Source organism: Triticum aestivum, chromosome 1D (assembly GCF_018294505.1).
Source record: "Triticum aestivum cultivar Chinese Spring chromosome 1D, IWGSC CS RefSeq v2.1, whole genome shotgun sequence".
NCBI lineage: Eukaryota > Viridiplantae > Streptophyta > Magnoliopsida > Poales > Poaceae > Triticum > Triticum aestivum.
In genome coordinates this window covers 192,904,087-192,976,175 of record NC_057796.1, presented here as the reverse complement: position 1 = coordinate 192,976,175, position 72,089 = coordinate 192,904,087, and the positions used below count along the sequence as shown (strand labels likewise).

Below are 72,089 nucleotides of genomic sequence, written 5' to 3'. Positions count from 1 at the left end.
TGCTATATCGGCTAAGGTAGCACTGGGAGAACTACTGCGATTGTGTCCCGTTTCTTCCGGACGAGCACCTCAGTAGAGAAAGCTGAAAACTGACTATCATGATACGGCGAGAGCTGGTCAGCTGTTCGAGAGGTTGTAAAATCTTTAAATATTTCTCCCGCATAATGCCATAACCAATGCAGCGTACGATGGATTGTTTTTTTTTCCGATCAGGTGCTTATAGAGCCCCTCGTGCGGTCTTCCGAACACCAGGGGCTGCGCCTACCTTCCTAAAGCTCCTATGGCTAAGTGAGAGTGATAAAGCCCTATAGTCCAATTGCCTGGTTCGTTGTGCTGAACACCTCCTTCGAAGGACCAAAATTGGGATAAAGAGTGATCAGGTTTATCCCGAACACCCCCGTACTTCTTACGTGGGGGTAGAAGCCGACGACTGGCCAACTCTCAGGATTAATATATAAAACAGCCATGCAGGAGGATAAACTTTTATATAACAGGCAATAAATAATATAAATGACCTTGTTCAAACATTACAAAGGACAACATGATTTGCATTCATGGAAATATAATGTCCTTGGTGCATAGCTCCGCTGCAAGGTAGGATCCTTTCAGGACACTCTCATAATATAACTCGGGCTTGCGGTGCTCCTTCCCCTCTGGCGGTCCTTCGGTCATCAGCTTTTCAGCATCTATCTTCCCCCAGTGCACCTTTGCGCGGGCGAAGGCCACTCGCGCACCCTCTATACAGACCGACCGCTTGATGACGTCAAGTCGAGGGCAGGCACCCACAAGCCGCTTCACGAGCCCGAAGTAGTTGGTTGGGATTGGCTCGGCGGGCCATAGCCGGATAATCAAATCCTTCATGGCTAGTTCCGCCACCTTATGCAGTTCGATCAGCTATTTCAGTTGATCGGCAAAGGGCACCGGATAATTCGGTGTCAATACTGCGGCCGGAAGAGCTTATCTGTAGTGTTCCTTTCTTCGGCTCGGTAGAATTGGGCGGCATCCGATATGCTGCGGGGCAGCTCTGCAAATACCCCTGGAGAAATCCGAATTCAAAATTAGAAACATAATTTTCTCCTCAAATACTTGCTTTACATGGAAAAAGCCTTTCCCGCCGCAATCTTCCTCGCCTCTTGGATCTCCTGCAGGGCGCTTCGGGTTTCCCCCCGGGCATCGCTCGTGGTCTGATGAGCCTTGGTGAGTTCGGATTCTTTCTCCGTTAAACTCTGCTCCAAGGCCTCGCATTTCTTCACGGCCTCCTGAAGCTCCTGCTCAGCTTCAATAACCCTGGCCTCGTGCTTCTCACGAAGAGCCTGCTCTGTGGCTGCCTTTTTCTCGGCCTCGGCCACAGCCTTCTTAAGAGCCTCGACTTCGGTCATCATCCCTAGCGCAAATCATGAAACATATTTTATCATACTGAAAATTCATTCGCAATAAACGCGAACAATCCTTGCGCATACCTTGTTTATCTCCCAACTGCATTTTCAACTGGCCAAGTTCTTCTTTGGCCCGCTCCAGACTTTGATTCAGTCCGGAGACCTCCGCAATATGAGAGGCAACAGCCGCTACAGACACCTGCTTATAAAAAAGAGAGATAGATGTCATCAAGTGAGTCTTCCTGCGAACATAAATTTGATCCTCTGTCTGGTTCTTTCTTTCACCGGACCGTGTATCAGGGGCTACTATCCATACCATGATACTCTTCGAAACCTCATAAAACATACCTCAAAACCTTTTATAAGGCTGATACAGGCTTCATTCAGTCCACTCTCAGCAGACTGAATCTTCTCAATCACCGCACCCACAAGGGCACGGTGTTCATCGACGATGGAGCCGCTCTTCAGCGCCGCCAACAAAGCATCCGACACCTCTGGTTGGACAGAGGTTGCCGGTGGAACAGGTACGCCCCCTCCAGCCGAAGGAGGCCACCTGCTTGATCCTGGAGCTGTATTGGTCTCCGGAATTGCATCCGGCTGGGAGCCGAATTCCAGATGGTCCCCGCCGTCAACTCCCATGGGAATCTTTTCCCCCATGTGTCCGGCCCCTGAAGATTGACCTCCAGGCACCGCCTTCACGATCTTTTCCTCCCCTCCTTGGCCGGGGTCCTTCTGGGATGAAGCCTCAGTGTTATTCACCTGTTTGGGGGAAGGGGCCTTCAGGGGCGTCCCGCTCTCCATAGCATCCGAGCTCAGCGAATCCTCTGATGAGGATTGTTTGGTATGGGGCCTCGCCGGACTACAAAACATATGGCTTAGGTTAAAATATTATGCCATGATGAGTCTGGACGCATAAACGTATTCGGACTTTATATACTCACGAGTTCACCATGGGCTGGGCCCTGGGATCCCACGCCGGGCCGCTGTCGGCGGCGGCAGTGGACTCTTCCGGAAGAGGAGCTTTTCCCCTTTTAGGCGACTCGGCCTCCAAGTCTGCGGTGGTCGTCCTCTTCTTTCTTCCCCCCACGGGGGATTCATCTTCCTCCTCCTCATCCTCTTCGGAGGCGGCACGGGCATTGGAGCCTTCGGATATTGTGTCGGAAGTGCCGCGGCGACGAGGCCGCCTCGGGTCTTTTTGGCCTCCTTCTCGGTCGTCTTGTTCGGCACCTTGTAAGGCGCCGGGACCAGCATCTTCGTCAAAAGTGGGACGGCCGGTTCTTCGGGCAGCGGGGCCGGACAGTGGATGCACTCCGCCTTCTTCGTCCAGCCCTAGGAGAGTTGTGGAAAACACATTAAGCATTTCCTTTGGGTTATGCGGATAAAATGTATGATGACTTACCGAGCTTGCAGGGCGGGACAGTTGGTACCCGCGGTCCTTGGCTGAGTCCGGCCATGATTTGCCGGACTTGAAAAGCACCTTCCAGATGTCTTTGTGCGAGGAGCCAAAGAGCTCTCGCAGGGTTTGGTGCTTGGCCGGATCGAATTCCCATAGATCGCAAGTCCAGTGTTGACAAGGCAGGATCCGGCGAACTAACATCACCTGGACTACATTGACAAGTTCGATGTTCTTGTCTTCCATATCTTTAACGCGCGTCTGGAGCACCGACAGTTCATCGGACGAAGACCAGTTCAGGCCCTTCTTGACCCAGGATGTAAGCCGCAGAGGGGCTCCGGATCGAAACTCGGGAGTAGCGGCCCATTCCGTGCCGCGCAGCTCGGTGATGTAAAACCACTGCTGTTGCCACTCCTTGAAAGAATCATTAAAGGTGCGTGTTGGCCATATGAAGTTGGGCATCTTGCTCACCATAGCACCCCCGCACTCGGCGTGCTCGCCGCCCACTACCTTGGGCTTCACATTAAAAATCTTAAGCCATAAGCCGAAATGTGGCGAGATGCGGAGAAAAGCCTCGCACATGACGATGAATGTCGAGATGTTGAGGAAGGAATTGGGGGACAGATCGTGAAGATCGATCCCATAATAATACATGATGCCGCGAACGAACGGGTGGAGGGGAAACCCTAGCCCGCGGACAAAGTGAGGGAGGAATACAACCCTCTCGTGGGGTTCCGGAGTAGGGATGATTTGTCCCGCCGTCGGGAGACGGTGGCTGATTTTCTTGGCCAGGTACCCGGCCTCCCGAAGCTTTTTGATATCCTTCTCCCGGACGGTAGAGGCCATCCACTTGCCTCCTGCTCCGGATCCGGACATTTTCGGAAGGCCTTTGTGGGCGGAGAAGATGAACGCTTGGGCGCTGGAGCTCGAGCAAAGGGGAATGGATCGGGAAGAAAAAAGCGTGGGTGCGAAAGGGAGTCCTTATCCCTTTATAAAGGCAGCTGGGATTCTGCGCCTCCCCACTTGCCTGGTAAACTCGCTTATTCCCCGAGCGCCGTAATTGATGGCACGGTTGGGTTACCCACACCCGTATTGATGAGAATCCCGTGATAAGGGGGCACGATCTCTGCTTCGACAAGACGTGCCAATAAAACCGCCTTGCAACACGTGCAGTGACAGGCTGGTTGAGAAAAAGGTTCGAATAATGACCGGGTCGTCGCGTGATGTTACGCTATAAAACTTGTCAGCAGATTAGATTGGTGGAATATTATACTCTCTACGGTGGTTTGTGGAATTTATTTTGCAGAGCCGGACACGATCTTTGTGTTCAAAATCTTCTATGGAGTATACGGAGGAAGAACCCGCCTTGCAATGCCGAAGACAATCTGCGCGCCGGACTCATCGTCATTGAAACCTGGTTCAGGGGCTACTGAGGGAGTCCTGGATTAGGGGGTCCTCGGATAGCCGGACTCTATACTTTGGTCAGACTGTTGGACTATTAAGATACAAGATTGAAGACTTCGTCCTGTGTCCGGATGGGACTCTCCTTTGCATGGAAGGCAAGCTTAGCAATTCGGATATGTAGATCTCCTCCCTTGTAACCGACTCTGTGTAACCCTAGCCCCCTCCGGTGTCTATATAAACCGGAGAGTTTAGTCCGTAGGACACGAACAATCATAATCATAGGCTAGCTTCTAGGGTTTAGCCGCTACGATCTCGTGGTAGGTCAACTCTTGTAATACTCACATCATCAAGATCAATCAAGCAGGAAGTAGGGTATTACCTCCATCGAGATGGCCCGAACCTGGGTAAACATTGTGTCCCCCACCTCCTGTTACCATCCGCCTTAGACGCACATTTCGGGACCCCCTACCCGAGCTCCGCCGGTTTTGACACCGGCAGCCATCGCACCTGCCGAAGGGCGGGGGCCAGGGCTCGGAGCCCCTGGCCTCGTCGTCAGCACCAGTCGTTGGAGCCGGTGGCGGGGCGCCTGCCATGAGGGCGAAGTGCGGTGGAGGCGGAGCATAGGCTGGTGGACAGGCGCTACAGCGCACCCCTACCTGGCGCGCCAAATGTCGGATCACGGGTTCCGGCAAAACCCTCGAGGTTCGAACACTCGGGTGCGCACGAAGATTTCCTCCCTACCGATCTACGCCCTATGTTGAGGATATAGACCTTAGAGTCACCCGCCAGGAGGGGCCGGGTTACTCGTATGGTCATTGCCAGAAGCCCGGAGACAAGCTTGAAGACGATGGGCCAGAGATGGGCTAAGACCCGGATACGGCTTAAGGCCCATAGTTGTAATCATTATTATGGTAGAACTTGTAGTGTAAGGCAAATATGATTGAGAGTCCGAGCCGGACACTCTTATGAGCCGGCCGGGACTCTAAGGGCTGTTGGGCGTTTTCCTCCCTATATAAAGGGACGACCCGGTAGCGGTTTAGGGACAAGAACAATCTCATCGAGAGCCGGGCATAGCAAGTTTAGCTCCCTGGTGATCGTAACCCTAATCAATACCAACTCAACTGGACGTAGGCTTTTACCTTCACCGTAAGGGGCCGAACCAGTATAAACCCTCGTGTCCCTTCTCCCACATTAACCCCTTCAAGTTTCCTGGTTGCGATGGCTCCATGACTAAGTCCTAGCTCGAGGACATCTGCCGTGACAATTCCACGACAGTTGGCGCCCACCGTGGGGCTTGCGCGCGGTGGATTTGAGTTCTTGAAGGGCAGCTTCGAAGGGCTCAAGGGATACGCTGTGGGCCGGATGACCAAGAGTCGTCGCGGCAAGCTCTACATCGACGATGTAGACTGGGGTCCCGACGCTGGCTCAATTGAGTACGGGTACCGGGTCCCCTTCGGCGGAATTCATGTTTTCATTGGCAAGATTGGTGAGCCGGGCCCTGAGCCGGATCTCTGCGCCGATCTCATCGAAACGGCTCAGCGCGCACAACCCGCCCGGGCCCGGCCTGCCTTAAGGCGCGCTTTTGTGGGATGCATCCATGGAGGGCCCTCTGATCCATCCGGGTCTGGTGATGAGGCGGCCGCCAGCTCTGACGGCGAGTCGGCCACCGATGAGTCAAACTCGTTGTACCAACTTCAAGATGGCAGGCTCATGGGATATTCCGATGGTGATAGTATTCCGGACCCGTTTGAGCCGCCGAGTCAGGTTGGAGTCTTTATGGCCGGTGCGCAGCCTGTTCAGAACCCCGCTGCTGGAGCGGGAAACCCGGTGCCCTCCCCGGCTCAGGTACTGATGGATCTCACAGACAAGATGACGGCCCTGCTAACCGCCACGGTTAATCCGGCGGATCAAGCTCAACACGATGCCGAGGTGGCACAGTTAAAATTGGATCTAATAAAAGCTAAAGAGGATCTTGCGGCGGAAGGGATCAGGCTGGCTGCGGAGCGGGCGGCTCTCGACGCCCAGACTCAGCTGATTCAGGCGCAGTCCTTCCAACTCACGATGGATCAGAACGCGGCCAATGAGGTCATGAGAAGGAGGCATCAGAAGGCCCAATCTCGACTCCCTCCGGTTTACGATCCACGCAACCTCTTCAACACGCCAGGTGCAGGGTCTAGTAACCCGCCAGGGGTCGTAGCGCCCGGGTCTGGACCCCTTATTCAGCCACGAGTGATGGGGCCTCCCCAGGTGCCCCCTGCCCCGCCTCAGTATGTGCCAATACCTCCGGGTCATTATAATAACCCGCTGGAGAACATGGTTGCAGCGGCAGCACGGCTGGCGGCTCTACCAGTTGACGGCGACTCTCCGACGGCTATTGAGACCCGCCGGGTCAGGGAACTCCTTCAGACAGCACTGGCGCAGCAAGAGGCGTACTCCTACAGCCGGGACAGGATCCACTCGACCCCTCGTCCAGGCCAGAGCCCGAGTTACAGCCGGCACATGGTCTCAGCAACCGGTTCAAGTAACGTCCGACGCCATGACCCGCCCCCTGGTCATGGCCCGACTCATAATGGAGCCTTTTACGCAGCAGACCAAGCGCGGAAAGAGGCGGAGCAAGTACCTCAGCTGACGGCTTATCAGACCCCCCGGCTTATCCAATGACTTCCATTGATGTGCGTATCCCTACAGGACCGGGGGTGTCCCTTGTTTAGTGCCAGCTATCCGTAATGAACGTCTACCTAAGGACTTCAAGGGCCCTACGAAGGTGCCTAACTACACAGCTGACTTGCAACCCGCGGCTTGGATCAAGAGTTATGAGATGGCTATGGAGCTACTGGAGGTCAGTGAGGCGGCCATGGCCAAGTATTTCACCATGATGTTAGATGGGACTGCCCGCACTTGGTTGAAAGGGCTACCACCGAATTCCATTGGGTCTTGGGCTGAGCTGAAAGCCCGGTTCATCCAAAACTTCAAAGATACCTGTAGGCAGTCTGTGTCAATTGTGGATTTGACTAACTGTAAGCAGCAGGAGGGTGAATCCACGACTCACTGGGTTCGCCGGTCAAGGTGATCATACATTCATCAGATAAAATGGATGCCGGCTCTGCAGTTTTAATGTTGGAACAGAATTGTCGCTTCGTGCCCCTGAAGATGAAACTCGGGCGGCTTAAGCGCGACTGCAGTGACATGGGCACACTAATGGCGGCTCTTGTCAAGTATGCCGATTCTGATGGTACCAAGGATCCCCCTTCAGATGGTGAAAGGACAGGGAAGGGAAAGAAGAACGACAATGGCAAGGGTCCTCAGTTTAACCCGGGGAACCAAGGAGGAGGCAAGCGCAAGGCAGATGGCAGCCTAGAGTTTGTGGCTAACGCCAGCGCGCAAGGCAATAACCAGCGACGCAAGGGGAGGCCCCCTCCCCCGAGGTGGTGGGTCAGGACCTTCACTGGAGCAGCTGTTGAATGAGCCTTGTCCGAGGCACGGCTCTAGAGAGAAGCCAGCGACTCATCTATGGAAGGATTGTGCAATCATGAAGGCCTTTAAGAACTACAGTGGCCCGGGCGGCGGCTCAGGCGCTGGCGGCTTTCATGGCCCGGGTGGCGGCTCAAATTCCGGTCCTCAGAACGGTCAAGGGGGCTTTAATCAACAGTCTGGCCAGGGTCATCAACAGCAGCAGGGGGGTTATCAGACCAATCCAAAGCAACTTAGCGGCGGATAGTATCATGTGTTTACCACTAGTTTGTGCAAGCGAGATCAGAAGCTTCACAAAGAGGGCTGTGAATGCTGTTGAGCCGGCAGTCCCACGCTACTTGCGGTGGTCTGAACAGCCTATAGTATGGAGCAGGGAGGATCACCCTCCCCGGGTGGATAACCCGGGCCACTTGGCCTTAGTGGTGGCTCCTCAAGTGGGAGGATATAAGTTCACAAAGGTGCTCATGGATGGAGGCAGCAGCATCAACATCCTCTACTATGAGACTTTCCGCCGTATGGGGTTGGTTGATAAGAACCTCAGCCAGTCAAACACTATCTTTCATGGTGTAGTACCTGGTAAGTCGGCTTATCCAGTCGGCAAGATCGAATTGGAAGTGGCCTTTGGTGATGAGAACAACTACAGGGTGGAAAAATTGACCTTTGAGGTGGTCAAGATAAGAAGTCCATACCATGCTATATTTGGACGGCCGGCTTACGCCAAGTTCATGGCACGGCCATGTTATGTGTACTTACAGCTCAAGATGCCAGGTCACAATGGGACCATTACGGTTCACGGCAGCCGGAAAGTGGCTCTGGAGTGTGAGGAGGGCGATGCGGCTTATGCAGAATCTGTTTGTGCTACAGAGGAGTTGAAGTTCTATAAGGACAATGTTGACCCGATAGATATGACCTCTCTGAAAAGGCCAATTACAGAACAAGAGCCGGCAATGAAATTTAAATCAGCTGATGAGACTAAACTTGTTGATTTTGTTCCATGTGACTCGTCTCAGCAATTCAGCATCAGTGCAAATCTGGATCCAAAATAGGAAAGCGCGCTCATCGAGTTCATCCGTGAGAATAGGGACATCTTCGCATGGAAACCCTCTGACATGCCAGGTGTACCTAGAGAACTCGCTGAGCATACTCTCAATATTGATCCTAAATTTAAGCCGGTCAGGCAGTTCCTTCGGCGGTTTAATGAAGAGAGGCGGAAAGCTATTGGTGAAGAGGTGGCCCGGCTCTTGGCGGCCGGGTTTATTGTTGAAGTCTTCCACCCAGAGTGGTTAGCCAACCCGGTGCTCGTACTCAAGAAGAACGGCACCTGGCGAATGTGTGTGGACTACACGGACTTGAACAAGGCGTGTCCGGCTGATCCTTTTGCCCTCCCCCGTATTGATCAAATCATTGATGCTACGGCAGGTTGTGCACGCTTAAGTTTCTTGGATGCTTATTCCGGATATCATCAGATTAAGATGGCAGTTAAGGACCAGGAGAAGACAGCGTTCATCACTCCCTTTGGAGCCTTCTGCTATGTGTCTATGCCCTTTGTACTCAAGTGTGCACAGGCGACTTACCAGCGTTGCGTACAGAACTGTCTTCATAAGCAGATCGGGCGCAATGTTCACGCATACGTGGACGATATTGTGGTTAAATCCATCAAAGAGGAAACCCTGATAGATGATTTAAGGGAAACCTTTGATAATATCCGGGTCTATAAGATGATGCTTAACCCGGCCAAGTGTGTCTTTGGTGTTCCTGCAGGCAAACTCTTGGGCTTCTTGGTTTCTGACAGAGGCATTGAGGCTAACCCGGAGAAGATCAAGGCCATCACCTCCCTGGCTAAGCCGGCGTGTATAAATGATGTTCAGCGTTTGGCGGGTCGCATCGCTGCTTTAAGCCGGTTCATAAGCCGTTTGGGGGAGAAGGCCATGCCCTTATATCAGTTGATGAAGAAAACTGATAACTTTGTCTGGAATGATGCAGCCAATACCGCCTTTGAGGACTTGAAGAAGCAGCTGGCAGAGCCCCCAGTCCTTGCTCCTCCGGTTGATAAAGAGCCCTTACTGCTGTATGTGGCGGCAAACGCATGAGCCGTCAGTGTGGCTATTGTGGTGGAGCGCAAGGAGGAGGGTAAGGAGCATCCGGTTCAGCGGCCGGTTTATTATGTCAGCGAAGTACTCATTGAGTCTAAGCAGCGGTACCCGCATTGGCAGAAGCTGGTATATGGTGTGTTCATGGCAAGCCGGAAGCTTAAGCATTATTTTCAGGGTCATCCCATCACGGTGGTCAGTTCTGCCCCTCTTGGTGATATCATTCAAAACAGAGAGGCCACGGGGAGAATTGCTAAATGGGCTATAGAACTTGGACCTCATGGTCTCAAATATGTGCCACGCACTGCTGTTAAGTCTCAGGCCTTGGTGGATTTCATCAATGATTGGACAGAGTCACAAGTACCTGAGCAAAAGCCGGATAACACGTATTGGACTATTCACTTCGATGGGTCCAGGCAGTTGGAGGGCTCGGGGGCTGGCGTTGTATTGGCTTCCCCTAAAGGTGACAAGTTCCATTATGTGCTACAGTTGATGTTTCCTTGCACTAACAATGCGGCTGAGTACGAGGCCTTGCTCCATGGTCTTCGGATGGCTAAGGAGATGAGCTTGAGCCGGGTAAGGTGCTTTGGTGACTCAGACTTGGTGGCTCAACAAGTATCAGGCAAGTGGGATTCTAAGGATCCTCTCATGGCGGCTTATCGCCGCGAGGTCGATGCCATTGCTGGGCACTTTCAGGGCTACCAAGTAGAGCACATTGATCGCAGGAAGAACGAGGCGGCTGATGCTTTAAGCCGGCTAGGCTCTCAGTGAAAGCCGGTGCCGCCTAACACTTTCCTGGACGTCTTGTATAACCCTTCGGTTAAGTTGCCTACAGAGGAAGACTTGGCTGTCCCTGACCCGGAGGCACGACTGGTGGCGGCTCTTCATGTCATACCAGACTGGACAATGCCATATCTGGCTTATATAACCCGGGGAGAGTTGCCTGAGGATGAAACTTTGGCCAGGCAAATAACCCGGCGGGCTAAGTCCATGATCGTTATCGATGGCGAGTTACATCATCGCAGTGTTACAGGAGCGTTTCAGCGTTGTGTCTCCCCTGAGGAAGGTCAAGAGATCTTGCGTGAGATCCATGAAGGGGATTGTGGCCATCACGCCGGCTCAAAGTCTCTTGTGGCCAAGGCTTTTCGTCATGGTTTTTATTGGTTGACGGCTCATGCTGATGCAGAGGACTTGGTCAGTAAATGTGATGGTTGCCAGAGGTTCTCACGACGAGCTCATGTGCCGGCTCAGGAGCTGAGGATGATCCCGATCACTTGGCCCTTAGCGGTCTGGGGGCTTGATATGGTTGGGCCTTTTAAAAGGTCCAAGGATAAGAAGACCCACCTCTTGGTGGCAGTTGATAAGTTTACAAAGTGGGTAGAAGCTGAGCCAGTTAGCAAGTGCGATGCAGCCACGGCGGTTCAGTTTATGAAAAAGGTGATTTTCCGCTTCGGCTTTCCGCACAGCATCATAACTGACAATGGCACCAATCTCTCCAAAGGCGCTATGGAAGAGTTTTGTCAACGAGAGCATATCCGACTTGATGTTTCCTCAGTGGCTCATCCTCAATCCAATGGTCAAGCTGAGAGAGCTAACCAGGAGATTCTGAAGGGCATCAAGCCCCGGCTTTTGGTCCCTTTGCAACGGACGCCGGGTTGTTGGGTGGAGGAGTTGCCCTCCGTCTTATGGAGCATCAATACTACTCCTAACAGGTCTACAGGCTTCACGCCTTTCTTCATGGTCTATGGAGCAGAAGCAGTCCTCCCCAGTGATATCCGTCACGACTCACCTCGCGTGGCGGCTTATGTTGAGACGGATAATGAACAGGCGCGCCAGGATGCTCTTGACTTGTTGGACGAACAGCGTGATGTGGCAGCGGCCCGTTCGGCGATTTACCAACAAGACCTGCGCTGTTATCATAGCCGCCGGGTCAAATCCCGGGTCTTCCAGGAAGGCGACCTTGTGCTCCGGCTCATCCAGGATCAAACAGATGCACACAAGTTATCCCCGCCTTGGGAAGGGCCCTTTGTGGTCAGCAAGAACTTGCACAACGGGTTCTATTACCTCATTGATGTTCGGGAGCACAAAGATTCACGTAAGTCGGAGGAGGAGACCCGTCGGCCGTGGAACATAGCTCAGCTTCGGCCTTACTACACTTGAGCCACCGGCTCTCGTGGTGTACATATTTCTCTCAGACATGTATATATTATGATGAAGCAATAAAGCAGGACCTCTGTCCTATTTTCTCCTCCAAATATGCACGTGTTGTTTTTATTACAAGATTACATGATGGCTTAAAGGAGGATCCGGCTTATGATCGTATTCGACTCGAGCCGTAAGCAGTAAAGTCACTTGGGGGCTTCCTGTTCAAACATGGGTCGTATTCGAACCAAAGAGAACATAGCTGTCGATACCCATTTGATTGGCAAAGTGCCGAGCTCATTGGGAGGTTATCTTTGGTCATATTTGAATCATAGTTTAACCCCTCTGAGAACCGACGTGGATCGTATTTGAATCAGCGTCGTTAAACAATTCTTAAAATCACTTGGGGGCTTCCTGTTCAAACATGGGTCGTATTCAAACCAAAGAGAACATAGCTGTCGGTACCCTCTTGATTGGCATCGCCACACCCACTGGGGGCTATATGATCGTATCCGAATCATGGCTTAACCCCTTTGGGCCGGGTCTGGTCGTATTCGAACCGGAAGCCCCTAAAGTTCCTCTGCTTTATCACAAGCTTACTCTGATTAGTGTGTACGGCCGGGTCTCACTTTACCGGCTTAACTTTGAACGCCATGGGTGTCATTACGACAAGTAAGTCGGAGTTAAGATACCAACCTTGTTACACGGGTTATCTAAACCGGAAGTATGCTCACAGACTGCTAAGTGCATTATTACGGATGTGTTAAGGACATAATTGAGGACCAGTCTTTTTTGATTCATATTCCGGGTTATCTATCCAAAACACCTGATTCTCAGGGTGGTAAGCCGCCTCGAGACTTGTGATCTACCTTTCTATGCAGGATACTTAAAGGCACCTCTTTAAGGTTGAGAAAAACGAAGGGATAATTATGACCCGGAGAAACATCAAAGAGACAATTTCAAAGGACTTTCGCATTCAATACGTGCACGATGGCACGACGGAGATGAACTGTTGCACCGACTCTATTACAAAAACTCATCAAATCTAACAAGGGTGGAGCATTGTTTGGTAAACCGACAGCCGAGTTACGATGCCCGCTGAGTGGAAGTCTCCGGCTCGTTCCTGTCCTCTCCTCCGGCTGATCCCAAGACTTGGAAGGTTGATGACTTCCAGTCGATGCCGCTGAGAGCCTCGAACTGGGCTTCCTCGTCAATTAACCCGGCCGGGTCAATCTCTGGGGCGAAGGTGTGCTGACGAGCCGGCGGGGTCAGGTTGAGGGCTTCATAGCGAGGGATTGGAATCCTCTGATTCTCCGCGTCATAACCCGGCTGGTACTTGGTCAGATCTGTGTCATTCCCGATGAGGGTGGCCACCGGGCGTACAGCCTTCACGCACACCGCGAAGTCCTTCTGATCAAAAGCTGAGCCGTCTTCCTTCAGGCTTGGATAACCCAGGGCGATGTCTGCCGGGTCTAGCTCCGGCAGGAATGCCTTGGCCCGGCTCAGTGCGGCGATTGCTCCGGCTCTCGCGGAGGCCCGTCGCAGCTCTTGGATCCGCTGAGGCAGAACGGCGAGCCGGCGCAGGACTTCGGCCAGATGAGTTGGCACCTCGTTGGATAGGGCCACCACAGCTAAGGCACGCTGTGACCCGGTGTAGAGCTGTTCCACCAGGGTATACACGGCCTTGAGCTTGGTGACCACGCTCTGGTTAAGGTTGGCACTTCTGGGGCCTATTTAACAGAATCAGATAAGCCGGCGGCAAGGATGAATACTGAGACATAAACATTCTGATATTGATGAAAGTCGGTGAGGCGACTTGCCGAAGATGGCGGCCACCATTTGGGAAACCTGGCGCTTTAGGCTGGTGAGCTCGGCGGTCTTCTCAGAGAGAGTCTTCTCCGCCTGTTCTGCCCGGGTCACCAGTGCGGCCTTCTCTTCAGCCCAGGCCTTCCGCTCAGCATCAAATTCTGTCTTCAGCTTCTCTTGAGCGGCGATGCTGGAGACAAACTTGGCGTTTGCCTTCCGGGTCTCCATCTCCTGCGTCTTCAGCCGGCTCTTGAGATCCGCAAGGTCCGACTCTAGCTTCTTGCCAACAGCCTGAATAAATTACCGGGTTATTAGTAGTTATTATATAAGTCCCAAGCGCTTTCCAAGCAAAGAGACTTGGCACTTGGGGGCTAATGCATATTGAACGTATCTATCTACATATTGCCGGCTCAATTGAGTAAGCCGGAACCTAAGTCTACAACATATTCAAATCATAAGTCGTCGACTTGGGGGCTAGCATGGCAAAGGTAACTATGCAGTAAGTAAGAAGATAGCAGACGGATACCTCAGATTTTTGTTGGATCTGGTTTACCATGGCGACCTCCGCGTCCCGACTCTTGTGCACCTGGCTGATGTAGCCAGAGACGAGCTCTCCAATGCTCAAGTTGGTGTAGTCGGAGAGGTCCAGGTTCACCCGGTGGGGCTGCAGCAACTCCCCCTTCGCGGAGCATTTGGCCAGCACGGTCGGTCTCCCCGGCTCAACGAACTCCGTCCGGGTGATTACCACGTCCGGGTCGTCTGCTGGCGGAGCTGAGCCGGAGGCCTCCGGGTTAACCAAAGCTTCGGTCGTTGCCTTGGTAGTTGGGGCAGTGGCTTCAGGTGCCGTGTCCATCGGAGTGGTGGCTTCGGGGGCAGAGGCAGCTGGCGGCTCTTGAGCCGTCACCTCCGGTTCAGGTAAGTCCGGCACTCCGGGTGACCTGGTCTTCTTCGCTCTTTTGGTGAGCTTTGCCTGGGCGCTAAAAGGACAGAAACATTCAGCACAAAGAGAGTAAGTACAGACAAGTATAATGTGAGATGGTTGTCATTACCCGGGCGCGGTCTTGAAAGTCGGAAGACTCGATTGCATAGAGTCGCCCGAAGAAGGGGAGGTCTCCTGGTAATTGGAGTCAGAAGAATTGAGTGGCTGACGGATAACACCCGCCAACGGGTGAAAAGGGTACAAGTGAGAAAAACCTCAGTTCGACGCTTCCTTGTTGTGTTGGGTAACCCGGCAGAGAGGTCGGTGTCCTTGTTGGTCCGGGTGTGACGCCGGCTTTCGTGAACCTGTCGCTTCAAAAGAAATTGAGGGTCTTGATGAGCTAAAGGATTTGAAAAGCTTACTTTCCGGGTTACCCTTCGGACTTTCAGCTGTGGCAAAGGCTCCGAGTCGGAGGAAAGTGACGTTACCTCTTCAACCACCGGGTTACTGGCGCCGGTGTCATCCTGTCAATGAGCAAGTGTTGATAAGGAAAACAGCAACAAATAACAAGTACGACAAGAATTTAAAGGCTTGGGGGTTACCTCTGACTCGGAGCTGTCGCTTAACTGCATCAGCTCCGAAGCAGTAGGCCTGCTTCCTTTTTTGCGAGGGGCGGCTTTCTTGGCGGCTTTCTTCGCCTTCCTGGCCTTCTTGGCCGCCTCATGGTCATACTTGACCCGCCAGAACTTGTCATCAGCCTAAAAAATACAATGAGGAATTCTTACAACAGGTTCAAATGAAGGTTATATGCAGACGAAGATGAAAAGTTAAAGTCAGCGGCTTACCGCTGGGGCTGGATTGGTCTTGCAGAAGGGGGCTAACCCGGTCCTTCCGCAGTCTGCCAGGCTCTCGTTTAAAAGAGCCTTGGTCTCCTCCTCAGCAACATCTTCTGGAAGATCATTGCGGCTGTGCCTCTGAGGGTCATCCTTTCGCCCAGTGTACTCACACATTAAGCCGGGGCGGCGGCTCAATGGGATCACCCGCCATGAGATCCAGACCCGGACCAGGTCGATTCCGTTCAGACCGTTGCCCAGGAGGGCCTTGATTTTATTGATGGTAGGAAGCAGAGGCTGGCGCTCCGCTGGAGTCAGCTTATCCGACAGTGGGTGAGTCGGCTCTAGTCGTGTTGGGCGAAAGCCGGGCAGCGGGCTTTCGTCAGCCGGGGACGTATCGTGGCAGTAGAACCAAGTCATGTTCCAGTCCTTGGGATGGCTCGGCGGCTCTGCATAAGGGAACAGACAATCCCTACGCCGCTGGATGGAAATGCCACCTAACTCCAGACTCGGCCCATTGGCACACTCATTCTGGCGGTTTAAGTAAAACAGCTCTCTGAAAAGCAGCAGACTTGGCTCTTCTCCAAGGTAAACCTCGCAGAAGACTTGAAAATTGCAGATGTTGGATACGGAGTTGGGTCCTATATCTTGAGGCCGCAAGTCGAAGAAGTTGAGCACATCTCTAAAAAACTTTGAGCCGGGCGGTGCGATGCCCCGACTCATATGATCTGCGAAGATCACTACCTCCCCGTCCCTCGGCTGTGGTCTTTCTTCGGATGGGTCAGGGGCACGGTAGGACATGACTTCTTTCTTAGGGAGATATCCGGACTTAACAAAATTGGCTAGGGTCTCGTTGGTGACGTTGGACCTCATCCAGTTGCAAGTGATGGGAGCCTTGGGAGGCATGGTGAAAGTTGGCAGTCTATGACAAAAGGAAAATGTCCGGGTTAATTATAAGCCGGAGATCTACAGTTCAAAACTAAGGTGGCGGCTTATGAAGGGGACTAATGATATATACTCAGGTACAGTGGGTTATTTAAGCCGCAGGGGCATTCAGATTAAGTTGGTTATCTACGGCCTTACTACAGTTAAGCCGGAGGATTCTACGAAGCATGGCTTTCTTTAAACCGGAGGATTCTACAGCGCGCGGGTACTTTAACCCGGAATCATAAGCCACCAAGATTCAATGGTTGCAGTTTTTACTAAGTGTGGTAAAACAGGTTTCACATATTGCAGTAGCTTTTTTAGATCAAAATGGTCGGGTGAAATGAAAATTTTCTAGACCTAGAAACAGACGGGCGGATGTTCTTGAGCTCGAACGAAGCATCTATACAGTGGAAAGAGATCTACTGGCATTTGAAATGAGGTCTAAACAACTGCCGCACTAGTTTTATACAAGGCTAAAGATCAAACAAGGGCAGTGACTACGAGAACTACCGAAGCTTGTGGTAATGGCGATGAACACGAAGAACACGGCGAACCCTACTGCAGATCTACTCTACGGGGTGGTGAGAACTTACCGGAGTTGAAGAGGTGCGGGAGTCACCGCCGTTTATCTGGTCCGAGTCAGGGTGATGCAGCGGCCAAGGTTGACGAAGACCGGAGGCGAGACGGCGGCGGCGGAGTGCGAGCTCAGTGAGAAAGGCAGCGGCGCGAGGAGGAAGAAGGAAGCGTGAGAAGAGCCCGTCGGGCCGGACTATTTATAAGGCAAGGTCATAAGTGGGCGCGAGATTCAAGGAGTCCACGGCGTGGTTATCTCCCCCCATGACGCCTCGATTTTCGGAACGACAGTAAAGCAAAGATCCGTTGCGGATCTGGCGGAGTAAAAAACGGACTTAATGGAGGATGACATCACGGCGGATTATCCGGAGTCCAGAGGATGACGTCACTCCGGGTTATGGCCTTCACATGAATGGTAAGCCGGAGATTTTTTCTGTCAGAAGCGTTGAAGATTGACATGAGCCCGCTCAAATCAATCTGGGGCCTAATGTTGAGGATATAGACCTTAGAGTCACCCGCCAGGAGGGGCCGGGTTACTCGTATGGTCATTGCCAGAAGCCCGGAGACAAGCTTGAAGACGATGGGCCAGAGATGGGCTAAGACCCGGATACGGCTTAAGGCCCATAGTTGTAATCATTATTATGGTAGAACTTGTAGTGTAAGGCAAGTATGATTGAGAGTCCGAGCCGGACACTCTTATGAGCCGGCCGGGACTCTAAGGGCTGCTGGGCGTTTTCCTCCCTATATAAAGGGACGACCCGGCAGCGGTTTAGGGACAAGAACAATCTCATCGAGAGCCGGGCATAGCAAGTTTAGCTCCCTGGTGATCGTAACCCTAATCAATACCAACTCAACTGGACGTAGGCTTTTACCTTCACCGTAAGGGGCCGAACCAGTATAAACCCTCGTGTCCCTTCTCCCACATTAACCCCTTCAAGTTTCCTGGTTGCGATGGCTCCACGACTAAGTCCTAGCTCGAGGACATCTGCCGTGACAATTCCACAACACCCTAGCTCGCTAAGATCTTGCGGACGGACTCGACGAACACAAAGACACAAGATTTATACTGGTTCGGGCCACCGTTGTGGTGTAATACCCTACTCCAGTGTGGTGGTGGTGGATTGCCTCTTGGGCTGATGATGAACAGTACAAGGGGAAGAACAGCCTCCTGAGGTTGAGGTGTTCTACGAGCTAGCGGGTGCAAGGATGGTGTGGATCCAATCCAAGCTCCTCTCCCACTGTGGTGGCTAGTTCTACTTATATAGGCCCTGGTCCTCTTCCCAAATATTGAGCGGGAAGGGAGCCAACCATGGCCAATTCGAAGGGGGACAACTAGTACAGCTTATCTTGACAAAAGCGGTCTTTGCCTGCGGAAAGCTCTGGTGGTGACGCCGTCTTGGGCTCCACGGTGACCTCCGTCCTGCCGTCCGCCTGGTCTTGGCCTTGTTGCACTAATATGGGAACCTTTGCTTGCTGCCTCGGTACTCCGTGCCTGCGCTGGCCTCCTTAGCACCAAAGAGGAATCAAGGACGCTGCACGCGCTAGCGCCCGCCTGGCACCTGCCTGATCTTGATCGTCATGGCTCACATCACGAGAGCCTCGCGAGGTTTGCCCTGCCTTGATATCTCCGCTCCTCGCGAGGCAGCCTGGTGAGGCCACTCCTGAGGGGGTCTTGCGTCATCCCCCTCACGAGGCTTGGCCCCTCGCGAGGGTCTTGATTGCCTCGTTGATGGAGATGGGCCGTACAGGCCTGCAGCACAGCCACGCCATGGGCCGCAGACAGGCAAGTCTGGGGACCCCCGTTCCCAGAACGCCGACATCAGCTTTGTAGTTATTGTAACAGTGGCAACGGAAAAGTAACTAAGAAAAGATCAATACGTGAAAAGCTCGTAGGCATTGGATTAGTGATGGATAATTATGTCGGATGCGATTCCTCATGCAACAGTTATAACATAGGGTGACACCGAACTAGCTCCAATTCATCAATAATATAATGTAGGCATGTATTCCGAATATAGTCATACGTGCCTATGGAAAAGAACTTGCATGACATCTTTTGTCCTACCCTCCCGTGGCAGCGGGGTCCTATTGGAAACTAAGGGATATTAAGGCCTTCTTTTAATAGAGTACCGGACCAAAGCATTAACACTTAGTGAATACATGAACTCCTCAAACTACGGCCATCACCGGGAGTGGTCCCGATTATTGTCACTTCGGGGTTACCGGATCATAACACATAATAAGTGACTAATGACTTGCAAGATAGGATCAAGAAATCACATATATTCATGAAAACATAATAGGTTCAGATCTGAATTCATGGCACTCGGGCGCTAGTGACAAGCATTAAGCATAGCAAAGTCATAGCAACATCAATCTCAGAACATAGTGGACACTAGGGATCAAACCCTAACAAAACTAACTCGATTACATGATAAATCTCATCCAACCCATCACCGTCCAGCAAGCCTACGATGGAATTACTCACGCACGGCGGTGAGCATCATGAAATTGGTGATGGAGGATGGTTGATGATGACGACGGTGACGGATTCCCCTCTCCGGAGCCCCGAACGGACTCCAGATTAGCCCTCCCGAGAGAGATTTGGGCTTGGCGGCGGCTCCGTATCGTAAAACGCGATGAATCCTTCTCTCTGATTTTTTTCTCCCCGAACGTGAATATATAGAGTTGGAGTTGAGGTCGGTGGAGCCTAATGGGGCCCATGAGACAGGGGGCGCGCCCAGGGGGTAGGTGCGCCTCCCACCCTCGTGGACAGGGTAAGGCCCCCTGGTCTTGATTCTTTCGCCAGTATTTTTTATTAATTCCAAAAATATTCTCGTGAAGTTTCAGGTCATTCCGAGAACTTTTATTTCTGCACAAAAATAATACCATGGCAATTCTGCTGAAAACAGCGTCAGTCCGGGTTAGGTCCATTCAAATATTGCAAGTTAGAGTCCAAAACAAGGGCAAAAGTGTTTGGAAAAGTAGATACGATGGAGACGTATCAGGCATCAAATAACAATTATTTAGATTCAAAACTAATCCCAAAGGTAGATGTATAGGTAGCGTGTCGATGGCGATCACATCAACCTTGAAACCATTTCCCACGCGCATCATCACCTCGTCCTTAGCAGGTCTCCGTTTATTCCGCAGCTCCTATTTTGAGTTACAAATATTAGCAACCGAACCAGTATCAAATACCAAGGCACTACTACGAGCACTAGTAAGGTACACATCAATAACATGTATATCACATATACCTTTGTTGACGTTGCCAGCCTTCTTATATGCCAAGTACTTGGAGCAGTTCCGCTTCCAGTGACCATTCCCCTTGCAGTAGAAACACTCAGTCTCAGGTTTTGGTCCAGCCTTGGGTTTCTTCACGCGAGCGGCAACTATGTTTCCGTTCTTCTTGAAGTTCCCTTTCTTTCCCTTGCCTTTCTTGAAACTAGTGGTCTTTTTAACCATCAACACTTGATGCTCCTTCTTGATTTCTACCTCCACGGCCTTAAGCATCACGAAGAGCTTGGGAATCGTTTTCTCCATCCCTTGCATATTATAGTTCATCACAAATCCCTTATAGCTTGGTGGCAATGACTGGAGAACTCTCTCAATGACCATGTCATCTGGAAGATTAACTCCCAACTGAGTCAAGCGGTTGTGAAACCCAAACATTCTGAGTATATGCTCACTAACCGAACTGTTCTCCTCCATCTTGCAGCTAAAGAACTTGTTGGAGGTGTCATACCTCTCAACCCGGGCATGAGCTTGAAATACCAATTTCAGCTCCTCGAACATCTCTCATGCTTCGTGGTGCTCAAAACATCTTTGGAGCCCGGTTCTAAGCCATAAAGCATGGTGCACTGAACTATCGAGAGTCATCAGAACATGCCTGCCAGACGTTCAGAACATCTGCAGGCGAGCCTTGAGGGGGTGCATCAGCAAGTGATGCATTAAGGACATAAGCCTTATGTGCAGCAATGAGGATAATCCTCAAGTTACGGACCCAGTCCACATAGTTGCTTTCATCATCTTTCAACTTAGCTTTCTCTAGGAACGCATTAAAATTCAGGGGAATTACAGCGCGGGCCATTGATCTACAACACAAATTTTACAAAGAAAATTAAGACTAAGTTCATGATAATTTAGTTCAGTTAATAAAATTACTAATGAACTCCCACTTAAATTAACATCCCTCAAGTTGTCTAAGTGATACATGATCCAAATCAACTAACCCATGTCCGATCATCACATGAGATGGGGTAGTCATCAATGGTGAACATCTCCATGTTGATCATATCTACTATATGACTCATGTTCGACCTTTCTGTCTCCTGTGTTTCGAGGCCATGTCTGTTCATGTTAGGATCGTCAAGTTTAACCCAAGTATTCTGCATGTGTAAAACTGGCTTACACCCATTGTATGCGAACCTAGAGTCTATCACACCCAATCATCACGAGGTGCTTTAAAATGACGAACTTTTGCAACAATGCATACTTAGGGAGAACATAGTTTCTTGAATTAAGTGAAGAGATCATCTTATAATGCTACCGTCGTCATAAGTAAAATAAGATGCATAAAATTATAAACATCACATTCAATCCATATGTGACATGATATGGCCATTATCATCTCGTGCCTTTGATCTCCATCTCCAAAGCTCCAGCATGATCTCCATCGTCACCAACATAACAACATGATATCCATCATCATGATCTCCATCATCGTATCGTCACGTGGTCGTCTCACCAACTATTGCTAACGCATAGCGATAAACTAAAGTAATTACATGATGAATAATAAATTAAAGACAACCCTATGGCTCCTGCCGGTGGTTGTACTCATCGACATGCAAGTCATGAACCTATTATAGAACATGATCATCTCATACATCAATATATATCACATCGCATTTTTGCCATACCACATCACAACATGCCCTGCAAAAACAAGTTAAACATCCTCTACTTTGTTGTTGCAAATTTTACATGGCTGCTATGGGCAACTAGCAAGAACCGTTCTTACCTACGTAAAGCCACAACGGTGATAATCAAGTTTCCTGATAACCTTATACAAGTAACGATTTCATAAAATTAGATGCAACTAAAGTAGGAGAGACAGAAACCCGCTAGCCACCTTATGCAAAACAAGTTGCATGTCTGTCGGCGGAACCAGTCTCTTATGCGTGGAGAAGTAAGGTTGGTCCGGGCCGCTTCATCCAACAATACTGCCGAGTCCAAATAAGAGAAGAGACGTAAGCAATTTGAGCATCAATGCCCACAACTCTTTGTGTTCTACTCGTGCATATACATCTATGCATAGACCTAGCTCTGATACCACTGATGGGGAACGAAGCATGAAAATCAAAGAATTTCCTACGAACACCCAAGATCTATCTAGGAGAACCATATAAATGGAAAGGGAGAGTGTGTCTACGTACTCTTGTAGACCGAAAGCGGAAGCGTATATAACGCAGATGATGTAGTCGTACTCTTCGCGATCCGATCACGACCCAACCGATCTAGTGTCGAACAGACGGCACCTCCGAGTTTAGCACACGTGCGGCTCAATGATGTCTCCTCCTCCTTGATCCATCAAGAGAAGGTGGAGAAGTAGATGGGATCACAACCAGCACGACAACGTGGTGGTGATGGTGGTGGTGGAGTCGGAATACCGGCTGGGCTTCGCTAAGCGAAAAACAATAGACAAGAACTATGCCGGGAGGGAGAGATGGGGCAGCATCCAAGGCCAATGTATTGGGGTCCCTTGCTGCACCCCTCCCCTATATTTATATGTGTGGGAGGGCTGGGATTCCATCCCTAACCCTAATAGGAGTTGGCGCCAAAGGGGGAGAGGACTTTGAGTCCAAGTCCAATCCTATTCCTACTAGGACACCCCTTTTTCCCTTCCCTAGCTACATGGGCTTTTGAGGACTTGGTGATGAAAGGATCGAGAAGAGGCGTCTAGAGGGGGGTGAATAGACTCTAAGCAGAAAAGTTACAGTTTTTAAGTTCTTTAGGTTGAAGTGGAGTTTTGGCACAAGTTTAAACATTCACAATACATATCAAACAAGCATGCCAAGAGTATATGAGCAGCGGAAAGTAAAGCATGCAAGTTGCAAGAATGTAAAGGGAAGGGATTGGAGTGTGCAAACGCAATTTGGAGACACGGAGATTTTTTTTATCCGTGGTTCCGATAGGTGGTGCTATCGTACATCCACGTTGATGGAGACTTCAACCCACGAAGGGTAACGTTTGCGCGAGTCCACGGAGGGCTCCACCCATGAAGGGTCCACGAAGAAGCAACCTTGTCTATCCCACCATGGCCGTCGCCCATGAAGGACTTGCCTCACTCGGGTAGATCTTCACGAAGTAGGCGATCTCCTTGCCCTTACAAACTCCTTGGTTCAACTCCACAATCTTGACGGAGGCTCCCAAGTGACACCTAGCCAATCTAGGAGACACCACTCTCCAAGAAGTAACAAATGGTGTGTTGATGATGAACTCCTTGCTCTTGTGCTTCAAATGATAGTCTCCCCAACACTCAACTCTCTCTCATAGGATTTGGATTTGGTGGAAAGAAGATTTGAGTGGAAAGCAACTTGGGGAAGGCTAGAGATCAAGATTTATGTGGTCGGAATGGGATATCTTGACCTCAACACAAGTGTAGGTGGTTCTCTCTCAGAAAATATGTGTTGGAAGTGTAGGCATGTTCTGATGGCTCTCTCCACGAATGAAGAGTGGGTGGAGGGGTATATATAGCCTCCACAGAAAATCTAACCGTTGCACACAAATCACCAAACTCGGTGGGACCGATTCAGAGAACTCGGTCAGACCGACTTGGTTCATAATGTGACCGTTAGGTGTTTCGGTGGGACCGAATGGATCAACTCGGTGGGACCGATGTGCTAGGGTTAGGGTAAAACCTCATTTCGGTTTGACCGATTACTCAAAGTCGGTGGGACCGATTTGGGTAATAAGCGAAACAGCGAGTTGGCCAAGCAAACTCGGTGGGCCCGGTTGCATATGTCGGTGGGACCGAAATTATTGCAATAGGCAACAGAGAGTTTGCAAGCCCATCTCGGTGAGACCGGGATCCCATCGGTGAGACCAAATTGATTAGGGTTTCTGGCAGTGGCTATGTCAACTGAACTCGGTGGCGCCGGACAGAAAGTTTCGGTGGGGCCGAGTTTGACATTTGGTTTGGGACAAGTGTGGATGTGAGTAAGTGGTTGAGGGCTTTGGAGCATATGACTAAGCACTTTGAGCAAGCAAGCCATTAAGCAACACCTCATCCCCTCTTAATAGTATTGGCTTTCCTATGGATTCAATGTGATTGGACCACTAAAATAAAAAATGTAGAGTCCTGAGCTTTGAGCTTGAGCCAATCCTTTGTCTTCAGCATTTTGAAGGGGTTCCACATCCTCTAGTCCATGCCACTCCATTGTTGAACTTATCTGAAACATACTAGGTAGAAGTATTAGTCCAACAAGAGATATGTTGACATTAATTACCAAAATCACCCATGGAGCACTTGTGCTTTCAATCTCCCCCTTTTTGGTAATTGATGACAACATACATCAAAGCTTTAGATAAGGATATAGAATAACACGTAAAGCTTTGGAAAGACATATAACATGCATAGGCTCCCCCTATATGTATGCAATCATATAAATATGGAATATAGGAGCATGTGAATGCATAAGCATGATAGAGTAAGCCATGTGTTACATGTATCTTGGCTATATGCATCAGAGCAAATGATGTGAATATAGGAAATATACCTTCATGCTCATGAGTCCTTCTTGCAAACAGTATATACATCAGCAAGAGATTCTCATGCACATGACTGTGATGCATATACTTACCTTGTGGTCTTGAGTTGTCTTCGGAAAGAATGAACCTGAGTAAACAAGGTTAGATAACACAGATACATCTACTAGCCAAAGCAAACAAAAGAAGCCACAAGAGTACCAAGACTGGGATGACATGTAGAGAGTGAGTACTGAGTACTCTATTGGATATAGACATGTCCCCAAGGGTAAAGATATGCAATGAATTCAAGGATTTCCTTCCCTTAGATGTCTTGCTCCCTCTGAATCTTGCATGGGATATTGGGAGAAGATAGGGAATAGAAAATCAGAGCAAAGAAAAGAAACAGAGCTAATGCAAACAATCAAATATGAACATGTCTTTGCCCTCTTAAAGACAGGTAACTTCTCTCCTCTTGAACACCAAGCATCTGGGGTTTCTTACACACTCCCCCTGAGTATTCTCTCCCCCTATAGGAATGATTAAGCTTAAGTTTTGATGTAATCTCTCTCTCCCCCTTTGACATCAATTTCCAAGAAGGGCTCTTCTGGATTTTTATTTCAAAAAGGGTTTGGTCCTTCAGTCACAAAGCAAAGTAGCAAGTCGAATGTGATGCTGGTAGAGGACAAGAATCATTGAGTGGAGCTGGAGCATGAAGAATGCAGGAACAAATGGCAAGCTATCTTTTCTGCAGCGAAATCGGTAGCACCGAGTTGTGTGCTTCGGTGGCACCGAAAGAATTCAGTTGGGCCGAAGAAAACAAACCGGTGTGACCGAATTCATCATAGGGAAAAACACTTGTCACCTCAGCTCACTAGGCAATTAAGATCTCACAAGGATTTGCAAGGAATTAGCTGAAAGATTTGCAAGGAATTTGATGCAGAGAATGCAGAACACAAAATAAACAGAAAAAGAATCTAGATGAAGTTTTTTTTGAAAGGGGAAACAAATATGCATGAGACAAATGCAAGAGCACGGAGAAACGCAAGAGAACTTCACCTAGAATTGGGCGGCGACAAAGTCACCTATGTTAGAGTATATTGACTTAGGAGTCAAGTGAGGGGACTTGATCATAGGTCATACTCATCGTTTAAGCTCAAAATGGGGTTACCATTTTTTGTTTAAGCATCTTGATGTATTCACATCTTGTTGAGTTGCTTTGACTCATGTCTTTGATTAAAGCTTATCTAAGATGGAATAACATACCTTGGGTGGTGGTGATGATCTTGATCATGTAGTTGAACTTGTGTGGGTTGCTCGAGGTTGATGTAGCTCATCAAGAGTTGGGAGCACCACTTGGAATTTGAGTTCATCTACCTACATGGGTTAGTTTTGCATGGAAGAGCACTTGTGTATCCAAAATGACAATCATAAAATTTAACATAGAATTTGTCAAAGGATATGTTTGAAGGGTTTGTGCTTCCTTGTCTTCAACCACCATTGTGTAGAGACTTGGTGATGTAGAAATTGCTCAAGATATGAGTGAGTTGCAATTTCATGGATTTAGATTCATCCAAGTACCTACAAGGGTTAGATAGCATGCAAGGGTGCAAATATATCCAAGACATATAGATAGCATCATGAGAGAAATATCAAGGATTAGTCAAAGGCTCATGCCTTGCATGTATCCAAAAAGAGTTCCTACTCCAAGTTTGAAGCATCAACGATGTTCAGTTCACCTCTCAAACGGAAAAAGACTTTCTCATCAAGCGGTTTGGTGAATATATCTGCCAATTGCTTATCGGTACGAACATGCTTAAGATCAGTGTCCCCTTTGGCAACGTGATCTCGAATGAAATGATGACGAACTTCAATATGCTTAGTTCGAGAATGTTGCACGGGATTGTGAGCAATCTTGATAGCACTTTCATTGTCACGAAGCAATGGAACATGTTTCACATATATCCCATAATCTTTAAGAGTTTGAGTCATCCAAAGTAATTGAGCACAACATGAACCAGCGGCAATGTATTCCGCTTCGGCGGTGGATAAGGATACCGAGTTTTGTTTCTTGGAGGACCAAGACACAAGAGATCTACCAAGAAATTGACATGTACCCGAAGTGGACTTTCTATCAACCTTGTCTCGGGCATAGTCCGAATCGGAGTAGCCGACAAGATCAAAAGAAGACCTCTTAGGATACCAAATGCCAAAATTTGGTGTGTGTATTAAGTATCTCACTATCCTTTTCACAGCCTTAAGATGACACTCCTTAGGGGCCGCTTGATATCGTGCACACATGCACACACTTAGCATAATATCGGGACGAGAGGCACATAGATATAACAATGAACCAATCATGGAGCGATAAACCTTTTGATCAACCGGTTCACCATCTTTGGTCAAATCAAGATGTCCACTAGTAGCCATGGGTGTAGTCATACCTTTGCATTCTTGCATATTGAACTTCTTGAATAAGTCCTTCGTGTACTTTGTTTGAGAGTCAAAGGTACCTTCCTTAGTTTGCTTGATTTGCAAACCGAGAAAGAATTTGAGTTCACTCATCTTAGACATCTCAAAGTTCTCCGACATTAGCTTTCCAAACTTCTCACTAAAATAAGGGTTAGTCGAAACAAATATAATATCATCAACATAAATTTGGCACACAAATAGTTCTCCCTTAACCCTTTTAGTAAAAAGAGTAGAATCTATTTTTCCAATTTCAAAGCCTTTTTCAATAAGGAACTTGGTCAAGCATTTATACCACGCTCTAGGAGCTTGTTTAAGACCATAAAGGGCTTTGTGAAGTTTGTAAACATGATTAGGTTTCTTAGGATTGGCAAAGCCGGGAGGTTGCTTAACATAAACTTCCTCCTCAATTTCACCATTTAGAAAAGCACTTTTGCCATTTGGTACAAGGTGATATCATGGTGATTAGCCATAAGCAAGTAAGATGCGAATGGACTCAAGTCTAGCAACGGGGGCATATGTCTCACCATAGTCCATACCTTCGACTTGAGTGTAGCCTTGGGCGACTAGACGTGCTTTGTTGTGGACGACTTGACCATCTTCATCTTGCTTGTTGCGAAACACCCATTTGGTACCAATGATGTTGTGGTTGTTGTCGGGCTTCTCGACCAATGTCCACACTTGGTTTCTCTGAAAGTTGTGTAGCTCTTCATGCATAGCGTTTATCCAATCCGAATCTTCCAATGCTTCTTCAACCTTCATAGGTTCAATGCTAGAGAAGAATGAATAATGTTCACAAAAGTTAGCCAAACGAGTTTTAGACCGAGTGATTCTTCCGGTTTGGATATCATTGTAGATTTGCTCGACGGGATGGTCTTTGGCGACTCTTGCTCAAACTCGTGGGAGCTTTTGCTTGGCTCGGGGTGGAACATCCTCATCATCTTGTCCTCCTTCTTGGCCTTCTTCATTGTTGTCATTGTCGTTCTCTTGTCGTAGTGGAGAAGGAGGTTGTTGATGTTCATCTTGGTGTGCTTCCTTGTTTTCTTCGTCTTGGTGTGTCCCACTTGTGTATGCTTCTGTACCAATTCTTGGTTCACCTTGCCGTGAGGTAGAAGCTTCCACTTGGACGGACAAGGTAGTGTCCTTCACCTCCGTTGGACGAATCTTGCCAATAGACAAATCTTGGATTGCTTCTGAAGGGTCTTTGTCTCCTACATCAATTGGCAATTGCTCTACTTGCGAGCTGTTAGATTCATCAAACTTCACATCTACCATCTCTTCAACCTTTCGGGTGAAATTTTTGTAGATACGGTAAGTGTGAGAGTTTGAGCCATAACCAAGTAGGAAACCTTCATGAGATTTAGGAGCAAATTTAGAACGACGATGCTTATCAAGAATGTAGCACTTTGAGCCGAATACTCTAAAGTATCCAACTTGGGGTTTGTTACCGGTGAGGAGCTCGTATGCCGTCTTGCTGAGTAGCTTGTGAAGATACAAGCGATTTGTTGCATGACAAGCTGTTTCAACCGCTTCCGCCCAAAAGTGTTTTGGAGTCTTGTACTCATCAAGCATTGTTCTTGCCATCTCAATAAGAGTTTGGTTCTTCCTCTCAACAACTCCATTTTGTTGAGGCGTGTACGTAGCCGAGAACTCGTGTGAAATCCCTTCTACGTCAAGAAAGGTATCCACATTTGCGTTCTTGAACTCCGTTCCGTTGTCGCTCCGAACCTTCTTGATCTTCACTTCAAATTGATTTTGGGCCTTCCTAGCGAAGTTTTTGAAGATCGTTTGGACCCGCGATTTGTCATCAAGAAAGAACACCCACGTAAATCTTGAAAAATCATCAACTATGACTAGACCAAATGAGTTACCACCGAGACTCTTGTAGGCATTGGGACCAAAGAGATCCATGTGAAGTAGCTCGAGTGGTCTTCTCGTGGTCATGATGTTCTTCACGGGGTGACTCCCTCCAACTTGTTTTCCTGCCTGACAAGCACTACAAAGTCTATCCTTGTCAAATATAACATCTTTTACTCCAAGGATATGATCACCTTTAATAAGCTTATCAAGATTTCGCATGCCCACATGACCTAGCCTTCTATGCCACAACCAGCCTTTAGAAGATTTAGCAATTAAGCAAGTTCTAGGTTGAGCCTTTTTAGTGAAATCAAGAATGTAAAGATCACCTCTACGTATACCGGTAAAGACCATTTTATGATTGTCTCTACGAAACACTTGGCAATCTACTTCAGTAAATAGGACATTGAAACCGAAATCAACAAGTAGATACTGAAAGTAAATTGTACCCAAGAGATTCAAAGACATTGACATTTTGTATGGAGCTATCATGTGAGATGGCCACCTTACCGAGGCCAACCACCTTACCCTTTGAGATATCACCAAAGGTGACATACTTTCGAGGGTCGTCGTTTTCAGCAAGCTCACGAAACATATCTTTGTCTCCGGTCATATGATCACTACATCCACTATCAAGGACCCATTCCTTTCCTCCAGCCATGTAGCCGCGAAGATTGGCCATAAGACCAAAGTGTCTCATTGCATCATCAAGATCATAGTCACTATCATCATCCTCATCATAGTATCCATGTTCAACATCATCTTGTGATTGATCAACTCGTAGAGAGGGTAATTCATTAGATAAATGATCATTCCTATGGTTATCTTTATGAATTCTAATAGCTTCGGAAATGATGTTGCTAATGATTCCAACATCTCCTTTGGAACGCATGAGATTGGTAAGCTCAAATAGACAATCACCAAAGCTATGATCACTAGATTTCATCTTACTCAAGGCAATAGACTTATGAAGAATTTCGTCTAAAATTTTGAAGGAATAATTTGGAAATCGTTCCTCAAGTAATCTCCACAAAGTATAGGCACAATCAAGATTAGGTAGACTAGCAATCAAATTTTTGGGCAATCCTCTAATGATGAGATTGATAGTTCTAAGATTGCGAATCATGTCAAGATCCTCTTCGGGTGTAGGATGCAAAGGATCAATAAGAGGTGCACAAGGGCTAGTAATGTACTTGTTCAAGTGATATTCATTGAAAATCTCAAGCATTTCATTTTTCCACTCATAAAAATATTCTCCATCAAGAATAGGTACTCTACGTCTAAGACTCCCCAACGTAGACTCATCCATCTTCCTCCAATGGTGTTTAAACCAAAGCAATGGAGACCAAGGCTCTGATACCAATTGAAAGGATCAAGAAGAGGCGTCTAGAGGGGGTGAATAGACTCTAAGAAGAAAAATTGTAGTTTTTAAGTTCTTTAGGTTGAAGTGGAGTTTTGGCACAAGTTTAAACATTCACAATACATATCAAGCAAGCATGCCAAGAGTATATGATCAACGGCAACTAAAGCATGCAAGTTGCAAGAATGTAAATGGAAGGGATTGGAGTGTGCAAACGCAATTTGGAGACACGGAGATTTTTTATCCGTGGTTCCGATAGGTGGTGCTATCGTACATCCACGTTGATGGAGACTTCAACCCACGAAGGGTAACGGTTGCGCGAGTCCACGGAGGGCTCCACCCACGAAGGGTCCACGAAGAAGCAACCTTGTCTATCCCACCATGCCCGACGCCCACGAAGGACTTGCCTCACTCGAGTAGATCTTCACGAAGTAAGCAATCTCCTTGCCCTTACAAACTCCTTGGTTCAACTCCACAATCTTGACGGAGGCTCCCAAGTGACACCTAGCCAATCTAGGAGACACCACTCTCCAAGAAGTAACAAATGGTGTGTTGATGATGAACTCCTTCCTCTTTTGCTTCAAATGATAGTCTCCCCAACACTCAACTCTCTCTCACAGGATTTGGATTTGGTGGAAAGAAGATTTGAGTGGAAAGCAACTTGGGGAAGGCTAGAGATCAAGATTTATGTGGTTGGAATGGGATATCTTGACCTCAACACAAGTGTAGGTGGTTCTCTCTCAGAAAATATGTGTTGGAAGTGTAGGCATGTTCTGATGGCTCTCTCCACGAATGAAGAGTGGGTGGAGGGGTATATATAGCCTCCACACAAAATCTAACCATTACACACAAATCACCAAACTCGGTGGGACCGATTCAGAGAACTCGGTCAGACCGACTTGGTTCATAATGTGACCGTTAGTTGTTTCGGTGGGACCGAATGGATCAACTCGGTGGGACCGATGTGCTAGGGTTAGGGTAAAACCTCATCTCGGTTTGACCGATTACTCAAACTCGGCGGGACTGATTTGGGTAATAAGCGAAACAGAGAGTTGGCCAAGCAAACTCGGTGGGCCCGATTGCATATCTCGGTGGGACCGAAATTATTGCAATAGGCAACAGAGAGTTTGCAAGCCCATCTCGGTGAGACCGGGATCCCATCGCTGAGACCGAATTGATTAGGGTTTCTGGCAGTGGCTATGTCAACTGAACTCGGTGGCGCCGGATAGAAAGTATCGGTGGGGCCGAGTTTGACTTTTTGGTTTGGGACAAGTGTGGATGTGAGAAAGTGGTTGAGGGATTTGGAGCATATCACTAAGCACTTTGAGCAAGCAAGCCATTAAGCAACACCTCATCCCCTCTTAATAGTATTGGCTTTCCTATGGACTCAATGTGATCTTGGGCCACTAAAATAAAAAATGTAGAGTCCTGAGCTTTGAGCCTGAGCCAATCCTTTGTCTTTAGTATTTTGAAGGGGTTCCAAATCCTCTAGTCCATGCCACTCCATTGTTGAACTTATCTGAAACATACTAGGTAGAAGTATTAGTCCAACAAGAGATATGTTGACATTAATTACCAAAATCACCCAGGGAGCACTTGTGCTTTCAGGTGAGCCTAGACCAATAAGGCCAGGGCGCCTCCCCTTAGCCCATGCCAGCCCTTGGGACATGGTGGACCCACTTGTGGACTTCCGGACCCCTCCGGAATCCTCCGGAACCTTCTGGAAGCTTCCTGGTACAATACCGAAAAAACTGCACCTTTTTCCGGAACCCAAAATATGACTTCACATATATAAATCTTTACCTCTCGACCATTCTGAGACTCCTCATGATGTCCAGCATCTCATCTGGGACTCTGAACAACATTCGGTTACCAATAATCAAATATCCCAATACTACTCTAGCGTCAAACAAACGTTAAGCATGCGACCCTGCGGATTCGGGAATCATGTAGTCATGACCAAGACACCTCTCCGGTCAATAACCAATAGCGGGACCTGGATGCCCATATTGGTTCCTACATATTCCACGAAGATCTTTTATCGGTTGAACCATGATGTTAAGGATTCGGTTAATCCCGTATGCAATTCCCTTTGTCCGGCGATATGTTATTCGCCCGAGATTTGATCGTTGGTATCTCAATACCTATTTCAATCTCGTTACCAGAAAGTCTCTTTATTCGCTCTGTAATACCAGATATCATGACTAACTCATTAGGAACATTGCTTGAAATCTCTTTACGATGTTGTATTACCGAGAGGGCTCGGATATATCTCTCCGTCACACGGAGTGACAAATCCCAGTCTCGATCCGTGCCAACCCAACAAACACCTTCGGTGATACCTATACAACACCTTTATGATAACCCAGTTATGAAGTGGCGTTTGGATACACACTAAGTATTCCTCTGGTGTTAGGGAGTTGCACGATCTCATGGTCTTAGGAATAGATACTTGACATGAAGAAAACTATAACAATAAACTAATATGATCAACTTCTAAGCTTATGATTGGGTCTTGTCCATCACATATTTCTCCTAATGTTGTGATCCCGTTATCAAATGACAACTCATGTCTATGGTTCGAAAGCCTTAACCATCTTTGATCAACGAGCTAGTCTAGTAGAGGCTCACAAGGGACATAGTATTTGCTTATGTATTCACACATGTGTTTAAGTTTCCGTTCAGTACAATTCTGCCATGAATAATAAACTTTTATCATGAATAAGGAAATATGATAATAACCAGTTTATTATTGCCTCTAGGGCATATTTCCAATAGATTCTACTGAAAGTTATTATAAGAGGGGAAGATGTGCTTATATGTATTTTAAAGACGCTTGTTTTGCCTTCCTATGCTAGATGATTCTTGCTACAATAACTTATTTACTTACAAAATCCCTATGCATAGGAAGTGGGTTAGGCTTAAATATGTTTTCTTTATGATTCATAATGCTCCCTTTATGTTTCCATTCTTTACTTCTATGTGACATCATTAAAATCATCCTGCCTAGCTAAAAATGCTGTAAAGAAAAGCGCTTGTTGGGAGACAACCCAACATTTACCACTACTATTTTTGTGTATCCACATGATTAAGATACTGTAGTAATCATGTTTTGTATCTGTTCTTTCAATAAAGTGACAAGTAAGACCTCTGGGATAGTGCAAATGATTATTGAATTGATTTTGTGCAAAAACAGAAACTTTTCAGTTCAGTGTTAGAATTGTTATTCTGTACTGGAATGTGATCAATTGATGAATTGTTTTACACAGTATTGGGATATAAATTATTTATGTTTTCCTAATGTTTGGCAATTTTTGGAGTTACATAAGTATGATAAAAATTAGATCTTTACAGACTATTCTATTTTTGACAAATTCTGTTTTCGATGCATAGTTTTCTTGTTTATAGTTTCTATGCCTTATATTGGTCAATATAAATTATAGAAATGATAGAGTACAGTAGGAATTATGTGAGAATCATTATGAATCCTGTCTTGATAGTACCAAGTGAATGATTTATTCTTTATCATACTAACCTATTTCACGAGTTTCGTTAAGTTTTGTGTGACTGAAGGTTTCAAGTTTTGGGTGAGATATCAATATGAGGAGAATAAGGAGTGGCAAGACCCTAAGCTTCGGGATGCCCAAGGCACCCTAGGTAATATTCAAGGAAGACTCAAGAGCCTAAGTTTGGGGATGCCCCGGATGGCATCCCTCTTTCGTCTTCGATATTATCGGTAACCTCACTTGGAACTATATTTTTATTCGTCGCATCATATGTGTTTCGCTTGGAGCATCTTTTTGTTTTGTTTGTTGTTCCAATAAAATACTTGTTTCTGAAATTTGATTTGGGGAGAGTCCTCACATAGCTACTTAACCGTTGACTACTCATTGATCTTCACGTATATCTTTTGGAGAAGTTTGTCATTCACTCTTGTGCTTCACTTATATCCTAAGAGTAAAACTTTGAATGAGTTGAGTATCATAAATCTGAAATTATATATGCTTGATATGCTTGTCCCATGGGGAGTAATGACTTCACATATAAGAAGTATAAGTGGTAAAATTTATTGTAACTTATCAAACACAGCATTGGTCACTTGAACAATTCATGAAAGAATATTGAAGGAAGAGAGATTTCACATATAAATATACTATGTTGGACATCTTCTATGATTGTGAGCCCCCATTAATTATTTTCAATCTTGATCAAGTAGTTGACGTTGGACAAACAAGACAACGTAATGGGTTGTGTTTGTTTATCTTCACATAGAAGTTATATTGTCATGGATCCTCTAACATGTGGTGCTTTCTCATAATCCTTTGCTAGCTAAACTTTCATACTAAGTAGGGATACTGCTTGTGCATCCAAAAATACTTAAACCTAGTTTCTTGTCATCAGAGTCCACCATATCTAACTATGGATTGAATAAGATCCTTAAAGTAAGTTGTCATCGATGCAAAGCAATAAAATTTTGCTCCTAAATATTTATGATGTTTTATTGTAAGGGAAAATATGCTTTGTACGAACTTGCGATGGTAACACAATAAAAGGAATGGACTGCATAATAAAGGTTGCTATCATAAGGGGTAATATAAAGTGATGTTCCTTTACATTAAGAGTTGCACATCCAAAAATCAAAAGCGCATGACAACCTCTGCTCCCCTCCGCGAAGGGCCTATCTTGTAATTTTTAGTGTTTACTTTTGCAAGAGTCAATAGTATTCATTCTCATTTCAACCTCAATTTTCTCCACTTGGCAAGCATCATGTGGTAGGGAATGATCCAAGCACATATATCCAGTTGAATATAGGTAATCATGAGTTATTATTGTTGACATTATCCCTGAGATAAATAAGTCGAGAGGCAAAACTTTCAGCCCCTATCTTCCTCTGTGTCCGATTGAAACAACTTTGCTCTAAAAATATGCTTTCGGTGTCAGCAATCATGGAAGACTAAATGATAGTTGAGTATGTGGACTTTGCTAAATCAAAGATCTTTCATAGACCCTTCCTGAAAATAAGATGAATTGTAATTCTTTGATGACTAAGGACATAGTTTGTTAGTTTTTAAGAAACTTTATGGTTTATACTTTAAACTTGTGAATAGCTTGCTACTTGACCATGAAATTTTTTATGAGAAATGAGCTACTGTTTATGATATATAATGATGCTATTAAAAGTGATTGAAATTATCATTAATCAAACTTATGCATTATTCTAACATTCACACTTCATAGCTTATTTCTTTTCTCATTTGCCTACTTGAGAAACAAGCAGGAATTAAGCTTGGGGATGCTGATACGTCTCCGACGTATCTATAACTTATGAAGTATCCATGCCATGTTTACAACAATTTTATATGGTTTTTGGTGCACTTTTATATGTTTTCCATGAACTAATCTATTAACCTGGTGCCCAGTGCCAGTTGTTGTTTTCTGCTTGTTTTTGGTTTTCCAGAAAATCCATACCAAACGAAGTCCAAACACAGCGAAACTTTCCGACTATTTTTTCTGGAACATAAGAGACCCCGAAGCTTCACGGGAGGACCAGAAGACCCATGAGGTGGTGACAAGGCAACCCCACGCGCCCTGGGGGTAGGAGGGGGTTGTTGCCTTGTGGGCCCCTCATAACTCCTTTTAGCATGAAATTAACACCAAAAATTCTTATAATTAGAGAAACCCCCAGAAATAAACCTAGAACTTCGACTCCACTGCCGGAAGCCTCTGTTCCAAAGAGAGCCCATCTCGAGGTCTTTTTTGGCACCCTACTGGAGGGGAAATCATCACCGAAGTCCATCTTCATCATCCATGCGGACTCCATGACAAGGAGGGAGTAGTTCACCCCCGGGGCTGAGGGTATGTACCAGTAGCAATGTGTTTCATCTCTCTCTCTCTCTCGGGATCTTTGTTTGGCACGATCTTGGTGTAGCATGAGCTTTGTTAATATAGATGAACCATATCGTGTTCTTCCCTCTCTATCTTTGTTGTGATGAATTGAGTCTTGCTCTTTGAGATTTAATTGTTATCGGATTGAATATTTGGATTTGAGATAACTTGATGTATGTCTTGCATGCAGATACCCGTGGTGACAATGGGGTATTCTATTGGGTCATTTGATATATGTTTCGGTAATCAACTTGCAGATTCCCGTGGTGACATTGGGGTAATCTAGGCATAGAGGTTGATACACGTTTTCGTCCTACTTTCTCTGATAGGGACTTTGGAGTGATTCTTTGTTGCACATTGATGGATTGTCATATGATTCTATTATGTTAGCACTGTTGAGAGATTGCAGTAGTGAAAGTATGAACCCTAGGCCTTGTTTCCAAGCATTGCAATGCCATTTGTGCTCACTTGTGTCACTTGTTACCTTGCTGTTTTTATTATTTCAGATTTAAAAAACCTATATCTACTATCCATACTACACTTGTATCACAATCTCTTCACCGAACTACTGCACCTATACAATTGACAACTGTATTGGGTGTGTTGGGGACATAAGAGATTTCTTGTATTTGATTGCAGGCTTGTTTGAGAGAGACTATATTCATCCTACACCTCCCACGAATTGATAAACCTTAGGTCATCCACTTTAGGGAAATTTGTTGTTATCCTACAGAACTCTACGCTTGGAGGCCCAATAGAGTCTACAAGAGCAAAGTTGTGTAGTATACATCAGTTTCCTTCCCCTTGTGGCGCCCTACCTCTCCTTCAACCTATGTATACTAGAGGTTTTGGGCACTTTTATACATAAGTTTTGGGGTCTCCTCTAATTCTCTAGTTCTAGTTGGTTCAATTAGAGCTTAATCTAGATCTAATCCTCATAATCAGAAGCCCAGTGTGGTTGTAGTCTCCTCCCTCTAAGAGCATCTCCAACAGCGGCGCCAAAAGACTCGCGCGTGCGGTAAACTGCCATTTTAGCGCACGCGGGACGTTTTTGCACGCTCCAGCGGAGGCGGGAAACGATTGCGCACACGCGGGAGAAAGCTGGGAGTCGCGCGCTAGATTTGACGCACCGCTTCCGGCGCGACTATAAATTGCGGCGCTTGCCACACGGCCTCCCATCGCCTCGACACTGCCACGTACGCTCTCCCCGCTTCCTCTGCTTCCTCTGCCGCTTCCTCGCCCCACCACCGATGCGCCACCACCGCGCCACCATGCCGCCGCACCGCCGGGGATCTTCGGGCTACCGCGGCGTCCGACAGCGCCCCTCCGGCACTTTCTACGCGGAGATTTGGTCCGGCGACGTCCGCCTCGACCTCGGCACATTTGAGACCGCGCACGAGGCCTCCCGCGCGTACGACGCGGCGGCGTGGCAACCCCAAAGGACTCACGCGCAGATGAACTTCCACGGCGTCTTCACGCGCGAGCAGGCGCAGGCCGTCGCCCCCCGCCTCGTCTTATAACAGATCAGGAGCGTGAGGAACACCGTCGGCGGCAGCGCCGCCTCCTCATCGCCGAGGAGGACGAGCGAGCCATGGCGGAGTGGTGCCGGCGCTACCCAAAGGACGTCGCGGACAAGAACGCCTTCTGGGCGGAGAGGACGGCAAGGCACCATGCGGAGAGAGCGGACAGGCGTCAGCGGAAGGCACTCGCGGAGGCGCAGCGCGATCTTGTTAACGCAGGTGGGGAGTCGTTCTTCGACTCAGGCGATCCTCGTTGGGAAGACGCGTGGCTCTCTACCTCAGACTACACCAGCAAGAATGATGATGATGATGATGATGACTCGGAGTAGATTCTAGTTGCACCATAGTTTTTTATCTAGTTGCACCGTAGTTTTTATCTATCTATGCTATGAACTATGTACGCATTGTGAAATATCTATGTATCGTTTTATCTATCTATCTGTCTATGCATATGCACCATAGTCCAGAGTGTTTGTGCGAGAGCGCGCACACTGCATTTTAGCGCACCTGCTGGAGCAACGCGCGTGCACTAAAGTTTACAGCGGCCGCTGGAGCCAGCGCTCCCCGCCGCGCTAAAACAGGCGATTGGCGTGTTGCAAACACATTTTTAGCGCGCCGCGCGTTGGGCGGCTGTTGGAGATGCTCTAATTCTGTGGCACCCCGGCTCAGAGAGACCCGAACATCCCGTATTCCAGCCCAGAGATCGAGTCCTCTGGATATGGCACTGCTTGGCATAGAACAAATCAGCTCTTTATTACAAATGATACAGATACAAGGGTTCCAATATCACAACGAATTACATTGGCACGAAGACACTACGCCTGCTCAGGTTGCTCTATGCTAGCAGTAGAACAACTCATAGCAGCGGAACAACAACGACATCGATGGACTCCACTCCGCAGGGACTCTGGCTGGAACACTTATCCTCACTCACAAACTCAGGATCCTCAGCAATCAAGTAAACATGGCATGACCTGCAAACTCGCATGACACGCCAGGTGAGTACTTTGAATGTACTCGCAAGGTCACAACAACTGAAAGCAATCAAGACAAATAGCATCATGGCATTTACATGTTAAAGCAATGATGACCATGATAACACTAGAACATCATAAGCATGGCATGAACATATGAACATGTTGATACTAGCATGCAGCATGTTTAAACTATCATGATTCAACTTACTCTGTTCGGGGTTACCTCGTAACCACCACATGTACCACTTACCATTGTGGACATCGCACGATCACCTCAGGATCAAATCAAGCTTGGTATTAACAATATCGTAGTAATCATTTCCTGACCACAAGGAGCTTGATCCTTACCCGGGATTATCGCATAACACCACAAACATCAACCAGCTTCGGTATCCACGATACCACTATGATCCTCTCACGATCACATAAAGAGCAACTGATGTAGGGTGGAACCCTAGATGGCCGATCTTTCACGAAAGGAGCGGATCCTAACTAAGAACACGAAGAACACGAGGAGAAACACGAGGGAAAGCACGAGAGAATCACTCAAACCAACAAGATTCGATTACACATGTGCTAGATCCTCGAAACACGAGAGGGCATACAAGACCCACGATCAACAAAGGACGATACAAAGGGTAACCAGTTCTTCTCCGTGAGGAGGTCTTGATGGGGGCCACCCAAGAGGGGGTCTTGAATCCAAGGTGGATCTTCTCTGTAGAGGGGCCGCAGTCTCTCTCTTGGAGTAGATCCGTAATGGATGAGCAAAGCTCTATCTCACATATGAGCTAAACCAATGCTAACCCTAACTAGGAGGAGGTGGAGGAGTATATATAGTCTAGTGCCACGAAGGGGTAAGTGAGGGGCGAAGGGGTACAAGGGCCTCGGGCCCGATACACTATGCGCAGACAGGCGTCGGACGTCCGGTGGGTGTCGGACGTCCGGAGGCTCGGGACGGCCCGGACGTCCGGAAGTCTTCGGACTTCCGTAAATAGCGTTCTGTCGCCGTGGCTCCGGTCGTCTAGTGGCGCTCGGTCGTCCGGGGCCTAGGAGGTGTCGGACGTCCGGCCCGCGTCGGTCGTCCGGCCGCTGTAGCATTTGTGGGCTGACTCTTCAGACTGGTGTGAGCTCTAGGCGTCGGACGTCCGGCGGGGTCCGGTCGTGCAGAAGCTGTAGACTTCGGGCAGCTTCTTCTCTTGCTCCTTGTACTTGGCATCCTCGCTAGCTCATCCGTTGGATGTGGTGGCTCCGTGACTTTCCTCTAAGTACCTGATCATGCATAGCACACATGTTGGAGGTAGTAGCCATGTCTCACATGTAGAAAGTGAAGGTTCGGAGAGGAGCGAGTTCACCTTGTGTCCAATGGCGTATAATCGAGGTCTCGTCATATGTCCTCTTGCGGCTTGGAGAGTAGTCGGAGTGTATATGGGGATGAACGTGGGATGCTCCGCATCATCTCCCCCCCTTGGGAAAGATCCAACCTCGGATCGTGATCGTCATCACCATGGAAGCGGTTGTCGTGGACGGACTTGTAGTTGGACGGAGTTGAAAGCATTGCCCAATCCAAGTACTCCAAGGTGTCTCCGGAGTGATAGACATGCAAAAATAGCAAACACAAACGACACTCGAAAATACAATGGTTAGCCCACACAAAGTGTCCATCATGGAAGTGTGAGTCCGTTCGGCAAGATTGTTCGTGACAAAGCGCATGAAGCTTATCAAGATGATATAGAATGATATGCAAAGCGTTCATGGGAGCAAAAGCATTCATTGTGCACACAAATGTGTTGTGAATATGATCAATGCAACCACGGTGCAAAATGATGTCATAGTGACATGCTTGATCAATAGCATGAATATGGCAATGGATGCTCAATATGATTATGTTATCATACAATTGATGGTAGGCAATGTGATCATTATGTATGAATATGCCATCAAGGAAGATCACAACAAATTTTCTAAGAAAGTGCTCGAGCTCGTATATCATGGATGACATAGAAATACAAGATGCACCAAGGCATTCATAATGCAAGTCAATCCATGTATAAAGTGCAAACTTTTTATGGGAGGTGTTGTACCATGGCTCAATGTCATGGTAGAAATGGTGGTCCGTTGGTGAATCCACTAAGTCCGAAGACTCCTCAACTTGAAGGTCCATAGGGTCCATCTCCAATGCCGGTCCTCCATCCAATAGATGTATCATGTAGACAACAAGAAGGAAACAACAATGAAATAATGGCCCATCCAATATGCGTATTTGAGGATGGCTCAAAGAGAAGGAGGTCACCTTTAGGATTTTCTCAAGGATGATGGAGTTGCGCATCTTGTATGCCTTCTCATAACTAAGATGTCTCATGATGGTACCACCTTGTGAATACTTCAAAATGAAAGAACATGGAAAACACTCGGAAAAACAAATGAGGTTAGCGGAAGTGCAAAACCTATCATTCGTGTGGTAGGATACCTAACAAGTGTATGCATCATGATTCGTGTGGTAAGATACCCAACAAGTGTATGCATCATGCTCATTATAAGAAAGGACAAGGGAGCATTTCATAGTATGGAGACATATGATGCGAGAACAACCAAATACAATAGGCTCAATCAAACAAGCATGCATCACAAGTAGTATGTCCAAGTCTCCAAGATCAATAAGCATAGCAAGTTGGCACTCTATACAAGGGGATATGAGAGATGCAACTAATGGAGACAAGAGACAGTGATCAAGACAAATCAAGTGAGAGGCATAAACATATATGTCATCAACCCAAGAAAGCGAGTAAGAATGGAACATGGGTGATGCATGAAAGCAAGTAATCATATTAATCAAGTCATGCAAGCTAGTAGTGCGAAGATGCAACATACTAGAAGGAATCATGGCAAGCATGTCATTGGTGCAAATAGTGGGCATATATAATGCACATGACATATCACAATCATGAAAACAAGATATGAGCAAAGTAGGTTCATGGTGTTGGCAAGAAGTCCTATGTAAATAGCAATGGAACATCATGACTCTCCCAACACAACAAGCATCAATAGCATGGGCCACAAAGAAATCATGGCAATAGCTACTAGGATCTCCACCAAGCATGCAAATACACATAGAAGTTGTATAATGGTGAATCATGGGTAGATGCAAGCAAGGGTCACAATTGCATAGCAAAATCATGTAAAGAGGCATAACATGCAAAGTGAACACGATAGTATGGGAATAAGGTGACAAATGGTAAATAGCCCATAGCCGTGTGAGAGACAAGTAAAAGAGATGCGCGTAGTGCTTGCGCGAAGGGAATGGTGGTAAGGATAGTCCACGGGATCCCAAATCATAGTTGCTCTCAAGAGCTCGTTTCGTCAACTCGTGGGATTGAGAGGTTGATGAGGATACGTGAGTACCTACACAAAACAAAGACAAAGGGAAAATTGTGTGTGCGTGGTATATGTACACATCATCCATCATGATGCATACGTGCTTGTGTTGGTTAGCACAAAATATCCAATGCTCAAATAAATGAGATGCGTGATATAGAAACATGTCATCCATCATGATAGGTTTGTTGTTATGTAGGACATAATGGAGACTCAAATTGTGTAGTGCATCACGAGAAATATGTAGAGCATTGTTATTCATGGAATGCATATGGTGCACGCAAGTATGGGAAGCATGCAAAGTATGGAATGCATCAAAATCTCCTAATATGTATGAGGAAACTATGGGGGTCTCCTCATGAGCATCAAAGTAAACATCACATGGAGAATATTGACAACATCCAAAACAAAGCATAGTTGGAACAATGTGATCATGGCATGGCACAGTAGATGAATTGCGCAAATCATGTAAAGGAAGCATAGCAATATCATCGCATGAAAAACAAAAGCCAATGACCATCATCTCGTCATCTATGCCATATGTGCAAATTGGATTTATTTTAATGGGGCATGCATAGTTACTATGTTGAGATTGAAATGATGCAATATGGGAGATCTCACTCATAGCATATGAAGAGTTTAAAGGATTATCAAACATGACGTGACCAATAGAATTTTCACATGATATCCTATGGAGCATAGCATCACAACTAGGCAACTCAACATGCTCATCATCATATTTATCATAAATTGGTAAGTCATGACATGAAGAAGTCGCACTAGCATGAAGCATGGCAATAGGTGGATCAACATCATGCAAGCAATCATTCGTGAGATAGTCCACTAGTGGGACAAGAGAAGCACCATCACCTATGTTACCTTTGGAACATCGCTCATGTGTTGGAGGTGAGGTGTCGAATACCAAGTCGTGGTCATCTTCATCTTGATGGAACCATGTGGGGGTGCATCATCATCCACCATGGCCATCGTCTTCTCCATTGGAGGTATGGACTCGTCGAGGATAGGCATGTCATCATGTAGGAGACCTAGCACCAAAGAAGAAAACACACTCAGAGTAGAGGGTAAGTCGTTAGAAATCATAGTGGCCTCGCGTGCCCTCTCAACTACCTCACTACTAAGTGTTGTGGCTCACTCACTCCCTCTTGGGTGCTCTCACTCGTATGGTTGGTGGAGTCACTCAAATGGCTCTCAACCTCACAAAGGATGTGTGGCATGCTCTCAAGTGTGGGGCTAGTGGTGGTCACACTCATCCTCTCATAGGAAATGCACTCAATGTCACATATGGTGGAGTCACTCATATCACTCATGGTGGGGTGGCTCTCCTCACATGGGAATTGGGACATGTCGTCATATGTGGGTGTCGGAGAGGTGTAGGTGCAAACGTCTCCATGCTCAACTCCTATCGCCGCCTTGGTTGAAGGGATAGTCCCATGCTCAACCTTCTTGTCACCGTCTTGTTGTTGGAGGCCCATATGATGTGGCACCTTGTAGCTCGTCTCCATGACCGAAGGGAATTTCCCATGCTCGGCCATCTTCTTTGAGGGACTTCCAAAGATGGAAGTGTCGCCCTCGCTTGTAGGTGGTCGCCTTGTTGTTGAAGATGTCGATGTAGGCGAACTCACGGGAAGTAGGCAAATATGTCGTACGTCCAAAGGCGAAGATGCCTTGATAACACTTGGCGAAGATGCCGAAGTGGTTGGTGTAGCCGTAGCTCCGTCTTGGTGGTGCTCGTCTCGCGGTCTTCTCTTTTGATCATGCAGCTTGGACTTGGCGTGAAGTAGAGCTTGTTGGGACTTGTACGTTTGCGTGTGGAGCATCTTCATGATGATGGTGTCGGTTTCGGACTTGAGCTCGTAGTAGATGTCGTTCATCGTCGTCGTGCACATGATGCTTGGTGGTGACTTGCCCTTCATGACGATGTGGATCACGAACGTGATGGTGGTCTCCATGTAGATGTGGATGTGGACGACTTGCGCTTGCAACTTGTGGACGTGGACGACTTGCTCTTGCAATCTTGATTGTGCGCCTTGCATTTGTCGTTGTAGATCGAAGATGGACGCTTTGGTGATGTAGTTGTTCGCACCGTCGTTGTTGTCGAAGACCGGAGATGAAATGCCTTGCCTATCCATCACAAGACTCGAGCAAATATGAGTGGGAGAAAGAGAAGAACTATACCAAATGTACCTTAACCGATGTTGAAAATGAATCAGTGATCACTCAATAATGTAACAAGGAAATAGCACAATTGGTACCGATCTTCTCAATTTCTCACACCTACACAAGTAAGGCTTATGGTGGAGCTCGGTGAGGATAGTGGCACAAAAATTTGATGCAAAATGTTAGCAAGAGTCAATAATGTTGAAAGAGATTCACAAATTCGCAAGTGTAACAAGTAGACCAATAGTAATGAATGGCACACAGAAACGCACACGCGGATAGATAAATGGGGCCGTGCAACCAAGGAATGAGCACAAAATGTGGAATCCACGGAAAATGCTCGTGTTGCACAACTCAAGAGAGACGCTAGCACGATTTCTCAATAGGCGGATACGACACTTGTGCACAACCTATAAGATGCAAAATTAAGGATAAACTTTCTATCCCAAGTATGCTATATATGTATGGTTCCCGGTGTTTGATCCAAGATGATCGGATATGACAATCTTATATGCAATGTGGTATGATGCTATGGCACTTGCTTACAAGCTTCTTTGCTCTCTCTTTTTTTTCTTAAAAGCTTATACTTTTTTTTCTTTTTTTTGTATGGCCACTTTTGCACAATGCACAAACCAAGATAGCAATTGTATATATGCGGGAACAATCTTGTGACACAATGGATGATATGATACCAATATGATATGGTATGTATGCAATGGAAGGTGTAGATCACTAATGTGCACAAGTAACATTGCCGGAAATACTCAAATGGCTAGTCTCGATAGGCAAGTGACGCAAAATGGGCTAGGGGTTATCAATGCAATTGCAAGGTAATGTACAATGGTGTCATCGAGGTTACCGTCCTTTGCGATGATGAGTGGCGGTGTCGGGTGGTAAGTGCGACATATGCCAACGGGTGGCTTATCATTGTGGGAGCCAGTAAGACATCGCCGGTGCCTGGAAACGGGATAAGGCGAAGACATGCACACCGCGGATCTTACCCAGGTTCGGGGCTCTCCGTGGAGATAACACCCCTAGTCCTGCTCTGCGGGGTCTCCGCATGATCACTAGATCAATACAAGTAGCTACAAGTGCTCCTTGAGCTGTTTGGCTAGGGGAAGAAGAAGGGCAAGGCTAGCTCTCCTTTTCTCTCTATGTGGTGTGTGAAACTATTTGAGATCCACCCTTTGCATGGGTGTCCCAGGGGGTTTATATAGGCCTACCCCCCAGGGGTACAATGGTAATCCGGCCAGGCGCGGGTCCCAGCCGTCAGTGTCTGTGCTCGCCGGCTTCTCCGCCGGCCATTGGGGCCCGCCGACTGGTGGGTCCCGCCGGCTGCCGGCCTCTTGGCCGACAGGCCGGCCCCACCGCTTGGGGGCCTTGTCGGCGGCTGGTTACTATTGCCTCGCCCCTGATGACGAGGGCTTTGTCGAGGTAAGCGTGGCTACAGTGCCGCCGCCTTGCGGGCTCTCACTGTAGCCTCACCTTGTCTTGTCTCCTTAATGAGGCACATGTTTCGAGGGAGGGAGACAGCCGGCTATTGGGAGCCGGCTACGCCCCAGGCCGAATAGGGGAGGCCGGGCTGCCTTCGGGCGTCTCTCTGGCTAAAGGGGCCCGCCGCCCGCGGGCCGTATGGGCGCCCGTCGTGGGTGACGTCGAGGTCAACATGGCTACAGTGCCGCGCCGGACGGGGGATGGCTGACCCGTACAGCGCCCTGTGGCCATGCCTGTTCCGGGATTCGGGGTAGTGGGCTGTACTGCGGCCACGCCCCGTCTTATCACCGTTATGCAGATGCAGTCTCGGTAGGTGCAGTCTTGGCCGGCTTCTGGGAGTCGGCCATCTTCATGGCGGGCTTCTGGGAGTCGGTCCTCTTGGGGCCGGCTTCCTGGAGTCTGCCATCTCGTAGCTTTCTTCGGGAAGGTTTTTGAGGCCGGGTCGCCTTCTGGTAGTCGGCCCTGGGGATAGCCGGCCGGAGGAAGGCGGCCCCATGCTCTGGATGCTTGAAGGCTCGATTGGCCTGATAATTTTTCGAAGAGCCGGGGGGAGTCGGTTAGGCTACCCGTGGCCATTTACTCCGACAGTAGTCCCCGAAGCTGGTTGGGCTTCGTGGCTGAGAGGAGGTCGAGAAGCTCGGTCAGCTTCTTATCTTGACGAGCCAGCAGCTGGGAGCCGGCTTCGGTTGGGCGCGCCATCTTGGCGAAATTTCTAAAGTCTGAAGGCGGGAGTCAGTTGGTGCGCGCGCCGGGCTGCGGGCCGGCCGCTCACCGCCCGCGAACCACGTGGCATCCTCCGGCTGAAAAAAGCCTGCCAACCCACGCGCGCGACAGGACGTCACCACAGGCCGGGGGCCCACCACTCCTACGCCTAGGCCCAGGCGCGGATTCTCTGTGGCCCAAAGCTGGCCGCACGCCTTCCGGCGGCGGTTTCTGCACGCCATTAGGGCGCAATAATCGCGGGACGTGGGGGAGTGGGCGCAGTTAATCCCACGTCCCCCCCACGCCTCGCCTCCTCGGCTTCGCCGCACGAGGCTATAAGTAGGGGGGAGGGGAAGTGGCAGACGCTCGCACGCTCCTCCTCTCTCCGCCATCTTCTTCCTCCTCCTTTCCATCGCAGCAGCATCTCGCCGCCGCGCCGTCCCACCAATCTCCGCTCCACCCTGCAGCTTTGCCGCCGCGGAGCCGTGCTTCCTCCACCGCCGCATCCTTTCTCGCCAGCTTAGCTTCTCGCCACCATGCAGTACGGCGGAGACTGGGATGGCTCCAACGTCCATATGGACCACATCGACTTCCTCCGCAAGACGTGGCGGTTGCCCGGCAAGGACCAGGTGCGGGTCCGTATCGTGCCGGAGAAGGAGATCACGCCGGCGCTGGAGGAAGGCGAGCGGGTAATCTTTCGCTCGCACTTCCTGCGCGGCCTCGGTCTGCCCGCGAGCGCCTTCTTCCGCTCCTTCCTCGAGTTTTATCCACTCCAGCCGCACCACCTCACTCCGAACATGGTGGTGCTGCTGTCCTCCTTCGTCACTCTGTGCGAGGGCTTTCTTGGTGTTCTCCCCACCCTCGAGCTCTGGGGGAATTCTTCCAAACCAAGCTCGACACCCGCATGCAGGGCGTGCCAGCTCAGAGCGGCGCCTTCATCGCGATGCGGAGGCCGGCAGCCGACAACCCCTTTCCCGTCATCACGCTGATCCAGTCGGTGAAGCGCTGGCAGAAGTCGTACTTCTATGTGAAGAACGTCGCCCCGCAAGGCGACTACGTCAACCTGCCGGCTTACGTAGCCGGCCCGCCGGCTGGGAGGCGGCCCCAGTGGTCCTATCGGGCCGTGACGCTGTCGCCGGCTGGAGCCGCGGCCGTCGCCCGACTCCGGGTAATGATCCAGTCGGAGGGCCTGACTGGGTCCGACCTGCTGGCCGCCTTCGTCGCGCGCCGGGTCCTTCCGCTTCAAAGCCGCCCTCATCTGATCTGTCAGATGAGCGGCCAACTCGATCCGAGTCGGATGTGCACCAAGGATATGCCTCACGACGAGGTGGCTCATATGGTGAATTATCTTGCGAACTGCAAGCTCTCCGCAGAGTGGTGGTTTGGCAAGGAGCCGTACTCCCGTGCTCATCCCCTGCCTACGGTATGCCTTATTTATCCTTTCTTCTCTTAGTTTTGTCGCCAAGTTTTTCTTGGACGACTCTGACCAGTCGGCACGTCTTGGCAGAGCCCTCTCCTTCGACCTGCGGCCTGGTCGGGGGCGGATCGCCGATTTCTCCCCGACCGGGCGGAGCATGACTTGGAGGACCACGACTTGGGGGCGGCCGCCATGGACGACAACACCGAGGCGGGAGGCGGCGAAGTAGGCGGCGAAGCAGGCGGCTCCGGGCTTGGAGCCAGCTTCGACGACTGGCCGGATGACGATGAGGCAGAAGTCGTCCCGCGCCGCCAGCCAGCGTCCGGCCATGGCGCGGGTTCCTCCGCCGCGCCGCCTGCTCGGGGCGGCACGCAGAAGCGCCGGGCCGCGTCGGGCTTGTTTGGCAGTCGGCCAAAGAAGCCCAAGGGCGGGGCGGCGGCGACCAGAGGGGATGAGGTGGCCGTGAAGGCGGCCCGCTTCCGCAAGGTGGTGAAGCAGCCGCAGACGGTGTCGGCGTAAGTGTAGATTCTCTTGCATACTATTTCTTCTTTTCTTGTTGATTTCTGAATCCTTGTCTTGTCTCAAAAATCAGGGCTCCGCTTTCTCTTGAGCGGGTTGCTGCCGCCTCCGTGGTTGGATTGCCGGGAGGATCCGGGAGCACCCGCCGTGTGGACCCCCGTGCTGAGCTTCAAGCGGTGATGGAGCGAAATGCGCGGGAGGCGCGGGAGGAGCGGGAGGCGGAAGAGTTGAGGGTGGCTGCCACCAAGGCGGCACAGGAGGAGGAGGAGTCAGTGAAGGCGTGTGCCGACGCGGCAGCCAAGGGCCAGGCGGAGGCTGCAGCCGCGATGACAGCGGAGGGGGCCTTGCTTGTCACCCCCCTGCGTGTCGCAGCGCCCGAGGTCTCGGAGCCCCCGCCGGAGGGAGCCGGCGGCGACCTGCCGGGGTTGGAGAGGGAGGACGACGGCATCGTCCAGGAGAGGGAGGCGGCACCGCCGTCGCCGACTGGGGTGGCCCAAGGCAGCCGGCCTAACGTGCCGCCTGCGCAATCGGCTGGGGGCGAGCCGGCCGTGAGGACGGACCTGGTGGTCCAGTCGCCATCGCGCCACTGCGCGGGGAAGGCAACCTCGGCTCCAGACGCGCAGAAGGCCGCGGGCTCCAGCTCGTCGGCCCAGGACGTGGAGGCGGCCAACGCCAGCTCGGGGTGGACGCCAGGTGGTGGGACGGCCGTGGTGAATGTGGCGGCGCAAGAAGTTCGGAACCGGCTTCAGTCCCAGGCCGTAGTGCTGAGGCAATACAATGACGAGTTCCTCGCGACGCAGGCGGCCATTCGGGTAAGTCTTCCCGTTTTTGCTTTTTGATCTTGGTTTCTTCCGTGGGGGCGCGTCAGCGCACCCACTGGGTGTAGTCCCCGAGTTCCGAGTCGGCTGCTGAGCAGGCGGCTTGGAACTTCTTAGTGGGCTTTGTTTGCTATCTTGTTCTCATTCGCTTCTCTGTCTGACTTGCAGGACTACCACAACCTCTGTGCGGCTGCCTTCAACTCCCAGGATCGGGAGCTGACCCAGAAGAATGTTGATCTATCTGAGAGCCGGGGTAAGTGCTTCATCTTTTATCTCACGTGGGGGCGCGTCAGCGCACCCACTGGGTGTAGTCCCCGAGATTCGGGCCGACTCCTGAGCAGTCGGGTCGGATCTTTCTTGACGACTTTTTTCTTATTGCTCTTTTCTTCTCTGCCATATCTGCAGCAGCCAACGCCAAACTGAGGGAGCAGCTGGGTGGGACTCAGGCCGCCCTTCGCGCTAAGGAAGCTGAGTTCGATGCCTTGGCCCAGGAGCTGGCCGACCAGGAGGAGAGCCACAAGGCGGCCCTGAAGGCGGTGCAGGATAGCGAGGCCGCCCTCCAAGCCCAGTACGAGACAGAGGCGGCGAGCTGGGCCGAGTCGAGGCAGTCATTGATCAACGGCTACGGCCAGATCGAAGACTTGGTTGACGGTAGGCCGCCCTCGTCTTCGTTCCTTGCTTGCCGCTTGCCGTTTGGTTCACACTCTAACTTGGTATTTTTCTCTTCTTTCTCTTTCTTTCTTGTGCAGAGTACTTCCCTGGCTACTCTACTGCCGCCAACCAGGTCGTCGAGGCCCACCGCAAGGCGCAAAGGCAGGCTGGCGCTGAGATCGCGCCGAACGCTCGCCGGTTGCTTGAGGAACAGCTCCTGGCGATTCAAGCCCGCCTCCGGCCGGCTCACCGAATGCTCCGCCGGCTTCAGCGTGTTGGGGCGCAGGTGCTGGCCGCTCTCTGGCCCGGGGAGGTGATTCCCCGCACCCCCAGTTGGACTGCCAACTGGCTGGAGGTAGCGGCCGACCGCTTTGAGGCCTGGAAGGCTTCTACGGCTCGGTCAGGCGCCAGGCGGGCGCTGGAGTTCGCCAAGGCCTGGTATCCTGAGCTGAGTTCGGACCAGCTGGCCACCTGGCGGCAGGAGGCCGACACGAAGCTGGAGCCGGTGCGGCCGGCTATCATCCAGCGTGCCTCAGCGATCGCCAACTACACCGACACCAGCGCCTTCGCTCCTGAGGTGGATGACAACGGCGTTGCCCAGCCGGAGGAGTGGTTCGGGCTGAACCCGGCGGATGGCGAGGACTCGGCAGAGGAGATCGACTCCAGCGACGAGGGCGAGGAGGAGGAGGAGGAGGAGGGTGAAGACGCCGCGCCAGATGGTGGAGCAGCCGGCCAGCGTCAGCTTGACCGTGCCTCCAGCAACAAGGCGCGTGCGAGCGCGCCGCCTGCAGGCGGCGATGATCAAGCCGAGACTCGCCAGCCGGCCACTCCTCCAGCCGGCGCTGCCGTCTCCACCGACCAGTCCGGCTCCCCTGCTGCGCCTTTAGTCTAATCTGCCGCCTTTACTTTCCTGTTTTATTACTCTTTGAAAAATATTTCGTTAAGTTTGCGCAGTTCCACCCACTGGGGGTGTATTCGAACTATATTTGACTGCCGGCCTGTTGAAGGCCTTATGTGTAAATATAATCATGCATGTGTTTGGCTTTCCATTGTTCTTGCTTTTCATCCTTTGGCTGTTTCCTTTGCCGCCCTCCCTTGGTTGCCGCCTTCCCAGCCGGACAGCTGCTCTGCAGTCTGTGGCTGGAGAAGTGCTTGGCCGGTTGGGAGGGCAAGTACTCTAGCTTTCTTGGATTGTAGCGAAGTGACTGGGAAGCCGGCCAGCCGGCTGTTTTGACAGCCGGTAGGCGTGGTTGGAGGCCGGCTTGTGTTATATAAGTTCGTTAGTCCTTAGCCGTTTTTCGTGTGGGCATCCTTTCTGCCTTTGGCTCTTGCTAGTCGGACAGTCGGTTCTTCAAGCTGCGACTTACAACAAGAGAGGGCTCGGGTGCTGGCACACTACTTGTCTGACTTCAGGTAGAACTTTTAATATAACTCAAGGCGGCCAGTCCCCGGGCCGACTAGTCGAACCTGGTGCCAGATAGAGAATCAAATGTAATAGTACATTCATGGGTATGACACTTGTCATTCATAGATAAAGGAGGGCAGTCCCCGAGTGCGCCTCGGGGGGCCCGTTGTCTTGTACTTAATACAAAAAGGTAGCATGATACATACTGCTTTTAACTGTAAAATCTTCTCAAGAGATTGGCGTTCCATGGTCATTCCGACTCCTTGCCGGAATCATCCCTCTTGCGTGCCCTCGGCTTCTGTGCGTCGATCAGGTAGTAGGAGTCGTTGCCTAGGGCCATGCTGACGACGAAAGGGCCTTCCCAAGGGGCCGAGAGCTTGTGATGGCTGGCTGTTCGCTGGATCAGCCGGAGCACAAGATCACCCTCTTGGAAGGATCTTGGCTTGACCTTCTGGTTGTGGTAACGGCGCAAACCCTGCTGGTAGATGGCGGACCGGCTGAGTGCTAACAGCCGGCCTTCTTCCAGCAGGTCGACGCCGTCTTCTCGTGCTTCCTTGGCCTCCGCCTCCGTGTACATGGTGACCCGAGGCGAGTCGAACTCGATGTCAGTTGGGATGACAGCTTCATCACCATATACAAGGAAGAAAGGAGTGAAGCCGGTTGACTTGTTCGGGGTAGTACACAGACTCCAGAGGACAGCCGGCAACTCATCGAGCCAGCAGCCGGCCGAACGCTCCAGTGGTACGACTAGTCGGGGCTTGATGCCGGAGAGGATGAGGCCGTTTGCTCGCTCAACCTGGCCGTTTGACTACGGGTGGGCAACGGACGCTAAGTCCAGTCGGATGCCCTGCGTCGCGCAGAAACGTGCCAGTGCTCCCTTGGCAAAATTCGTGCCGTTGTCGGTGATGATGCTGTGTGGTACACCATACCGAGTAGTGATGTCTGCGATGAATGTCACGGCAGTCGGCCCGTTCAGCTTCTTGATTGGCTTCGCTTCAATCCACTTGGTGAATTTGTCCAAGGCGACAAGCAAATGTGTCATGCCGCCGCGGGCTGTCTTGAATGGGACCACCATGTCTAGCCCCCAAACGGCAAAGGGCCAGGTGAGGGGGATGGTCTTGAGTGCAGAAGCCGGCAGGTGTTGCTTGGAGATGAAGACTTGGCACCCTTTGCAGCATTTGACTAGTTCCTTGGCATCTTCCAAAGCAGTCGGCCAGAAGAAACCATGGCGGAAAGCTTTGGCGACAAGTGATCTTGAGGCTGCGTGGTGGCCGCATTCTCCTTGGTGGATATCCTTGAGGATTGCTATGCCCTTCTCTGGCTCGACGCAGCGCTGGAAGACTCCGGTAACGCTACGCTTGACAAGTTCTCTGTTTATTATTGCGTATGCTCCGGCTCGGCGTTGAACTAGTCTTGCCGAGATCTCATCAGTCGGCAGCTCTCTGTTTACTAGGAAGTTGAGGATGGGCTGGGCCCATGATGGAGCTGTGACTTCTTCTGTTGTTAGTACGGCTACTGTGACCCGGGTGGGTGGGTTGGGTGGTTGAGAGTTGGAGTCGGCCACCTCCTGTTGTGTTGCTGCCGTCCCCGAGCCGACTGCTGCAGTCCCCGGGCCTGGTTCTGAAGTCCCCGAGCCGGGTTCTGAAGTCCCCGAGCCGGGTACGACTACGGCAGTCCCCGGGCCGCTTGTCGAAGTCCCCGAGCCGCCTGCTGGGTTCCCCTAGTCAGATCCGACTGCATCAGGGGCAGGCGGTACGAAGATAGAGTCCGATTCTAGAGACGGCTTGATAGATGGTTTGAGGAGGCGCTGGAGAGAGACACCGGTTGGCATAGCTTGTCGGGTGGAGCCGATCCGTGCCAGGGCATCTGCTTGGTCGGTGTCGGCCCGTGGCACGTGGAGGAACTCGCACCCTTCAAAGTATCCACTGATCTGCTGGACGAGGAATTGATAGCTCGCCATGTTTGCGTCCTTGGCGTCCCAGTCGCCAGATGACTGCTGGACCACCAAGTCTGAGTCACCATAACACAGGATCCGGCGTATGCCGAGCTCTTTGGCTAGCCGGAGCCCGTGTATGAGCGCCTCGTACTCAGCTACATTGTTGGAGGCGGCAAAATGGATTTGCAATGTGTATCTGAGCTTGTCACCTTTGGGAGAGGTGAGGACGATGCCGGCTCGCAAGCCGGTGCACATCTTGGACCCGTCAAAGTGCATCTGCCAATGAGTGGAGTTGGTAGCCGGCGGTAGGTACTAGGTCTCGGCCCAGTCGACAAGGAAGTCGGCCAATGCTTGGGACTTGATGCGCTGTGGGGCTGGTGGAAGATCGTGTAAGGAGCCAGCGCAATGGCCCACTTAGCCACCCGTCCGGATGCATCCCGGCTGCCTATGATCTCGGCAAGCGGGGCGGTGCATACGGCCGTGATGGGATGCTCTTGGAAGTAGGGCTTCAGCTTCTTGGCGGCGAAGTACACTCCATAGCACATCTTCTGGTAGTGCGGGTAGTTTTGCTTCAAGGTGGACAGTACTTCGCTTAAATAATATACCGGCCTCTGAACCAACTGAGCTCGGCCTTCTTCTGGGCGCTGGACCACGATGACTGTACTGACCACCCGGCTAGTCGCAGCAATGTAGAGGAGCATGGGCTCCTTCACAGTCGGCGCTGCCAGGACAGGTGGAGTGGTCAGCATCTTCTTCAACTCGTGGAAGGCTTGGTCTGTTTGGTTGTTCCACTCGAAGTGGGTGGATTTCTTCATGAGTCGGTACAGGGGGAGAGCCTTCTCCCCTAGCCGGCTGATAAAGCGGTTTAGGGAGGCCAGGCACCCGGTGAACTTTTGAATGTCTCGCAACTTGGTGGGAATCTCCATTCTCTCAATGGCCTTGATCTTCACAGGGTTGCACTCAATGCCGCGTTCGGAGACCAGAAAGCCTAGAAGCTGGCCGGCTGGTACTCCGAACACGCATTTCTCGGGGTTGAGCTTGATCTGGAATCGGCGCAAGTTGGCAAATGTTTCTTTGAGGTCTTCCACCAGGGTGCCGCGCTTCTCTGTCTTCGCCACAATATCGTCTACATAGACGTGGGCATTTCTGCCGAGTTGCTTGAGGAGGCATTTCTGCATGCAACGCTGAAAAGTGGCACCGGCATTTCTCAAGCCGAATGTCATAGTCAGGTAGCAGAAAGCTCCGAAAGTTGTGATGAAGGCAGTCTTCAGGCGGTCGGCTGGGTCCAACTTGATCTAGTGGTATCCTGAGTATGCATCCAAGGAACTCAATAGCTCGCATCCGGCTGTGGAGTCTACCACTTGATCAATCTGTGGTAGGGCAAATGGATCTTTGGGGCAGACTTTGTTGAGGCTAGTGTAATCTATACACATACGCCATTTGTTGTTCTTCTTCAACACCAAGACCGAGTTGGCAAGCCACTCTGGAAAAAACACCTCCATAATGAAGCCGGCGGCCAAGAGCCGGGCTATCTCTTCTCCTACGATCCTTCTTTTCTCCTCCGACAGTCGGCGGAGAGGCTGCTTGACTGGTTTCGCGTCCGCTCGGACGTGTAGCTTGTGCTCGGCGAAATCCTTCGGAACACCCGGCATGTCCTTTGGGGACCATGCAAAGATGTCTCGATTCTCACGGAGGAAGTCGACGAGCTCGCCTTCCTATTTACTGTCCAGGTTTGCACCAATGACAGCAAACCTCTCCAGGTTCTCCGGGTCCAGAGGTATCTTGTTTGTCTCCTTGGCCGGCTGGAAGGAGCCCTGAGCATCATATCCTTGGGGTTGGGGGACAGGGCCGGCTGCTTGCCGGCCATGGCCATGACTCGATCCAGCATCTTCTTCTCTTCAGCAACCACGAGGGACTCGACTAGTCGGCTGCTGGCTGCAGCGCACTCGATGGACTTCTTGTAGTCTCCGGCTACAGTGATGATCCCCTTCGAACTCGGCATCTCCATCTTGTGGTAGGCGTAGTGGGGCATAGCCATGAACTTGGCCAGGGTAGGTCGGCCAAGCAAGGCGTGGTAAGGGCTCTCTAGATCCAGTACTTCAAACCAGATCGCTTCTCGGCGAAAGTGATCCTTGTCTCCGAAGAGAACATCCATCTTGATCTTGCCGATTGGGGAACAGGACAGGCCGGGTACGATGCCATGGAACACAGTCCGGCTTGGCATGAGCTGCTTCGCCTTGAGTTTCAACTTCTCCATGGTGTCGCAGTACAGTATGTTGATACTGCTTCCGCCATCAATCAGCACGCGGGAAAAACGGGCAGCTCGCCTTTCCGTCGTGAGGGTGACGTCCAACACCAATGCGTAGGAGCCGGGAGACGGCATCACCTCTGGGTGATCGGCCCGGCTCCAGCTAATAGGCCTTTCAGACCAATGCATGAACTCGGGGTTGCTGGAGGCGACCGCGTTGACTTCTTGCTGCTGTCGGCGCCGACTGCGCTTATCTTCAATCTGGCTCGTGAAGACGACGTAGGCGGCGTGCTCATCTGGGAACTCATCCTGAATGGCTCCGACTGCTGGTCGGGCAGCCGGCTGCTGGGGGGCTGGAGGCGGGGGGCCAGGAGGCAGAGGCGGCACCAGCCCCTCGCCCTTGGAGATCCGCGTGAGCCAATGGCACTTCCGGGTCGTGTGGTTGGACGGCTTCGCGCCGCTATGGAACTTGCAGGAGGCATCGAGAGTTTGCTCGTAGGAGAAGGCCGGCTGCCAAGTTGGCCTGCCGCCCTTCTTCTTGGGAGCAGGCCGCTCTTCGGGCTGCTTGTCTTCGACAGTGGCCACCTGCCGACTGGTGGAAGGCGGCATAGGGGCCTTGCGCTGGTGGTCGTTCTGGTAGGGGCGTCGGTTGGAGTCGCCAGCCGGCGCCTTGGGAGCCGGAGCGAGCTCCTTTTCAGAGGCGTCCACTCGGAGCTCGGTCTTCATCAAGGAGTCGGCCGTGTCGTACTTGTCTGCTATGACCAGCAGCTCGTCGAGGGTAGTCGGCTGGTCGCTGAGGAGTCGGTGCTTGAGGAGGGTGCCCTCTCGGCACCCGGCGGTGAAGTATTCTATGGCTTGAACCTCGTGCACCCCCTCGCAGGAGTTGCGGAGCTCGGCCCAACGCGTGAGGTGGTCGCGAGTCGATTCGCTAGGCCCTTGGACGCATAAGGAGAGCTGGCGGGGCTTGGGAGGCCGCTTGTATGTGCTGGTGAAGTTGCGGACGAAGACTTCCGTGAAGTCTAGCCAGCTGTTGACGCTGTAGGGCTTGAGGCTGTTCAGCCAGGTGCGCGCCGTGCCTTGAAGCATGAGAGGGACGTACTTCACGGCAACGCGCCTGTTGCCGTTTGCTATGCTGACGGCGGTAGAGTAGTCGATCAGCCAATCTTCCGGCTTCACGGAGCCGTTGTACTTGGGCGTGTCTCTAGGGAGTGAGAACCCTTTGGGGAAGGGCTCGTCGCGGATGCGGGGGCCAAAGCAAGGCGGGCCGACATCGTCTTCTTCTTCTAACGCCAGGGATCGCGCTAGGCGGTCGATCCGGTGACGGGCGTCATTCTCGCCGACTCCTTCGCGGTGGCCTAGTCGGCCACTGAGAGTGGGATGCGTGACAGGCGGCGGGGTGGGATATCTCTCCCCACGAGGCGGGGGGAGGCGGATTGCCTTGTCTTTCCATCGCTCGGGGGCGGCCTTCTGCGTCACGCTCAATGGTGATTCGAGTCCGGCTGCGGCTAGTAGCCAGCTCCTTGTCTTTCCTTGCGCGGGCGCCGCTGGCAGTCGGCGACCGGGATGTCGCGGTGTGTTCTTGGCGTGGGGGAGGACTCTCAGCGCGGGCGCCGGCTTCATGCCGTTCTGCGGCCGCGTCGATCAGCTGCTGGATGCATCTCGTCATGTAGGGGAGCTCATCAGCCCCCAGCCCGTTCCGCTCTTCTGTGGCCGCCTGAGCGGCACGCAGGTTCTCGAGTGGCATGGTGTCGACTGGGCGGTCTGCTCCCAGCATGCTGGTGATGGCTGCGCCGCGCTTCTTGACGAGGCCGGCTCGGCTCGGCCCGCCATGAGGCGGCGTACCAAAGGCGGCGCGGTCGACTTCGCGCTGGTGAGCCTCCGTGAGGCGTCTCATGGATGCTATCTTCTGGCCCTCCGCGATGAGGGCGAGGCGGCGTGCCTCCAGAGTCTCGGCGTCGGCGTCGGCCGGGATGGGGACAGACAAGTCGTGCAGCGCCGCTTGTAGGGCGTCGTGGGCGTTCTCGCCCGAGACAGTGCCGTGGCTGATGACCAGCACCTCAGTGACAGCGCTGCTGCCACTGTCGGCTCGAGGGAGAGGGTCGTCGAAGATCATCACGTCGGTGGGGAAGGCGTCAAGCGATGCCGTGTCGGAGTCGACAAGCATCGGGTCGGTGGAGCCGACCGACTCGAAGTCCACAGCAAGCTCGCTGGAGACATGAAGCTGGTCGAGGAGGCTGACGAGGCAGCTCTCGGGGTAGTCTGTGCCCGCGTCAGACGCGGGCTCGTCGGAGATGCGAGTCTCGCCAAGAAGGTCGGCGAGGCAGCTCGCCGCGTAGGCGTCGTTGACGCCGGGCTGCGCGTCAGGGCAAGCGCCATCGGGCGTAGCGGGCTGGCTACGCTCGCGGGGGATTAAAAGGGTTCCCGTCAAGAACAGGTCTCCGGACGACGGTGCACCTTGCCCCACGGTGGGCGCCAAATGTCGGGTGGTAGGTGCGACATATGCCAACGGGTGGCTTATCATTGTGGGAGCCAGTAAGACATCGCCGGTGCCTGGAAACGGGATAAGGCGAAGACATGCACGCCGGCGGATCTTACCCAGGTTCGGGGCTCTCCGTGGAGATAACACCCCTAGTCCTGCTCGCGGGGTCTCCGCATGATCACTAGATCAATACAAGTAGCTACAAGTGCTCCTTGAGCTGTTTGGCTAGGGGAAGAAGAAGGGCAAGGCTAGCTCTCCTTTTCTCTATATGTGGTGTGTGAAACTATGTGAGATCCACCCTTTGCATGGGTGTCCCAGGGGGTTTATATAGGCATACCCCCCAGGGGTACAATGGTAATCCGTCCGGGCGCGGGTCCCAGCCGTCAGTGTCTGTGCTCGCCGGCTTCTCCGCCGGCCATTGGGGCCCGCCGACTGGTGGGTCCCGCCGGCTGCCGGCCTCTTGGCCGACAGGCTGGCCCCACCGCTTGGGGGCCTTGTCGGCAGCTGGTTACTATTGCCTCGCCCCTGATGACAAGGGCTTTGTCGAGGTAAGCGTGGCTACAGTGCCGCTGCCTTGCGGGCTCTCACTGTAGCCTCACCTCGTCTTGTCTCCTTAATGAGGCACATGTTTCGAGGGAGGGAGACATCCGGCTATTGGGAGCCGGCTACGCCCCAGGCGGACTAGGGGAGGCCGGGCCGCCTTCGGGCGTCTCTCTGGCTAAAGGGGCCCGCCGCCCGCGGGCCGTATGGGCGCCCGTCGTGGATGACGTCGAGGTCAACATGGCTACAGTGCCGCGCCGGACGGGGAATGGCTGACCCGTACGGCGCCCTGTGGCCATGCCTGTTCCGGGATTCGGGGGTAGTGGGCTGTACTGCAGCCACGCCCCGTCTTATCACCGTTATGCGGATGCAGTCTCGGTGGGTGCAGTCTTGGCCGGCTTCTGGGAGTCGGCCATTTTCATGGCCGGCTTCTTGGAGTCGGTCCTCTTGGGGCCGGCTTCCTGGAGTCGGCCATCTCGTAGCTTTCTTCGGAAAGGTTTTTGAGGCCGGGTCGCCTTCTGGTGGTCGGCCCTGGGGATAGCCGGCCGGAGGAAGGCGGCCCCATGCTCTGGATGCTTGAAGGCTCGATTGCCCTGATAATTTTTTGAAGAGCCGGGGGGAGTCGGTTAGGCTACCCGTGGCCATTTACTAGGTGGTAGTGGAATGCGGTGGTGGTGTTGCACTAGGCAATGCGGAAGTGGTGGTGGTGGTTGATGAAGAAGCAACCGTCCCTAAGTAGCCGAAACACCTTAGGAGACTCGAATCACTACTCAAGCAACCACATATGCAATATGGAATAAAATGGGTTAGGTTGCGGAAGTCGGTGGTGGTGTAGCGGATGATGTGGTGGAAGCCCTAGGCAAAGATGCCAAAGTTCCAAAAATTGGATGGTGTCAAATGATATTGGTGGTATTTTTATGGGAAGGGGGATGTCAAGAGCTTCAAAACGAGCTAAAGAACGTCAAAATCGGAGTTCGGATGAATTAGTTATGGACAAAACAAAAATCAGCCGAAGTCTGAAACTACATGTTACGGACGTCCGTAAATGGACGGATGTCCGGTCGTCGCATGTCCGGTAGGGCTCGGAAATCCGTAAATTCTGTTCTGTTGGGTGGCTCCGGTCGTCCGGAAAGTTGCGGACGTCTGGTCGTTCGGGAGGCTCCGGACGTCCGTAAAAACGTCGGTCGTCCGGTGGGTCAGGGTCAACGCGAGATGCGAGTTTCGGGACGCGATTTTGGGTGGAATTTGGGGATTTTTGGGTCAAAATTGAGGAGATTTCGTGGATGAAAAGTGGGAAACTTGGGGAAATGCTAGATCCACTCGAAACCAAGCAAATCCATGGATCAAAATCAACAAAACATCATCAAACCAACAAATCACAAAAAAATTGCGGCTATTTTTGGTGGGGATTTTCGAAATTAGGACGAAATCAAGCAAAAGAAGGCTAGAAAAAGAGGGGTAGGGGCTTCAAATTCGTGATCAACCTTGCTCTGATCCAAGATGATGTAGGGTGGAACCCTAGATGGCCGATCTTTCACGAAAGGAGCGGATCCCAACTAAGAACATGAAGAACACGAGGGAAAACACGAGAGAATCACTCAAACCAACAAGATTCGATTACAAATGTGCTAGATCCTCGAAACACGAGAGGAGATACAAGATCCACGATCAACAAAGGACGATACAAAGGGTAACCGGATCTTCTCCGTGAGGAGGTCTTGATGGGGGCCACCCAAGAGGGGGTCTTGAATCCAAGGTGGATCTTCTCCGTAGAGGGGCCGCAGTCTCTCTCGTCGAGTAGATCCGTAATGGATGAGCAAACCTCTATCTCACATATGAGCTAAACAAATGCTAACCCTAACTAGGAGGAGGTGGAGGAGTATATATAGTCTAGTGCCACGAATGGGTAAGTGAGGGGCGAAGGGGTACATGGGCCTCGGGCCCGATACACTGTGCGCAGACATTCGTCGGACGTCCGGTGGGTGTCGGATGTCCGGAGGCTTGGGACGGCCCGGACGTCCGGAAGTCTTCGGACTTCCGTAAATAGCGTTCTGTCGCCGTGGCTCCGGTCGTCCAGTGGCGCTCGGTTGTCCGGGGCCTGGGAGGTGTTGGACGTCCGACCCGCGTTGGTCGTCCGGCCGCTGTAGCATTCGCGGGCTGACTCTTCAAGCTGGTGTGAGCTCCAGGCGTCGGACGTCCGGCGGGGTCCGGTCGTCCGGAAGTTGTAGAATTTGGCAGCTTCTTCTCTTGGTCCTTGGACTTGACGTCCTCGCTAGCTCGTCCGTTGGATGTGGTGGCTCCGTGACTTTCCTCTAAGTACCTGATCATGCATAGCACACACGTTGGAGGTAGTAGCCATGTCTCACATGTAGAAAGTGAAGGTTCGGAGAGGAGCGAGTTCACCTTGTGTCCAATGGCATATAATCGAGGTCTCGTCATATGTCCTCTTGGGGCTTGGAGGGTAGTCGGAGTGTACATGGGGATGAACGTGGGATGCTCCGCATCAGCAACAAACTTCTTTCCTCATCGAACCAGGGTTATAATTAAGCAGGTTATTATTTCTGTTGACCCATAGTGTGATATACTACGAACTGGGCCCATATCCACGGGCACGGCTATCGATAGACTATACACTCTGCAGAGGTTAGTACATTGTACCCACACTACGGAACCCAAGGCCTCGTACTCCCATTCAGGTGGACCAACGGTGTTCTGACAAAACCGACCTACTGCATGACACTCTCCTGACCACTCCCACAAACTCCCCTTTGGGCTATGTCATGGGTGGCCCCAATGTCACCTCATGACACCCAATGGCCAACGTCGTGGCAAGAAAAAAACGGTCCCAACACTACAAAAAAATACACTTCCGTGATGATACGTGTTTGTCACAGTAGGTCGCGTTTTTTGTCATGCATGTACATTCATGACGATTTTATGACAGAATCAAGATAGTCATACCTGTGCTGTCGTAGAAGTGTTCCATGACATTACCAAAATTATCATCACGGAAGTGTCCACTTCCATGACGATAAATCGCGCGTCACAGAAGTGCTTTCGTCAAGGGTGACCGACACATGGCATCCACCATAACGGAACGCCGTTAAGCTATCGGGTCAGGTTTTGGATCCGATAACCCGTTAACAGCCCCGTCCAATGCGAAATTTCCACGTGTAAAATTCTTATTGTCCGGACGAAACACGTGTCAGCTCGTCAGTGGGTCAGATAGGCACCTATGATATGTCGACACGTGCCACGGGCCACCACTGGCCCATTTAGCTTACAAAGCCGGCCCATTTGACTTGGTCAAAAGTTAACGGTCTGGCCCATGAAAAGCCTGTTAACGGTCTCTTTGCAAATAGCCCATTTTACGGCCCGTTAACTCACGGCCCGTTAGGCCCCAAAGGAAATCGTCCCAACAACGTCATGTGGGCCGTCGAATATAACACCAGCCCATTTCACTTTCGGCCCAATTATGGCCCACGACGTCTTTCGGCCCATATGAGGCCTTCGTATCTTTTGGCCCTTTACAGGCCCACAGTGACTCTAGCCCATAATGAACAGTAATTTTCTTTATACCCGTTAACGGCCCATGATTTACATGGGCCGTTTCCAGCCCGTGTTAGCTTTTGGCCTATTGACGGCCCATACGTTCTTGGGCTCCTTTTCGGCCCTTGATTACTTCCGACCTGTTACTGGCCTGTTCCCCTAATGGGCCAAATTCGGCCCATGGCAAGAGTCGGCCTGTTCCTCTAATGGGCCAAATTCGGCCCATGGCAAGAGTCGGCCCGTTACTGGCCTGTTACCCTAATGGGCCAAATTCGGCCCATGGCAAGAGTTGGCCCGTTTCTGGCCTGTTAACCCGTTGCGCCGTTTCCAGCCCGTCCTATATTCTGGCCCATTAACGACCCGTTATGCCTGTGACAGAATTAAGCCTTTGTTGTCCTACGGCATGTTAACGGCCTATTACCGTGCTGGGCCGATACCAATTATGCCCGATTACGGCCCACGTAAACCCATTTATCCGACGGCCCGAGGCCCACCGATTACAGGCCCATTTATCGACGGCCCGTAGGAGACCCATGGATCCTACGGCCCGTATATGGCCCATGGTAGTTGCGGCCACTAGCAAACCAGGGAAAAAGAAGACTAGGAAGTAAATAAGGCCGAAACTAACGCTAGGCTATTAAGGCGATTGTACAGATTACATCCACTCGACATCAAAGATCGCCACCAGTGCAAATATAGGGAACACCCTACACTATACAAAAATGGCTTGCTGTTTTCTTCAGCCGGTGGCTGCACGTTAAGAATAAATTTTGTATCGCACCAAAACAAATTACAACTATATAACAAAAGGAAGGTTGGCATAAAACTTAACAGTCTAGCAGATAAATGCACCACCAGAAGTTCAGAAGCTCAGTTCATTTGACCTGACTGTTACGTTCTCATGCTGTATTGTCCGATGGAGCACCATAACCCTCGCCTTCATTTCCCCTAGGCTCCTGAACAACATAGCAAACGTCTGATAGTTTGGTTTCAAAACCATGCATATCTTGACGACATTGAGCAATGTTTCTCCTTGTTTCACAAAGGGTCTCTGTTAGGGAATGGACTTGTGTCTGGAGCGCAGATACAACATTGCTTTGAGCTTGCATATCTTGATCATGAGGCAGTTTGGATGATATTACCTTAACAACCAACCCAGTATTACGCAGGAACGTGCTTTTGGCACTGTTAGTGGACAGGTACTGACCCACTGCAGCAAGAGCTGACATTGCGGTTATAGTTGCCTCGACACCTTCAGAAGGTGGCGGTTCCACCATTTTTTCGATAGCTCGCTGAAAAGTTGAGGTTTTACATTAGTAGTACCAGAACAGAAGATATTAAGGAGGCAGCAAAACCAAACAAAATAGCTTTGGTATATATACAAAACTTATTCTGGTGAACCCATGTAAAATATTAGTTGTATTTTATTGCAAAGTACATAATAAAACCAGGTTCCAAACATATGACCATGTACCATCGCTAATGTATTGTCTATTTCTTCACATTGTATTGAGGGCTAAGGATAAAGAGACGAAGTTTATAATACGGTAAGCATAGTATGACATCATTCATATCACAAAACAACTGAGAACAGACAAACAGGCAATTATAACATTGTGTGGGCAAGTCCAACACGGAACTAGATTACGGGTCAAGATCAAAGGAACATCACTCCTCTCTTTTAAACCTTGTAAGGTGCAATGATACGATAAGACAATTGTGTATAAAATTGAAAAGAGTAATAGACATTGGCTGCAAACCATGCAGTTCAAGGCACAAGTCAGAGTAAGTAGTAGTTAAAAGGCATGAGGATTAAGGACTTACAACAACGGCTTTGACTGGTGTAGTCATGCCCTCCTTCTTGCTGGTGTGACAGTCCTTGAAGATTTCCACACCATTGATTGATTGAAGGCGGTTGTCTCGGCTTGCAGGCGGCACTTGCGAACGACTTACCGTGGTCTCCTTCAATGGTGTTCTCCCTCGAACGCACTTCGCCAAACCACCAAAAAAAGATATCGTCGACGTCACCGCACTGGGGAAGGAAGTCAAATATAGTTACTACCTCCATTTTTTGTACACAAGACCAGTATATCAAAATTACAATTTGCAAAGGGCCACTAACACTAATCGAGGCAAAATTGATGGGGTTTAGCAACCAAGGACATTAATATCGCCTGCATGCATGCGGAAGTGAGATGGTTGGTTTGCATGGCGCTGCATTAATCAAGCGATGAGGAGTGAGATGGTTAGCTCTTTGGTCTTTGGAGAAAACAATACGCATTAATTGTCACGTGAAACGAGGATTTGTATCGATTAAATCCCGCGAAGGAAAACCCCGCCTTTCTTTTTTAACACTAGTACTCCTAGTACGTACGTACTTATCCTGTTTGGGTCTAGGCCTTGCATTGCCAAACTTCGCCACACATTTTTGCCAAGCTTGCCTAAAGTTTTCAAAATGAGAAGGAGGTACACTTGCGCACGGCTGTCGCGGTCGCACCGCACCCTCACACGGTCGCTCCTGCACGCCGCGGTCGCACCGCACCCTCACACAGTCGCTCCTGCACGCCGCAAACCCAACCAAGGGAACGCACCCTCACTGACACATGCTGTCGCATGTGAACAAATCAAACTCAGCCATCCTATCGCTAACACATAATTTTCGTTCATCGAGTATGTTTATCCAACCGCATGTTGGGGAGTATCCGTAAAGCCCGTGCGGTGGTCTGTTGGGGAAGAAGAAGAGGTGAGGAAGAAGGAAAGAAGGGTTAGGAGACGTAGGATATTCATCCAACCGCCTGAAATGGTAGACTGACCCAAGTCAGGCGACTTGCATAACAAATATATGTTTTTACATAGCAAAAGATCCATAAAAACAACAACATAAAGAAAAATTATCAGTGCTCGCGGAAAGAGACGGCCTCGTCGTCTTTGGCTGCCGACGCGAACCAGCCATCGCTGCCGACGTGTGTCTCCACACCGTGGTTGTCCTCGGCCTCCAGCTACTCATTCAAGCGGAGCATGTGGGCGCTCTCCACGGACGAGAGCACAGCCCGGTTCAAGTCGAGGACGTCCGGTTCCGCCTGCAGGAGGGCGTCGATGGCAGCGGCATCCGCGCGCTCCGCGTCGAGTCGAGCCTCCACCGCCCGGTTCAAGTCCAGGACGTCTGGTTCCGCCTGAAGGAGGGCGTCGATGAGAGCGGCATCCGCGCGCTCTGGATCGAGTCGAGGCCCTGCAGGAGAGCCTCGATGGCAGCGGCATGCGCGCGCTCCGTGTCGAGTTGAGCCTCTGCCTCCCGGTCCTCCTTTAGTATCGCCATGTTGAACCGCTGGTCCGCCTGCACCATGGGGGACTCGGACGCCGGCACAAAGTCGACTTCCATCGTCTCATACCCATCGGGGGCCTTCTGCGCCGCGACCTCTGCCATGAACGTTGGATCGGCTTCCTCCTCCTCGTAGCTTGGCTCCAGAGAACTCAGGGATTGGCCCGCCGCAAAGCGAGCTTGGGAACGGAGGTCTGTGGCGCCGACAGCCGCCGCGATTTCTGCGCGGTGCTCCGGCATCAGCATCTTGTAGTAAGTGATCTTGCGGCGCACCATGGCTTTCCGGCAAACTAGGGGACGCTTGATGCGGGCTAGGGGATCGAAAGGTGGGGGAATGGGCTGGAGATTTGGTGTGGTTTTAGGGCAGTGGCTGGCGTAGGCCGAGCAGCGAAGGTTCTGGTGTGAATAGTGGTTCCGGTGACGACTGGTCAATCGGTTTTGACTGTACATCGCTCTTGTCGCGTTCGCGTTGCAGCCCGGCACGCTAGACCCTCCACGTCGCTCACCGAATGGAACGCGCTTCGTCTTGTGTTTTCGCTCGCTTGTGGGACCGCAGTTGAGAGAAAACCGACGTCCCTCCCCCTCCCCCGCCCGCGTCATTTATTATACCACCACTCCCTCCGTTTTATGCGGAGTAAATAAGAACAGAGGGAGTATACTACGGATGAGGATCCCCTGACGTGGCCGAACCCATTGAGTAACTGACATGCGGGGCCAAGCAAGCATGGGGTCCGCCAGTAAGTGAACGAAAGGGAGGGTAAGGCAGGGATACCTACGTTAGAGGATCCACTTCCACTATACTACTTTGACCAAATGTTAGAGTAATAATATATGACATGCAACTTACACAAATGTTAGAGTAATAATATATGACATGCAACTTACACAAAGCATACAGGGTCTAATGCGTTTTTCGAGGCTAACTTTGACCAAATGTTAGAGTAATAATATATGACATGCAACTTACACAAAGCATACAGTCAAATTCGTATGTGAAAGGAGTTTCCAATGATATAATTTTCACATTATACATCTCATGTACTATTAATCTTGTCAATAGTCAAATTGGAAACCATCTTGAGTACAAATCTAGGAGTACGTACGAATCTAACAATATTGATTGGGCGTTGTTGAATGTTGATACCTTTTTGATTAAAGTAGAGATACTTTGACTACACATAAAACTTATATGTAAACTAGAAAGGATAGGGGGAGTATATTGTACGTTCAAAAACGAAATGAACATTGAATACCCTTTATATATGATTTGCGGATGCTATGATCACCGGTTCAAAATTTTGAATCCGCCTTAGGTATCACGTGCCCCCACTCGTTCCCTCTCGATTTCATCTCGGGGTCCGGAGATCTATTGAAAGAAGACTAGGGTGGGTACATGCGAATGATACTCGGCGGAATGTTCAAATGAGGCATGCGGGAGGATGGACTCGACAGGAGGGCGACATGATCGATGGAGAAGAGGGTTGGAGAGAAATGAGAAATAAGCAAATGCCACATGATTATACTTGAACGGCTCAAATAAACAATAAGTTGTCTTGCTTGGCCTACATAGTGAAATGCCTAATGCGCAACGCGGAGCACTGACGCTCGAATATGGCCGGGAAAACAGGGAAACCGACATATGGGGCACACCCGTCGGGACGACGTAGCGCAGACTAGTCCAATGGAGGAGCTGGCCCACGACCTCCTCGCCACCGACAACCATTCATGTGGGTCGTTGGGGCCAACAACAGGGCGCAGCTCCAGCACCGCCTCTGTACACGGCGACCGCGGTGAGCGACACACTCATATCGTCGCTAGACATGGTCGGTTTCAGTGTGCCGAGGGTGGCGTTAGTGCTGTGGCACGACCAATGGTATGTTTGGTTTGTGCCCAAGGTTGCCCCATCAAAGCATTGGGTAGCCAATATTTTGGTTGAGGTATTGGTTGCCCATGATTTGGCTGTCATTGGCAAGAAAAATGAACTAGAGTTGGCTAGAGTTCATTAGCATGCCAAAGAAATGGCAACCATCCAAACAAAGACCAATCTTTGGGTCATGACCAAAATTTTGGTTGAGGTATTGGTTGCCCATGATTTGGCCGACATTGGCAAGAAAAATGAACTAGAGTTGGCTAGAGTTCATTGGCATGCCAAAAAAATGGCAACCATCCAAACAAAGACCAATCTTTGGGTCATGACCAAAATTTTGGTAAGGTGCACTTTGGCCACAATCCAAACACACCCCAACACCCGTCTCATCGAGCATGCACGGGGCACCGCGACGCGTCCGCGGAGTGGTGTAGCGCGGCCAACTGCATCCTTTGGACCTGAGACCATGCCAGGTCGTCTTGCTTTTTCAATGACATGCGGGGATCGCATGTGAGCAAAGGGCATCTCCAGCGTTGCCACGACCGCAGATGACTACCCTGGCACACCAAAAACCCTCGTCCCTCGCGCCGTCACGCGGTGCGTTCCCAGCCGGCGCCAGCTGCCCGCATTCATGCCGTCCATTCGTATGTCATCGTTAAGAGGCTCGGTGCCCGAGGAACCAACTCCGGCGACTTAATGATGCACCCGGACGCTTGGCCTCGCCGGAATGCGCTACTTAAAGCGGCAACGCCCAGCTAACCTCCACACCATAGCGCATCGTCCTCCTACCTGGCACCACATCCGCCATGACCGCAAGTGCGAACGCTCTGCAGGAGAGCTTGTCTTCGGGGATGAAGCTCGAGGTCGCCGCCCTCGCTCAAGTCGCCTCTCGGGACGCAATAGCGGCGTAGCCGGACGCGGACGCGACCGCACAAGCGGTGGCCACGCTGGTAGCCGACGACGGGAGCACCGTCAGCCACGCGTCCTACTTGCCGCCGTCCAACGTCAGGCACCGCCGAGGTCGGGGAATCCTCCGAGGATGAGTAGGGCATGGGAGGCGGCAGGGCATGGTGTGCCAACTAGCCGGTCCGTATCCCGTGTTCTACTCTTCCTCGCCGGAGACCGCACCTTCACTTCACGGGTCTTGAACCCCGCCCCCGTACATAGAGATCACAGATGGAGGACGTCGGTCGCCGCCGTAGAATAGGTTTAGGGTTGGGTTTCGTTTATTTTCCTGTCCTATAAAAGTTCGAAATGTAATGAAAATCTGCCATGTTTGCATTAATCTCGGCCGGAGTATATGAACTTTCACAATAATATACATATTGTAGGAGTACTAGCAAGATGCCCGTGCGTTGCACGGAAGATCAAGATCTTGTGGGAGAAAAGGATGAACGAGGGAAAGCCTTATCTGCAAATGTGGAGTGGAGTGCGGGTAAATTGTCATAGTTTCCTTCCTATCCGTTAGATATAGATCGGACGGCCTATATTGCAGGATGACAGGCACACCATCATCACCAACTCTGCTTTTTATTGAACCGAGACAAATCTAACATGCGAAGTAAAATAAACACATAGGGCCTATACATACACAAATTATCTTAGGCACTCCAATAGTACGTCCACTACACATTCACACATTTCACATCTTTCTACATCTACGGGAACCTATGAAAGGGTTAACGTAAATTGCCTCTCTCTCTCCTCCCCTGATTTTCATAGTGGTGGGCCCCTCCCTCCCCCCAATCTACAATCAACAGCTCACATGTTTCACATTACGTTAATTACGTAACTGGGATTACGTAGTTGTAGCATTACTCGTCCTAAAAAACCCAACTAAGCCAACCTGCCAGCATATCGCGCGGGAAAAGACCCGGCCGCGCCGTTTTAGTCGGGATTACAGGATTACTAGTAGTAGTATCGATGGATCGCGCGAAGCAACAAATTTTTTTTTTGAGGGGGCGAAGCACCTAGTTTAAAAGGAAAAAAGGCGGTACACTCACAGCACTCCTGTCGCGGTCGCATTGCACTTCACACACGTTCGGTCCTGCACACGGCTCACGCAAACGGAACGCGCTTCGGCTTGCCTCTTCACTGACACGTGGGACAGCACTTGGAGAAACCGACCATGCGCCAAACTCCCCAAGCCCACCGCGCGAAAATCCTCCCCCCCACACCCAACAATTCCCCCCAAATCCGATTCAACCGCCCTTCGGCCAACTAGCCAATAGTATCCCCCAAACCCTCTCCCCCCTGTCCCCCTCCACTCCATTCGCTCCGCCAAAGCCGCCCTCCCCGCCGCGCCGATACGTCAGCGCCGCGGTTCGGCGATCCTCTCGCTCCCACAGTACGCTCTCATAGACTGCCGTCCTCTAGCCGCGCCGCCACCTCTGGCTATGTTCTTGTGGAGGCGCACGGCGGTCAGCGCCGCCACCGCTGGCGACGTTCATGTGGAGACGCACGGCGGTCAGCTTCTCCCACGGTATGCGCATTCTAGACTGAGGCCCCGTTCATGTCGGTGCAGCGCTGAATGTTAGCTGATAGACGCTGTTAATTTCACTATTTACCGAAGTAGTTTACTGTATGCTCTGCTTAAGAAGCTTCCTTGCCCTGTTCTCCACTGAATCTGCTTAGCTGAGATGGCATGCCAAGGCCGATTAGTTGCTAAAATATCCTGCCATATATTTATTGTGACGTAGATTGCCATGGTCTAGTAGCCAATCCGTTAGGTGAAATAGCTCTACACCATTTTATACTCGATCTTTGTTGTTGTGATGGCCTTCGATAGTTCGATGGCTGTGTGCTCGGCCTCATTGACTGCTGAAACAGCCTGCCATAATTTGGCAATCAAATATGTTTGCTGAATTAGCTTTACATATATTTCGTTACTTAGATCTGCCCGTCCAAATATCTTGCCATAGCTTTAGACATCGACCTAGGTTTTTTTTTCTGGACTTCATAAAAAAGCATATATGTTTTTCCTTTAATATCTAGTAGAACTAATTTGTATGTCTAACAGATGGACAGGACTTGGATAACTTCTGCTCGAAGATTCTCCGCTGCATATGTCGAGGGGGTTGAAAACTTCATGAACTTTATCAGAGCTGAGTACGGTGGTCCGAAATCAGATGTGCTCTGCCCGTGTAGCAGTTGTATGAATTCAGTTAGAAGACCCCAGTCAACTATGCAAAATCATCTACACTTGTATGGGATGTCGGTCACATATACTAGGTGGGTTCATCATGGTGAAGCTGTGAACGTCAATGTTATTGACTACGTGGAAGCAGCAGATCACCATCTTGATCTGCCTGATGCTCAGGTGGAAGAGGAGGAGGAGGAGGTGGTGGCGGAGCCAGTGAGTTTGACCAACATTGAAACAATGCTACGAAATGCTCGTGCATTCCGTGAACTTTCACCTGCAGAAGAAAAACGGTGGGCCCGCATGTTGGAAAATGCAACGTTGCTGTCACCCCAGGAAATAAGCTGTCAGTATTCTCAGCTATGGTCACCTTTCTTCAGGTGAAGACATCTAAGCGGATGACCAACAAATCATTCGATGCGATGTTGGCTGCTTTCCGCAAATCTTTCCCAGATGCGTCTGAGCTGCCACACACCTACAGTAAAATGAAGAATTTCCTTCGTGCAGTTGGAATTAAATATGATATGATCCATGTTTGTAAGAATAATTGTGTTCTGTTCCGGAAGGATTATGCCAACTTAAGTGAATGCCCGAAATGCAAATCATCAAGATGGAAAGATGGCGATGCTGTGAAGGGGATTCCTCATAATGTTCTGAGACATTTTCTAATTACACCAAGATTGCAGAGGTTGTTTCATGATGCTGAAACAAGAGAGGATGTACTGTGGCATTCTAGGAACCAGGAGTACAGAGATCAGAATGTAATGAGCCATCCATCTCATGGTAGTGAGTGGAAAAGCTTCAATGATAAACACAAAGAGTTTGCTGCTGACCCGAGAAACATTAGACTTGGCTTAGCTTCAGATGGATTTAACCCATTTGGCACGAGAGCGCCACATATAGCATGTGGCCAGTGCTTGTTATCCCTTACAACATGCCTCCAAATGTCTGCACCAAAGAATCATACTACATGATGGCCTTGCTCATCCCAGGTCCAAAAAGTCCTGGAAAGGATTTTGATTTGTTCATGGAGCCTCTTGTGGAGGAACTTCAACAGCTATGGAAGGGTGTTCTCACTCGAGACCTATATAGCAGCCCACCAACTGATTTCTTTCTGTGTGCTGTTATAATTTGGTGCATCCATGATTATCCAGCTTTGGGCACTATGTCAGGGCGAACGACACATGGTTACAATGCATGTGTTCGCTGTGACAGGAATCCGCTGTCATACGCAATACTTAGCAAGATCTGTTACATTGGACACCGCTGTTTCCTTGCCAAGGACAAGCCGCATCCTAGAAAATACCGAAGACATGTGTTCAATGCAAAGCATGAAAACCGTGATGCGCCAAAGAGGCTCACCGCCGATGAGCTGCAAGTGGAATTAGAGAAGGTCAGGCATATTACACCAGGAAACCATCCTGGTAATGGTAGTGGGAAAAGGAAGCGTGGCAGGGTAGAAGAGAGATTATTGTTTACCCGCAGGTCCACTTTGTGGGACTTGGAGTATTGGAAAGATTTGGATCTACGGCATAATCTTGATGTGATGCACATCGAGAAAAATATATGTGACAACATTATCGGCACACTTCTTAATATTGAAGGCAAGACGAAAGATACCTTAAAATGTAGGATTGATTTGACACACATGGGTATCAGAAAGGATTTGCAGGTGCAAGATGAAGGTAAACCATGGGATAT

The 72,089-nt window shown here is 50.3% G+C and overlaps 1 pseudogene; it reads left to right on the top strand.

Annotated features, from left to right (window-relative positions):
- Positions 1–36,463: 36,463 nt before the first annotated feature.
- LOC123158338 (uncharacterized) lies at positions 36,464–38,107 on the top strand (annotated as a pseudogene).
- The last annotated feature ends 33,982 nt before the right edge of the window (positions 38,108–72,089 follow it).